Here is a 72089-nt window from a genome sequence, read left to right as displayed (position 1 = left end):
GCCACACTTTTGTGTATGTAGCATGCAGCTCTCTCTTATTCACTCTGCTGTAAGCATTTGTGCCATACAATGAGGACCTAGTTTGTTCCCGACACTGTTAAGGAACTCATAAATGATTAAATCACAAGAAACGCATGGTGCTGCAATGAGTTGCCATCATATACACTGTAATCAAGGTAAGCATGAGAGGGAGGCTCTGAGAGCTTCCTTCCATGCTTCGGAGCCAACTGGAGAGAGCAGGTAAAGCTTCCTGGAAGAGGTGGCACTTGAAGTCAGTGTTGAAGGTTAAGGAAATCTGTGTGATTAAAACAGTCCCTTCACTGACTGATATGTAGATTATGGAAGTGGAAGGGAAGAGTTAGTGAAAGGTGAGTCTGCGAAAGTGGGCAGGAACCATCATAAAGGCAGAGATTGGACTTTATTCAGTAATCCATGGTAATTTAAGGCAGTGTTTTAAAGTGGAAGAAGTGCTAGATTAGAACTCGGTTTTCTTTTATTTTCAAATTTCATCTACTTGAAAGTAGAACAAGAGAGAGAGAGAGAGAGAGAGAGAGAGAGAGAGATTGAGTCCATTCACTGGTTTACTCCCCAAGTCGCCTGAAGAGCCTGGGATAGGCTAAGCTGAATCCAGCAGCTGGGAACTGAATCTACATGAGTAGCAGGGACCCAAGTACTGGAATCATCACCAACTACCTCACAGGGGCCACATTAGCAGGAAGTGGGATCAGAAGTGGAGGCAGTACTCAATCCCAGGCACTCTGATATGGGATGCAGGCATCTACAGCAGCATCTTTTTTTTTTTTATTAAACTTTTATTTAATGAATATAAATTTCCAAAATATAGCTTATGGGTTACAATGGCTTCCCCCCTCCCATAACTTCCCTCCCGCCCGCAACCCTCCCCTTTCCCACTCCCTTTCCCCTTCCATTCATGTAAAGATTCATTTTCAATTCTCTTTGTATACAGAAGATCAGTTTAGTGTATATTAGGTAAAGATTTCAACATTTTGCCCATAAAGCAACATCGAGTGAAAAAACTACCGTTGGATTACTAATTATAGCATTAAATAGCAATGTACAGCACATTAAAGACAGAGATCCTACATAATTTTTTTTTTTCAAATTAATTAATTTTCTATGCCATTTCCATTTTAACACCAGGTTGTTTTTTTTTTTTCATTTCCAATTCTCTTTATATACAGTAGATCAATTCAGTATATAATTAGCAAAGACCTCATCAGTTTGTGCCCACACAGAAACGCAAAGTATAAAAATACTGTTTCAGTACCAGTCATAACATCACTTGGCTTTAGACGACACATTAGGGACAGATCCCACATGGGATGTAAGTACACAGTGACTCCTGTTGTTGACTTAACAATTTGACACTCCTGTTCATGGCGTCAGTAATCTCCCTAGGCTCTAGTCATGAGTTGCCAGGGCTATGGAAGCCTTTAGAGTTCTACAGCAGCATCTTAACCACTGTGCCAAATGCCTTCTCCAGATCCCTATCTTAGAAAGGTTGCTCTGAGTCTCAATAGTCAGTTGAGTGGCATCTTTGTTTATCATATTAGTAAATGCCTTGTGGGTAGTTTATATATTTTGAACGAAATGCGATTTCTTATGGAAACCTCATCATTGAATCTTATGGATAGAGGTATATTCTCTCCCCTGAAAGTTGGATGAATGGTGTTTTACCCAAATGATTTTGTGCAACACACATAATACCAATTTCTCAGTATTGCACTTTAAAATATTAAATGACTCATGATGATCTATACTTTTGTGCTCACCCTTGAATGTGTGTGTGTGTGTGTGTATGTGTGTTAATATTTCTGAATGGGGAAAAATAGCTGTAATTAGCATGTATCAAAGTGAACCTCTTAAGACCAAATGCTGTTTCATACCAAATGTGGCAATTAACTCAGTCCTGTTTGCCCAGACAAATCATCACTGAATGCATCATTCAGTTAAAATACTGAGAGAAAAAGCATCCTGCAATCCTCCTGTTCTTTTGAGCACCTGAAGGTAGAGCTCTATCTGACTAGAAAGATCAACCAGCCAGCTTTCATTTCCCCTTGCAGAGGATGCCAGGTGTTCTTGGGCTCATAAGAATCAGAAGAATATTGTGTTGTGAACCCTGTAGACACCCATACTTAAAAAAAAAAAACAAACAAAACCTCTAGAGCAAATTTGCTTGCTTGATCATGCCATTCTTTGTTAGCATCCTAAGAACTTCAAGTCTAATATAATGTAAGAAACTTATTTCAGATGTCTTAGCATTTTTACTGCCTTAGCTCCAGCATCTTAAAAAATGACATTATCTAGCAAGAAAAGAGAACATAGAATGAAACTCTGACCCAAAAATGACTGTTACGGGAGGATATATACCATCATTTGAAAGTTGGTTGAATAGAGTTTTATCCAGTGATTTAGTTCAAGACATAATAGTCATTCTCCCTACCCAGCATAAGCACTTGTTATGCTCTGAAGAATTTGCTTGTGATTTCCTTTTATAAATCACCATCTGTTGTATCACACAGAAAATAGTTGTTATTAATATTATTAAGTTGAACTGTCCTTATGTTCAGATAATTTGGTTTCTGGTAAAATGGCTCCAAATATTTTCTTTAAATTTGGAAGAGAAAGAGAAGGCTTGGAAATCAAGGCTCTTACCATTAAATCTGTACTGGAATTCTGGCTTAAAAGTCCTTTAGTATTTAACATAGTTATTTAGACTAGGAAAATATTTCATTTAAAGTGATATTCCTCCAACTGTCAGTTGTTTTTTTGCTTGTAACTGTCATCTTGCATTTAACCTGAAAAGCCATTGATGCATATATAATAGTGTCTAAAATATAGCCTCAGCCCTTGAATTGTTATTACACACACACACACACACAGAGTCATGAGAATTTCCAGACCTACAGGGAAAGAGGATAGTGCAATGAATCTTCAACTACTAACCATGTTAACCGTTTTGATGAAACAAATTACAACATGCATATTTGCTTCAACCTCCCCCTCAAATATGGATATTTGCCTATATTACTTCAGTTCTATTATTACACCCAATAAGGTCAGTAGCAATTATTTAATATCTAATAGCCAACTAACGTTCACTTTTCTATAATTCTCCCAAAATTCTGATTGTTTGCTTATTAACTATTTAGTGAAGCCTTTCTAAGAACTTGGTAATTTTAATCAAATGATATGTATCAGGAGCACAGATTGGTAATAGAACATAATGCAGCCAAATGTCTAGGAGTTATTTATTTGGAAACACTTTTCTCCCCAAGCTATACTCTCCCTCCCCTCTTAGAAATTAAAAGACGAACTAGGATCAGCTAGAGCTCCCTCCAAACTGGCAACCTCAGGAGTCTGATAGTACCAGAAAACCCTGGCTCTAATACAGAGGAGGAATACCAATGAGAGAAATCTCCAGGTAATTGTAAATGATAGTTATTTATTACAACACCATTTTAAAGTATTTCAGTATTCCTACAGAGCTATAAAATATTAAATAAAAATAAGCGAGCATATTTTTATTATCTCAGTGAAAGTGACTTTTCAAAGCAAGGCAAGAAACTTTACACTGTATAGGTGTTTGAAACATTTGTATGGCAATATACAAAAGAAATAAAATTATAAGCTTAGAGAAACTATTTACCATACCTCTGTCTGTCTGTATTTCTGTCTCTATTCTCTTTCTTTCCGTTTCAAATAAACAAGTAAATATTCAAGTAAATATTTTTAAAGAAAGAAAATATTTTCTACATAGAGAGGATTAAATATATGAATTCCAGAGCCAGGACTGTGGTGCAGCAGATAATTTCAATTCCTGTGATGCTGGCATTCCGTATAGGCACTAGTTCATGTCCTGGCTTCTCTACTTCTGATCCAGTTCACAGCTAATGGCGTGGGAAAGGCAATGGAAGATGACCAAAGTACTCAGGCCCCTGCTCTAAATATGGGAGACGCAGATGAAGCTCCTTGCTTTGGCCTGACTCAGCTTTGGCCATTGTGGCCACTTGGGGAGTGAACCGGCAGATGGAACACCTCTGTCTCTCTAACTCTGACTTTCAAATAAATAAATCTTCTTAAAAAATCCATAAAATGCTAGCAGTACCTACAAATCAATAAGAACATTTAAGTGGGTAAAGGATGCGAACATAAATTTAAAGATCAAGAAATAGAGCTTACCATATGGAAAGATGATTAAAGACATGAAAATTAAAAATGAGATATTTAGTAATTCACATTCAGATTGATATAATATGCAAAGTTTGAAAATGTTTTGGTTGGTGAGTATACTCTCATCCAATGTTAGTGGTCTAACAGTAACACCTTATATATAACCTTTGCAGGGGCAATTTGGTATATATTATTATTACTCTAAATTTCTGTCCTCCCTACTAGCTCATAAACTACTCTTTCAAACTGCCTCTTTTCCTGACTTCACTTCCTATTTTTGTGTCTTCTTTCTCATAGATCGTGGTATTTGTGCTTCTCACCTCAGCCTGGTAACCTGATCTTAACTCCTGAGTTCCATGATCCCTTCACAACTGCAAGTCATTCTTATACAAAATTTGAGTTTACTAGTCAACACTTTTGAGAGCTTTGGGACAGTATGCGAGTTCATGTCACTGTCAGGTTCTCTTGCTGTCTCATGTGACAAGACTAACGTTTGGGTTACTTCTATCCTTGTTCTGCTTCCTCTATAACCAACTATCATACTCATGTGCTATCTCATACGAATCATTTGGCCATTTTTATTTGTCTTGTGAATTTTAGCATTTCATTCTAGGTATTACAAATTAATATTGTGTATTGGTCAGGGATCTAATTCAGTCATTGCAAATTTGTGTAAGTAAGAATGGCCTCCAAGTTAAAGAAGATGATGAGTGATGCAAACACAAGAAGCATGAAGAGGGAAAGAAAGGTGATGTCGATAGCAAAATGCCTGATAATGGCAAAAGCAAGATCATTCTATGGAGATTTTTTTTTGTGTTAATGAGTCTCCAATCTGTACAATAAAGAAAAACGAGAAAATCGTTAAAGCCAGTGCAGCAAGAGGCATATAAGAATAATTTAAAAAAATCATATGTAACTCAAAATGTCAAAATAGAGAAAATAGAGATGTGTAGCTTCTAAAACAAAGAAGGCTCATCGCAAGTAATAGGGGGTTGGATAGGGTTAAGAAGTGTCATGGCCTGTATAAAAAGGAGTGGAAAGCAGAGGAAGGAACTCATGAGGCTGTGGCGGAGTGTCCTGAACACCTGAAGCAACTGATTGAGGAAAATGGCTGTTTGCCTGAGCACGTCGTCGGTGCTGATGAAATGGCCCTCTTCTGGATGTGTGTGCCATCCTGGAGAGGATGAGAAAAGGGTTAGAGGCTTCCAGCTTGAAAAGACAAGCTCCGAGTTCTGCTTTGTTGCAATGCTTCTGGTGGCTTTCTAATTAAACCCACACTGCATCACTGATTCCAAAGTCCCTACACTCTTTAAAGAGGATGCCAGAAACACTTTTTCTGTCAGCATGAAGGAAAACCATAAAATATAGATCACTGAGGAACTCTGTTTAGACTGGCTTTTGAAGTGTTTTGTCCCCGAGGTTAAACAATATTTATACTATTTTTTTAATTCAAAGTGTTGCTGATTATAAAAACTGCTCCCACTGACAAAAGTGCAATAATAAATGTTAATCCTTATATTCAAGTCATCTCCATCTCCCCCCATTCTAATGTATTTCTTCAATTCATGCATCTAGGGGTACTAAAGATGTCTATGATGTCCTGTAATCAGTATATATTTGACTAACTTGCAGATCTTATAAAAAAGTCACCAAAACTTACCATGAAGTAGCTTGGCAAATTTTCTTCATTTGTTATGCTTTCAAAAGAGTAAAACAGTAAGTGACGAATCAAAATGGAGCCTAGCAGACACTTTAAAATGAGGTTGTAATGGGTTTTGAATATTTCCTTCTAGTGATAGAAGAAATTGAAAATATTGTAACATCTGCAAAACATTTGGGTGGTGAAGGGTTTGAAGACATGGTGACACTGCTGAACTGCCACACTCTCACCTTCAGAAGATAGCTGCGAAACATTTCAGACAAATGACTGCATCAAAAGTTGATAAAAGAGGCCAGCTAGAAATCAAACAATGTTGACGCATTTACTTCACAAATCAAACTGTTGTAATGATTCATAAGAAAACAGTCCTTCGGTGGAATATTTATTGACTTTCAGGCAAGGCTTAAATACTGACCCGCAATGCTACGAAGCAGTAATAAGAAACCTTCAAATAAAGGCCAGTAAGTCTTTTCTCTCTCCTTGCTTGACAGGGGGAAAGAGGCTGGATGAGTCACTATATCATTCACACCTGTTCTGCAAACAAGAAACAGAAGCACTGCATGTGAATGGTTGGACCTTGGAATTCAGACGCATGGCTCTAATGATGTACTGATCCATGTGCTGGACAGTGAAAGTGGAGTAGAATACTGAGTTCACTTCTTGGCAGACAAGAACCTCTGTTCTCTATTCTTTCCCTGTCATTACTGTCATGAGCAGCATTTCCCTTGGTGTATTGCTAGCCTTATTTTGAAATCATAGATAAACAGAAATTAACTGCCCAATAAGTGCCATTGCTAATTTAAAATTTATAAAATATCATCAAGATTCACTGCAGTGATTTATTTCAGTGAACAGACCAATTTTCTGGGCTTTCACAATACTTCCTTCCCTGCCCCATTTTTTTCCCCTAAAGGGTCTTCTAGCACAGACACTAGGAGGACTTCAGGAATTGAACTCTAGGACATAGAGTTCTTGGTTGGGAACTTTGGTTGGGAAATTTGATTTTGTGTTCTTGAACTTGAATTTATTTTAATTCTAACTAAGCCTTACTTGCTATCTTACCAAAAAGGACAAATTTAGCATAAGTTAATAAGTTTTGCAGCAATTGTATATGGTGGCTATTGACCAGTCTTGAAAGGCAATTGATGAATTTATGATGAATTCCTAGATTTGCCTTAGCTCCTAATCAAAGAGGAAGAAATGTTTGTGTAGTTCATTTCCATAGATTCTGTCTATTCTCTTCTATAGCCTTTGCAGTTGTTTGAATATTTTCCAGAAAAGGAATCTTGATATTTTTCTGTTCCCTGAAGGTGATGGAGAACTCATTCACATATTTTTTAATTCCTTTCCTGATATCATGTATATGTATGATTTCATATATGTATATATATAATGTATTTGTGTTATAAAAGTTGTCATTTTAATTTTGGTTGTTTGAGATTTTCCACGCAAATTTAACACAAGAAAAATCCTCAAAGGCAGAGATATGAAGCTGATAACTGGTTCTCAGAATTCTTGGCAAAGATTTATGGTAGAACTGCTAGTTCTTTTGGATACTTATACACATTCCCACCAAATGTCCATTTCGAACTCAGTTGCACAGTTATTTTGGGCAATAGAGAGGCAGTTTGAATAACATCACTGTTTTTTCTTTTTTACCTCTTACTTGTGCTGACACTGCAGCACTGGCCCCATAATTACATCTGATAATAATATGCAAAAAGCCCAAATAGAGAAAAGAAGAAAAATTATTGATTGGCACTAGCTTGCCACATAGAGACCTTAGTTAGCTTGAAATAGAGTTTAGAAAACCGAGAATAATGAAATATATATACTGTAATCAAGGGAAAATATAGCTTTTAAACAACAGCATCAAAAATGACAGACAATAAATCAAATTTATTTTTTAGAAGCATGGAGGAAGCCATTTGATTTGAAGTTTGGACTGAGGGAGTCCACTGCTGAAATGTGGAAAATATTAGAAAATTAACATTATGTTTTCTAAAAGAATCTTTTATTTTAAAATTTTAATGTTCAAAACAAAGAGAAGGCTCTTTAAAGTACAGAGTTAGATAACATAGTTGCTGCCACTTGAATGCTAATAAAGAGTTTTGACAGTGTGGATAGTCTAAAAGCTTGTGTGTCAACAATGTTTGTGGTGTGTAATACATTAATCAATGAACTTTACATAGCATTATTACCTTTTAACCGCCTTTGTTGTTAGTGAGTTATGGTTTTTTAAGAATTCAGAGATAAATATATTGTGCTGTGATCAGAGTATATATGTTTTTGGGAATCATAAATCCAAATAGGAAGCAGAGGAAAGAATAATAATTCATGAGCACGAATAATAGATATTTAAAAAATTAAATGTGAATATCATGTGTTTGAAGCATTTCATTTCTTCTTTCTTTTTTTTAAGATTTTTTTAAAAATTTTTATTTGACAGGCAGAGGTAGACAGTGAGAGAGTGACAGAGAGAAAGGTCTTCCTTCCGTTGATTCACTCCCCAAATGGCTGTCATGGCTGGCATGCTGTGCTGATCCGAAGCCAGGAGCCAGGTGCTTCCTCCTGGTCTTCCATGCAGGTGCAGGAGCCCAAGCACCTCGGCCATCCTCCACTGCTCTCCCGGGGCCCCAGCAGAGAGCTGGACTGGAAGAGGAGCAACCGGGACTAGAACCCGGCGCCCATATGGGATGCTGGCACCGCAGGCGGAGGATTTACCAAGTGAGCCATGGTGCCGGCCCCTCATTTCTTCTTTCTTGCATTGTTACATAAAATCAAAGCTATAACTAATACACTATTGCAAATATCTAGAGTTGGCTCTTTACCACTTGTCAGTGAATTGATGAGAACCATAATGAGAAGAACATGGAACCTATAGTGAGGACTTTGCCACTTCTTGTCTGTGTGGGTGGGGGAATACCTTCTCTTTGGGTGAGTGGTGCATAGTCCTGACAGTATAACTCTTGGGTTATTGGCATGTGAGGAGGAATCGGGATGGAGCCTATGCTTTAGACTCAGACACATCTGCTTTCAAATGCTACCCTGCCAATTATCAACTGTGTTACAGTGGGTGTATTTCTTAACTATTTCAGACTTCAGCTTCTAATCTGTAAAATGGGATAAAAATACTTGCATTGTAGAATTGCTATGAGATTATAGAAAATGCTTAGTACAGTGCCTGGCACGTAGTAAGCGCTCAATAAATTGTTGCTGTTATTATTATAACATGAATAAGCCTTGTATAACCAGGTTATGATGATGTACTCTTTTTTTTTTCAAAATTTTCATATGTTGATCTTTTGTTCAATATAAGGGTTGTATGAGTAAGAAAAAAGAAATAACAAAACTGGAGTTTTAATATTTTGAATTTGCTAATGAGAGATACCTGAAACAATAATTCCTTTGTCCTTAAGTCCTTGACTTGTAAAGTAGCTCTTTATAAGATGGTTATCATTTTCTGATATTTATCTAAATAGCGATTAAAGGTAATGATGACTTTTTTGACCTGGTTATATTCCCATTCTCTAGAAAACCCATCTATTTGGTGCTACTATAAAGATAATTTAGTCACTCTGATACGAGAGCTATATAAGAACAGTTTTTGCTTGATCACCCACTTATTAATTCAGCTGCTTTTGAGATAAATTGTAAGTCTAGGTAATCTTACGAGGCAAGGAGAAGTCCTTATAACTGGCTCTGAATGTATTTGTATGTGTGATGGCATTCAATAACTTTTATGTGGTGATATTCAGAATTTTCAGTATTCGTAACTATGATACTGTATGTCTGCTAAGCAATGAACCATCACTGCCTTGATTCAAACCCTCACTACTACTAACCTGTATGGATGTAGTCACTTCACATCTGAACCCTTTGAACTTAGAGTATATCCAGTCCATTTGTTTATTAGTATTTGTTATCTGGCCTCTTGCTGCCCCACTAACTTTCCTTGTGCATGGTTCTCATCCTCATATTTCCTTGTTAAAAAATCTTCAATATCTGTCCATTGTCTATGTTTCATGGGTTGATTTTTAATTTACAGTCCAGTTCGAGTGTAGCTTATGAGTTTTGCCTACTGTGTTTTCTATTTTAATATATGTGGTAGTCTCTGTATTCCTCAGACTATCTGACTTAACACAAAGGGCCTTCTGCTTTTGGCTCAACTGTGATCCCTTAAGCTCGGAACTTAAACTGTGGTGGTCAAGAGCAAAAATTTTATGTATACATGAAGCTGGGGTAGTTGAGATGAGCCTACCAAGCTGCAATTAATTTTTTGTTCTCCTTCATATCTGCCCAGTCTGTAGAGATTGGTTTCTTCTCTAATTTTCTTCTCAAACCTTCAGCCTATTTGATTTGGACATTCTCACTTACCAAGCCCCCTTAGTTGGGATCTTGACTAACCATTTAATTTTGGTTCTGAATGCAAAGTTTCATCTTTGGGCACCTGAAAGAATTACCTCGAGATATAAACCCAATATTAGGTTCTTGTTAACCTCATCTCCTTACTATCATCACATTACATGGTGTCTTTATTTAGCATTTCTATTTAAAATTGCTCTCTCTGTTTTCTTGTACATGAATGCTAGCCTGGAATGTACTTAAGTTTACCAAATCCTGGATCTGGTATCCATAGTAGGGCTTGGCAAACTAAGATCTGGGCCAAATCTAGCCCAACTGTTTTTTCAAATAAAGTTTTATCACAAAAAAGTCATCCCCACTCATTTATTTATTGTTGATGTACATAAAGGTAGAATTGATTGCAACTGAGACCCTATGGCCTGAAAAGCCTTTAAATATTTACTCTTTTGAAATATTTTATTTATTTATTTGAGAGGTAGAATTACAGACAATGAGTGGGAGAGACAGAGAAAAAGGTCTTCCTTCCATTGGTTCACTCCACAAATGACCACAACGGCTGGAGCTGCACCAATCCAAAGCAAGGAGCCAGGAACTTCTTCCTAGTCTCCCACGCAGGTGCAAGGCCCAAGGACTTGGGCCATCTTCTACTGCTTTCCCAGACCACATCAGAGAGCTGGATTAGAAGAGGAGCAGCTGGGACTAGAACTGGTGCCCATATTGGATGCTGGCACTGCAGGTGGAGGATTAACCTACTGTGCCAGAGTGCCGGCCTTGCTCTGACTTTTTGCAGAAAATGTTTGCTGATTCCTGAGCTAGAACTAAGAAGCTCTTAGCCTAGATATTGTTTATTCCTTGATGATTCCTCATTCTTGTCTTATCAACCCATAAATGCCTCAGAATGGCAGTTTATTGAGACTTTGAAGATAGGTTACAACCCATTCAAAATTAAATTCCCCTTCCTCTTCTTTGACATATTCACAACTGTCCTTCTTTGCAGTAGAAGAGATGTCATGGACATAAAGACTATAGGTATAGTTAGTTTCATCATGTATATTTTAATGTAATATCTAAATCCTATTGTGCAAGTTTTCCAATATCACCAGTTTTGTCTATGATTAGGCCTTGCCATTCTTCAGTGTCTCTAACTCAGGTCTTCTAAACTCATCTCCAGTTGCCAGATCTTCTGGATAGGACGACATCAATGTCTTCCAGTCACTGACGTACAGCATCTCTAACGCCATGTTTTCTAATCTCCCCAATACTGGAGTCATTAAAAGTCTAAGTCTTTCAATATCTTCAAAATTAATCTTCAAGGTCTAGGTCTTGCCTTTTAGAGCTCAGAGCTTTATTTTCCAAGTCTTCAACTGGCCTAATCTACTACTGTTTCCTATATGTAGGTCTTCCAGAGCCCCTGTATTCAGTGCCCAAGTCTAGCTTTTCAAATATCTCAACTCTTATGTCACTTAGTTTCCACATTTTTTAATGTATCCTAAATCCTGGTTTTACATTTATCTTTTCATTATAAGTCCCTGCAATACCTAAGTCTTTCAGTGTTTTGCAAGAACCAGATATTCCAACATCCGTGTGTTCCAATATCCCAATGTCTGCATGACTGTGTCTGTTAACATCCAGAATTCTTAATACTATCAATATTCAGATATTCTCATGTCTAGGACTGTCAGCATCTTTGATATCTACCATCATTAAAATTTAATTTTCCAAATTTTATGTTTTTTTGAGATGAACATGTCAATATTCCAGGTTTTCCAAAGCCTACCAATATCCAGGGCTCCCAATTTTAATTGTTCTAAATGTCTAAGTTTTCTACTGTACATATCTGCCAATGTTTAGGGATTCTAAGGTACAGGATTTGAAATGTATCTAATGTACAGGGCTTCCAGTGTTTATGGCTTCCAATATCCAAATATTTAATGCCTTCAGAGTCTCCAATGTTGATATTAAACAATGTCCTCCAAATCCAAGGCTTCCAATGTCTCCAAATCCTATGCTTCCAATGTTTCCACTGTCCAGGCTTTCCAGTGGCGCCAGTGTCAATGTCTTCCAACAACTCCATGTCTTCCATCAACTCCAAGTCTTCCAAAAACCTCAAGGTCTTCCAGACAATCCTGGTCTTCCAGAAAATCCTCGTCTTCCAGATAATATATGTCTTCCAAAAGTCTCCAAGTCTTCCAGGAAATCCAGTCTTCCGGCAGTTATATGTCTTCCACAAAATCCAGATCTTCCAGGAAAATACACGTCTTCCAGAAAATCCATGTCTTCCAGTTTTGAGGTCTTCCCGCCAATCCACATCTTCCAACAATTCCAAGGTCTTCCTGCCAATTCATGTCTTCCAGAAAAATCTGTGTCTTCCACCAAATCCAAGTCTTCCAATCAATCTAGTTCTTCCAGAAAAGTCCAAGTCTTCCAAACAATGTCTTCCAGAAAGAAATCCAGGTCTTCCAGTCAGCCCATGTCTTCCAGAAAAATCTACATCTTCCTCCAAATCCAAGTCTTCCAATCAATCCAGTTCTTCTGGAAATGTCCAAGTCTTCCAGTCAATTAGTGTCTTCCAGAAAGAAATCCAGGTCTTCCAGAAAAATCTACGTCTTCCACAAAACCCAGGTCTTCCAGTCAATCCGTGTCTTCTGGAAAAATCCAGGTCTTCCAACCAATCTCTCTTCCATCAAATCAAGTTTTCCAATCAACCTGTGTCTTCCTGATAAAATGTCTGTCTTCCACTAAATCTGTATCTTCCAATTCAGCCAAGTCTTCCAGAAAAATCCTTGTCTTCCAATAATCTCCAGGTCTTCCAGTCAATGTCTTCCTGAAGATCTATGTTTTCCAGAATATCCATATCTTCCTGTAACCTCCCAGTCTTCCAGCAAATCCACGTCTTCTGGACACTTCAGATCTTCCTGAAAATCCATGTCTTCCAAAAAACTCATGTCTTCCAGAAAATCCACGTCTTCCAGAGAATTCTGGTCTTCCATCAAATCCATGGCTTCCAAGAAATCCACGTCTTCCTACTAATCTATGTCTTCCAGCAAATCCATGACTTCCAAGAAAGCTGTCTTCCATCAAATTCATGTCTTCCAGCCTACCTACGTCTTCCAACAAAGCCACGTCTTCCAGAAAAATCCACGTCTTCCAGCAAAGCCATGTCTTCCAGAATAATCCATGTCTTCCAACAAAGCCACGTCTTCCAGAAAATACATGTCTTCCAGCAAATCCGTGTCTTCCAGCAAATCCACGTCTTCCAGAAAAAAACCTGTCTTCCAGCAAATCCCTGTCTTCAGAAAATCCACGTCTTCCAGAAAACCCACGTCTTCCAGAAAATCCATGTCTTCCTACACCTTCAGGTCTTCCAGCATCTCCAGGGCTTCCAGCATCTGCTCGTCTTCCTACATCTCTGCATCTTCCAGCATCATCACGTCTTCCAACATCTCCAGGTCTTCCAACAACTACCCAGTCTTCCATCAGCGGGCTCAATATCTACGTCTTCCAATGTCTTCAGTGTGCTGGTCTAACATTAAGTTCTTCCAGTCTCTGCAATATCCAGGTATTCTAACATGTTCTATAGTCCAGGTCTTCCAACTAATCCCCACGTCAAGGCTTTTTCAAATCTAGACTTCCCCTGTCCAATCTTTCCCATGTTCAGATATTTCCAAAGACAGTTCTTCCAACTCATATATTCCTACTTCTAGTAGAATTAGCTTAAAAAAGTTGAGTAGGGTATTCCTTTTTAGAGATCAGATCTCACGGAGCAAATGCACTGCAATTTAATTGTGTTTTTTTCTATTTTGAAATTTGTGATTAGTCCCTACAACTTTAAAAAAACATTTTAGCTATTTGAAAGACAAAGTTACAAAGAGAGGTAGAAACAGAGAGAGAGGTCTTGCATCCGCTGGTTCGCTCCCCAGTTGGCTGCAACAGCGGAGCTGAGCCTATTCAAAGCCAGGAGCTTCTTCCGGGTCTCCCACATGGGTGCAGGGGCCCAAGGACTTGGGCCATCCTCTGCTGTTTTCCTAGGTGCATTAGCAGGCAGCTGGCTCAGAAGTAGAGCAGCGGGGACTTGAACTGGTGCCCTTATGGGATGCTGGTGCTGCAGGCTGGGGTTTTAACCTGCTGAGCCACACAGCACTGGCCCTAGTCCATACAACTTTTTAAGATAGTGCTCATAAAAAAGCTTCAGGATTGCTGTAATAAATTTAGTACTTTGGTATTGCTCATAGTTTTTATACAGTTACTTATGTTTAGGTGCATGTGAAATTTTTATTTCAATAGGAGAATTCCTATTTAGAGACTTATTCAGATAAGGTTAACATACAATGTGTCCATTTTAAATAATATCAGTTTTTGTTGGGTCTTATATGACTATATGATGGTAATAATAATAACAACAGCAACACTTACACATGGCATTTGCTACGTCCAGGCACTGTTCTATAGTCCTTACATGCATTAACTTGTTCAGTCTTCACAATAAGCCATTGAAGTAGATATCATCATTATCCCTATTTTACAGGTGAGGAACCTGGCACACACACACAGGTGATGTAACTCATTCAAAGGACACAACTAGTAAACAATATACCTAGGATTTCAACAATGCTAAGCTGTTTGCAGAGTCCATGGTCCTAATCACTATGTTGTATCTGCTGTTGAAAGCTGAGAATTATGAGATAGAAGATTGATGCTTCCCACTCTATTTGTTGAATATTATAAGATATTATATACAAATGCTCTCAATTTATTCTGTCATTATGAGAACCTGTTTATATTGACAGCTTTCATTCTTCAACCAGCTATAACATTCCATTGCTCACGTAGATGGAAGTAGCACTAACTTCCCATGCAGGACCTCTGTCCTCAAAGAGTTGTATTATTAGACTTAATACTAAAACTTGCTCTCAAAGAATCACTTCCTTTCAATGTATTAAGTGGAGGATAATCTTATGTCTCATAAATTATAGTTATGTCTAAGTGCTCACAAAAGATTACTAAGTTTCTAAAAGGAAAGAAGGGGGGAGGGGAAGAAAAGGGGGGAGAAAAGCAAAATTACCTGCGAGATGCAATAATTTTGAATAGTCCTTGTTTGGACTGTTGAGGAACAGGTTTTGTTTGTTTGTTTTGATTTTTTGTTCTTTTTTTCTTTTTCTGTTTCTTTCTCATACAAAGTGTTGAACTCTTCATCTAGAATAGAATTAATCCTCTGTATATAAAATTAAATGAAAATAGATCTTAGTAAAAACAAGACAGAGAACAGGAGAGGGAAGAGGAAGAGGGGTAGGAGAATGGGTGGGAGGGAAAGTACGGTTGGGAGAATTACTGTGTTCCTCATGTTATATTTATTAAATACATGCAAATAAATAAAAAAGTACATAAAGACCACCCTTGTATTTTTAAATATCAAGAAAAAATATAGTTTAATGACACATTCATAAGATTGTGGATAAACTGTAATATAACTGATGCATGTATTTTATGAACTTGAGTTGAAAATGTGGCATTTTTATATCTTGGGGTCCTTGGAGAAACAGAAATATTTTTCTTTCAGCAAGTAACTAACAATCTGCTGAATGTGTGAGATTATTAAGAGGATAAATATTTAGCGTGATTTCTGTTCTTAACAGTTTGCTTTCTATAAAAGTTCCATCACTGTAATGATTATGAGTAAACCATTCATGAGTAACTGTTAAAAAAAAAGTGAATCATACTGCCATTAACCTATTTTATTTCAATTGAAAAGCTGTGAGCAGCATTCCATATCAGTAACTGTGTAGCTATGTCATGATTTTAATATGTAATTTAACTCCATCTCTTGTTGGTGGACAACTTTTTTCTGTTATAAAAACTATTGTGATGAACACACATGTTGTGCAAATTTTGTAGAACACAAAGTGTGACATCATACATGGTAGCCCTGTATGCAAGTACTTCAAAAAGTTCATGGAAAACAAATTAAATAACCTTTTATTTTGGTAATAAAATTGAAATCAATGCATATTTTTTGAAAATACTCATTTCCCATGAGCTTTTTTGAAGACCTCTTATACATAATCTCTGTTCAAATTTGTTCAGATATTACTTAGGATAAATAACTAAAAGAAAAGTTACTGAGCCAAGGGCATATACATCATAAAGCAGGAAACTACAAGTAACCTAAATGTCCAACAATTGAGGGTGCATACATAAATAATATTGGAACTACATGATAGAACACTATAAAGTCATTTAAATTTGTACCATAGAAGATTATTTACTGTAATGGAAAGTTGCTCAAAAGGACTCATCAGTGAGAGAAACAGGTCACATGAAAGTATATATAATATTCATATTTTATAGAAGGGAAATTGTATAAATGTCCTCAGAAAAAGGCATAACTACAAAATGTTAGTGGTAGATGTCCCAAAAGAAAAATGGATAAATCATGCTCTGTTTACTCAGTGGAATATTAGATAGTAGTAATACGAATCCACTACAACTGGGTAGATTTATTTCTAGAATGATAAATTAGGATATTAAGTTCCAAATGTCTATGTATAATAGGATATCTTTTAAGAATATTATTCAAAAACAAATGCAACTAAACACTGAGTTACTTAGGGCCATATATATATATATATATAACATATAAATAATTCATTAAAAAGCAAAAGAATATCAATAAAAATTTCAGGATAAGTCATTTCCGTTAAGAAAAGGGATATGGGAGTATCATGTAAATTGACTTCAGTGTTTTACAGTAACCTAGTCCTCAAGTCTATTCAGTCAGGAGTTCAATTGTCACTAGATGACTCAAGTCTTATTTATTTAATAATTGTCTAATTATTATTAAAATTAAAGGGACAAGGTAAGGATAAAATAAAAGGAGCATACATAGATAGTGACAGTGCTGCACAATCTAAGGATTATTAATGAATTCTATATATTTGACTCATTTTTTAGTAATTATCTCTGGGTAGTGAGAATATATGTGACCTTTATTTTCTTTTGACTTCTCTAAATTTTCTATTTTGAACATGTATTTTCAAAATTAAAAAGTATCAGCTTAAACTTTATGTTAATGTTTTTCATGATACAGGAAAACACATAATATTCACTGAAAAACAATCCCTAAATTACATAGTATAAGGTCTAATATATATTTTAAATGCAAAATAAGAATTGAAAAGTGTTTATATGTTACCAATCATTACCTTTTTGTATTAGTGAAATTTCAAATTGCTTTGTCTCCATATATATGTTTATGTATGTTTTTAATCCAAATGTTATAGGGTAAGCTTATATTATTTTTGTTTCAAAAGTAATACTTGCTTATTGTAAAATATAACAAAGGCAGTAGCAAAGAAAGTGAAAAGTGGAAATATTCCTCTCCTAATTCCACTGCCCAGAGATAACCTTCATTATTTGTTTGCTTTATAACTTCCTGGTACATTTTCTGCTAATAATCACGTGTTTTTAAAAATAAACATTAAATTTCAGAATAGATTTTTATTTATAAAACAAAAATCGTGAAATAAAACAAAGAGCACCCATATATCTCACATCCAGCTTCCCCTGTTATTAACACTTCATTTAGTATGATATTTGTCATAATTAGTAAACCATGCCAAGCTTTCCCTATTATTAACATCTCATATTAGTATGATACAGTTGTCACCATATGCATGTGTTCTTGTGTGTTTTACACAATGAAATTATTCTAAATGTATTATTCTACAACTTACCATTTCCCCACTCAATGAAAAATCATCTTTAAAAAACAGATACGGGGAAATCAAGGGAGGGTATACCATATAATTCATTCCATCCTTTCCATATGATAGATTTTCAGATTGTCAACAGTTTGTTACTGTTATACATAATACTGTAAAAAGAATCCTTTGAATTTATATTTTGCAGTTTTACAAGTATTTTTATAAGCTACTATCTTAGAAATATAACTAAACTGCCCTATCAGCATTCTAGACACTGTTTTTTAAAACTTTTATCAATATTTTAGGTGGAGAATCTATTTTATTCCTTTGAATTATTTTTCCCTAATGCATAGTAAAGTTAACCATCTTTTCATGCATCTATTGGCTGTTAGTTTTTCTTTTCTTCTGTTGGAAATTGCTTGCTGTAATCCTTTGCCTATTCTGTTGTGTTGTTTTTGGACTTTTTCATTATTAATTTTGAGAAGATGTTTGGATACTAGAGGTGATAACCTTTTGCATGGTACATATTGCAAAAATGGCTATCATTGATCTTTTAAGTATATTTATACTGCTACTTGATGTGAAGGAGTAATACGAGAGGAATTGACATCTTTATGATAGTTTTGCATGGAGAATCATGTTGTTGGTCTTAATTTGTTTAATTTTCTTTTGGTCCTCATTTAGATATTGAACAATTATTAAGCTTACTCTTTATTTTATACTTTATAATGTTCTATGTGAATGCTACTGAATTATAAATATTCTGTATCAATAATATATAGAAAAGCTATTGATTTTTAATAATGATCTTTTATCTAGGCATCATATTAAACAGTGTTCCTAGTCATTCACTTGTAAGTTTTTCAGGAGTGGGTGTAGAATATTATCAAAATTGTCTTTTCTTGCATCTGCCAAGATGATATCAAGATAATAATGTGATTATTCTCTTTAATCTGTTAAGTATTGAATCACCTAATATTGAGCTATTTTTGTATTCCTGGAATAAAGCTGACTTGATAGTGATTTGGTTTGTCATTATTTTACTTAGTATATAAACTCTACATAAACACGTGCCTATAAAAGCGTGTCCTTACCTTTTTCACATTATTGTATACTGGGGAAAATAGACAAGATTACTCAGGGCAGAGACAACTGACTTCACAGATTTTTCTCCACTGCTTCAAGACCTTAGGAGATAAAGAGCATAATACACACGCAACTATCCATAAGATACCCGTGTGCCAAGGCAATTTGTTAGGAACTCTCACTTTATTAATTTCTGTGATTCCTTTTTTTCCCTTATTTGAAAGCAGGATTATTTTTGTAAGTAACTTAGACATAAGCTATTCCTTAAATAGTTGCTGACACCATAGAGCCATTTTGTCCTAGTGCTTTCTGGGAGGCTAGAAATTTTTTTAAAAAATAAAGATTTATTCATTTATTTTGAGAGAGAGAGAGAGAGAGAGAGAGAAGGATCTTTGGATCTTTGGTCTTCTGGTTCACTCACCAGATGGGCACAATGGCCCACAGTGGGCCAAGCCTAAGCCGGGAGCGCAGAGCTTCTGCCGGGTCTTCTACATGGGTAGCAGGGGACCAACCCCCCTTGGGCCATCTTCTATTGCTTTTCCCAGACCATTAGCTGCGAGCTGAATTGGAACTGGAGCGGCCAAGACTTAAGCCTGACCCATATGGGATGCCAGCATTGCAATGGGAGGCTGTACCCACTATGCCACAGGGCATGCCCCCGGAGCTAGAAATTTAAGTTTCCTTTCTATTTCCTCTATGTTTAGTTCACCCAAGATTTTTACCTTTTCTGGAATAAATTTTATCAAAACTTGTCTGTTTCATCTGGATTTTCAAACGTATTGATGCACACAGTATTGTATTGTTGCACACAGTATTTTCCAATGTGCCTTAATATGTATATATGTGGCTACATACTTTTAAATTCCAAATGCTATGTTTTCATAGTCCTTTTGTCTCCTCATCTGTAAAATCTGGCTTTTCTTTTTAATGTAAGAGTTTAGAAGTGTATATATTTCAATATGGTTGGGTTTTACTTGATGTTTTTCTGTCTTCTCATCAGTTGAGAATGTTTCTTGCATTAGTCAAACATTTTGGAATATTTGTACATTCTGTATGTAATTCATTTTTATAAAGGTTATGTATTTTTAGGGTTCTATTTTGTCATGTTTCTCTACATATTAAATCTGTTCATTGTTATTCAGGTTTTCTGTGCTTGGTCTAAATTTTCTGATAAAAGTATTTAAAATCTACTTCATTTTATCACAACCTTCTCTGTACATTTTTTGCTTTTCATATTTGAAATTCTTTTTCAGTGCATCACATTTCATATTGGCTTATGGAATGTATTAGTGTGTGAGGTAAAGATGTCTCCTTTGATCCATTTAATGCAGCTTTCCTTGATTTATCTTTGCTATCTATGCTTTATTTTTGTCAGCATTCACCTTGTATATCTTTATTCATTCCAATATTTTCAATGCTTCCCTGTTGTTTTATTTTGGGTGTATCTTCTTCAAAAACCACATGATGAGATTTTTACCACTTCTGAAAATGTCCATTTTTTATTTCACAATTAAACTTTTCAAATTGATTACAATTTGGCAATATTTATTAATTTGTCTCTCAATCTGTTCTTTTTTAAAGTCTGTCACATTGTTCAGAGTGTATATACTACTTTTTTTCTGAATAGTAATTTAGAAATTTGAAATACAACTCTTCTAATAAGGATTACACTGATGCAGATGTATAAATGGTACTTCAAAAATTTCATGGAAATGGAATAAAAGATGAGTTTACTTTGATATAGACAGTTTTCAAAAACCATACGTAGTTTTTCATAATATGTATTTCTGTTAACTTTTTTGAAGACCCTTCATATATATATATATACATACATAATATATGTTCATATAATATATTCATACATTTAACTATATAATTTTATATACTGGAACTTTTTTTTTTTTGACAGGCAGAGAGGATAGTGAGAGAGAGAGACACAGAGAGAAAGGTCTTCCTTTTTGCCGTTGGTTCACCCTCCAATGGCCGCTGTGGCCGGTGCATCATGCCGATCCGAAGCCAGGAGCCAGGTGCTTCTCCTGGTCTCCCATGCGGGTGCAGGGCCCAAGGACTTGGGCCATCCTCCACTGCACTCCCGGGCCACAGCAGAGAGCTGGCCTGGAAGAGGGGCAACCGGGATAGAATCCGGCGCCCCAACCGGGACTAGAACTCAGTGTGCCGGCGCCGCAAGGCGAAGGATTAGCCTGTTAAGCCAAGGCACCGGCCTCTACTGGAACTTTTTAAGTGAGCCTGTAACACCTTTGCAATAAAAACTAAAGGAAAAATATCTGCTTTTAAATGTGTCTGGTCTTGCTTCCTTCCTCACCAGTGTCATTTGGCTTACTCAGTTTTCATCATCTCCATTTTATTTTATTTTTAAAAAGATTTATTGCTTTATTTGAAAGGCAGAGTTACAGAGAGGCAGAGGCAGTGAGAGAGAGAGTGTTCCATTTGCTGGTTCACTCAACAGGTGGCTACAACTGACGGAGCTGTGCCGATCCGAAACCAGGAGCCAGGAGCTTGTTTGGGGTCTCCCACGTGGGTGCAGGGACCCAAGGAGTTGGGCCATTTTCTACTGCTTTCCCAGGCCATAGCAGAGAGCTGGATCAGAAGTGAAGCAGCCGGGACTGGAACTGGTGCCCATATGGGATGCAGGCATCTCAGGCAGCGGCTTTACCTGCTACGCCACAGTGCTGGCCCCCATCATCTACATTTTAGATCCTTTCACAAATTTCTCAATCCCTCATTAGTCTTGTCATTCCTGTTTTTTGCTACCAGATAAATTTCCTTAAATTCCATTTACCACATATCATTAAAAACCTTTCTCTGAAGGGAGGAGAGATCTTCCACTTTGACTATGACCCTATCGGAATAAGATCAAAGTCAGCGAACTCTAAAGGCTTCCATAGCCCTGGCAATTCATGACTAGAGCCTAGGGAGATTACTGACGCCATGAACAGGAGTGTCAAATTGTTAAGTCAGCAACAAAAGTCACTGTGTACTTACACCCCATGTGGGATCTGTCCCTAATGTATTGTCTAATGTGCAGTGATGCTATAACTAGTACTGAAACAGTATTTTTACACTTTGTGTTTCTGCGTGGGTACAAACTGATGAGATCTTTACTAATTATATACTGAATCGATCTTCTGTATATAAAGATAATTGGAAATGAAAAAAGGAAAAACCTGGTGTTAAATTGGAAATGGCATAGAAAATTAATTTTTTTAAAAAAATATGTAAGATCTCTGTCTTTAATGTACTGTACACTCTTATTTAATGCTGTAACTAGTACTCCAGCAGTATTTTTTTTCACTTTGTGTTACTATATGGGGGCAAACTGTTGAAATCGTTACCTAATATATACTAAACTGATCTTCTGTATATAAAGAGAATTGAAAATGAATCATGATGTGATTGGAAGGGGAGAGGGAACGGGAAAGGGGAGGGTTGTGGGTGGGAGGGAAATTTTGGGAGGGGGAAGCCATTGTAACCCAGAAGCTGTACTTTGGAAATTTATATTCATTAAATAAATAAAAAAAAAGAATTGCCATAATATAGAAAAAAAAAAGAAAAAAAAACTTAAAACTCAGGCTTCCCAATTAAATCTTGCTATAGCTGACATCTACGTCCCTACAACCTTCCCTAAAAAACCATCTCTGTTCTCTACTTGCCCTTGGATGACCTGCTGTAGTCAGACTAGTTTCCTTACTACCTCATACATTAGGATTTATCCTTCAGTTACTTTGTTTCCTTTTGTTGTGTATACTTTTTCTGTTTTCTCAAAGTCCTACCTAACCACTAAGTCTAGACACCTCTCTCAGGAGATTTGTTTTTCTGTCCTCATAGTTTTCCATGAGGGAACACTTGGATCTTCATGGAGCAGAAAAATTTTATTCACAGGATTAACACTGTGGCATAGAGGGTAAAGCTGCTGCCAGCCATGCCGGCATCCCATATGGGCGCCAGTTCAAGACCTGGCAGCTCCACTTCTGATCCAGCTCTCTGCTATAGCCTGGGAAAGCAGTGGAAGATGGCCCAAGTCCTTGGTACCCTGCACCCACATGGGATTCCCAGAAGGAGCTCCTGGCTCCTGGCTTTGGATCGGCGCAGCTCTGCCTGTTGCAGCCAATTGGAGAGTGAATCAGAAGATGGAAGACTTCCATCTTTCTCTCTGCCTCTCTTTGTCTCTGCCTTTCCTTCTCTCTGTGTGTAAGTCTGACTTTCAAATACATAAATAAATCTTTAAAATAATTTGTTCACATACAATTATTCTTAGGTGTTTAAATTTTAACTGAAAAGTGATCCCTGTTAGGAATCTGGAAAACTTTATGCTGAGTGAAATAAGCCAGTCCCAAAGGGACAAATATCATATGTTCTCCCTGATCAGTACAACTAACTGAGCACCAAAAAGGAAAACTGTTGAAGTGAAATGAACACTATGAGAAACAGTGAATTGATCAGCCCTTGCCCTGACTGTTGATGAACAACTTAATACGTTATCCCTCTTAGTATTTTTTTTTGTTTGTTCTACTTAATACTTTTGGTTGAATTCTGTAATCAATACACAGTTGTTCTTAAGTGTTGAAACTTAACTGAAAAGTGATCACTGTTAAATATAAGAGTGGGAATAAGAGAGGGAAGAGATGTACAATTTGGGACATGCTCAAGCTGACTTGCCCCAAATGGTAGAGTTAGAAACATACCAGGGGTTTCCAATTCAATCCCATCAAGTTGGCATGTACCAATGCCATCTCACTAGTCCAAGTGATCAATTTCTGTTCACAATTGATCATAATGATAGGACTAAGAGTCAAAGGGATCACACAAACAAGACTAGTGTCTGCTAATACTATCTGATAGAATAAAAAAGGGAGAGAACAATCCAACATGGGAAGCGAGATACACAGCAGACTCATAGAATGGCAGAGGTCCTAAACAGCACTCTGGCCTCAGAATCAGCCCTTAAGGCATTTAGATCTGGTTGAAGAGCCCATGAGAATATTTTAGGCATGGAAAACCAAAACACTGTGGCAAAAAGTAAAAAAAAAAAAAAGACCTAAATGAAAGATCTCTGCGAGTGAGATCCCAGTGGAAAGAACAGGCCATCAAAGAAGGAGGTACCTTTCTCTGAAGGGAGGAGAGAACTTCCACTTTGACTACAACCTTGTCCAAATATGATCAGAGTCAGTGAACTCAAAAGGCTTCCATAGCCTTGGCAACTCATGACTTGAGCCTAGGGAGATTACTGACACCTTAAACAAGAGTGTCAATTTGTTAAGCCAACAACAGGAGTCACTATGCACTTACTCCTCACGTGGGATCTCTGTCCTTAATGTGTTGTTCAATGTGAAGTAATGCTATAACTAGTACTCAAACAGTATTTTTCACTTTGTGTTTCTATGTGGGTGCAAACTGTTGAAATCTTTACTTAATATATACTAAATTGATCTTCTGTATATAAAGAGAATTGAAAATGAATCGTGATGTGAATGGGATAGGAGAGGGAGCAGGAGATGGGAGGGTTGTGGGTGGCAGGGAAGTTATGGGGGGGAAGCCATTGTAATCCTTAAGCTGTACTTTGGAAATTTATATTCATTAAATAAAAGTTAAAAAAAATTGTTCACAAAACTGGGACGCATTGTCATTTTTGCCCTGTAGAGTTCAAGCTTTTGATGATTATTGAAAAGAGGCAATTTGCACTCAAATGATTTAACCTGGAAATCGATATTAACCACTCACGTCACACCAATGGTTCCTTTCACCTTTACCTTAGTAACTGTGCTAGTAATTATAAATTTAATTTTAAACTTTTCCCTAATTCCTATAGTTTCTGAATCTTCCCCTAGCAGAGAAAGTTAAGTCTCCCACTTCTTGAGAGTTAGTTGGGTCATAACAGTCTTTAGTCCATGACCTTGACCTCCTATGAAAGTTTCTGTCAACTATTTTAGGCCTGAGGACCCAACAGAGCCTTTGCTTTTTTTCCAGTCATCATGGCCCTCCTATTATGGAATGGAGCTAGCAATGGGGCCCAAGAAACTTAAGAACTATAAAAACATTATTTTATTACCAATATTATGAATTCATTTTTTGCAGTGCTCCTACCCGAACAAGACAAGTTGTTCAGCATACTTGATGCTTGTGCTTATTCCAGTCCATCTCCTGCCAATGATTCAGTCCTCAGAGTTCCCAGCAAGCAGCACTGTCCTCTGAAGGTGGAGTTCTGCTGTACCAACAAAGTTGAATTCTTGCTGAATCATCACCCAACCCTTTTCTAGATCTTGAAATAATTCTTTTACACTATGCCTTTCCTCTTTTAGGACTTTTACTCAATGATTTTCTTAATTTCATAGCCATAGTACCAGTAATTATCAAAACAATATTTTCCTGGTTACAGGTGTTTTCAGCAAGATCTCTGTCTTCTTGCATGCAGTTTTCATTTTCAGTGAATAAAGCAGCATGCTTTTCCACACAGACTGCATAAAAATCTGTTTTTAGTATCTTGAAGCTTTAATTGGGTATATGGGATCTGTGGGGACAGGTAGTTGCAAAAGCCCTTCGAAGAGGGGATCCTCATACAACTATGCTCCCTGCTGGACCCTTTTATATGTGGGATTCATGTCATTACTCAGAAGGAACCCACACAATATATGTGCCTTCATTTTAAACCAAGATCAGTAGTGTCTACTGTCCCCAGCAGCAAGACAAATAAATAATTCCCAAGTACCTGTGCAGTATCTGACCCTAAGTTCTCAGTAGCTGAGGAAGTACATACAGAGACTATGCAGGCTCAGGTGTACCTGATTGTTTGTCTGAGGCTCACCATCAAACGTGCATTTAAAACAGTTCAGCCTCTCACCTTTGGTGGGTGTTGATATCTAGTTATAATGATTGACATTTGTTCCCCAATATAATGACAAAAATCTTGTTTCTGCTCACTTCACACTGTTTTCTCAAGCATCAGCATAGCCTTTTGATCTTTCATAGATCATTTGTTCCAGTTGACTATAATTACTTTTTTAAAATTCAAAATTTCATAAGCTCATGGGAACAATTTTATGGTGGATTCTATGTCACAGTTTCCACACATCTTTGAACATATCCTTGCTTCCTCACAAGAACACATGTGCTGGATCAATATTAATTTTTAAAAATTAATTTGTCTGAAAGGCAGAGCAACAGAGAATGAAAGAGAACTTCTACTCTTTGATTCACTCCTGAAATGCCTATAGAACAGATGGGGCTAAGCCAGGCCAAAACTAGCAGCCAGGAACTCCATCTAGGTCTCTTTCATGGAACGAAAAGGACTCAAGTACTTAAGTCATCATCTTTTGCCTTCCAGGTGCATGAGCAGGAAGCTGGATCTGAAGTGGAGATGGGACACAGGCATCCCAACGGCAGCTTAGCCTGTTGTACCACAATACCCATCCCCAACTAAATTTTAAAATGTAAGGAATCTTGGTGAGCATTTGGCGCACTGGATTAAGTCACCACTTGGACATCTTCAGTCCATATCACAGTACCTGATTCAATACATAGCTCCTTTGATTCTGATCCTGCTTCCTGCTAATCGGCATTGCAAGAGACAGCAGGTGATGGCTCAGATACTTGAGTCTCCACCATCCACAAGGGAGACCAAGATGGATTTCAGGGCTCTATTTTTTTTAAAGAATTATTATTATTTGTTTGAAAGTCATAGTTATAGAGAGACAGTTATAGAGAGACAGAGAGAGAGACAGAGACATATTCCATCTGGTAGTTTATTCCCCAAATGGCAACAATAACTAGGTCTGGGACAGGCTGAAGCCAGGAGCCAGAAGCTTCATCTGGGTCTCCCATATGGGTGCAGGGACCCTAGGACTTGGGCCATCTTCCGTTGCTCTCCCAGGCACATTAGCCAAGAGTTTGATCATAAGTGAAGCAGCTGGGACTCAAACTAGTGCCCATATGGGACGCTGGCATTGCAGGTGATTGCTTAACCCATTATGCCACAATGCAGGCCCCTTCGCTCTTAACTAAAGCCTGGTTCAGCTCTGGCTGTTGTGGGCTTTTGAGGAGTGAGCCAATGGATGGAAGTTGTCTCTGTCTCTTTGTCTTTGTCTCTATGACTTTCACATACAATGAAAATAAATAAAAATTTAAAAATTAAGTATGTAGGATTTTCAAAAGGTTATGAAAAATGTGTATTACAGAAAAAGCTAAGAATGGATTTCAAAATAATTTTGCACCAAAATAAATTTGCCTGTGAACTTTTTGAAGTACCCTCATACACTATTCTCTAAGGACCCCAGAAGCTTTTAGTACAAAATTGAGAAACCAAAGCGAAGATATAAGGAGTGGAAATTATTTCACATAACTCTTTGAATTAGAACAGGATAACAAGGCATCACTTTCATGATGTCACAATGCTTCTTTTTCTCTTTAATTTTTTAAAAAATTATGTGAAATGCAGAGCTACAGAGAGAGGAATAGCAGGAGATGGAGGAGGAGGGAAAGGAGGAGATGGTACAGTCTTAACCACTGTACCAAATGCCCAGTCCCATTCTTCTTCATTTTGGATGTAGAGGTCTATTATGGTTATCTTACCCTTGTCTCACAATTGTATATTCAGTGTGTGAAAGTCAGATTAACTTCTCCAGGGGGGAATTATTTTGCATGAGGGCAGAGGGTAAACTATAGTGGATTAACTACAATAATGAGCACTATCAATGCACTCCCCATACTCAGTCCTGTTGCAATATGACTGCAATTCTTACCATTGAAAGATGTAATTTATTTCTTCACTTCTTCAATCTGGGATGTCACTATAACTTGATACAGCCAACTGAATATGGAAGAATTGATGGTGTTCCAGTTTCCTTTATAATCCTCAAGAATCCTTTTATATTGCTGCCCTCCCTTTTGGAACTTTTCCCTGCCATGAGAACAAGCCTGGGCTAGCCTAATGGAACAAAGACCATGTTGATGTGACCCTGTAAACCCACAACTATGTAAGAATACCAAGCCAAGAATACCAAAGCTTCCAGACTTATCCAGAGCTGACTACAGAAACATCACCTAGCCAAGATGAGAAGAAATTCCCAACTGTCTCATAGGCTCACGAGCACAAGAACACAGGCTATTGATTTAAGCCACTGAAATTTGAAGTGGTTATTATACTGCAATATTTAGGCAATACATCTTTCACATGGGTGCAGGGGCTCAAGAACCTGGGCCTTCTTCTGCTGCTTTCTTAGTTGAATTAGCAGGGAACTGGATAAGAACTGGAGCAGCCAGGACTCAAATTGGCTGCCATAAGGGATGCCGGTACTGCAGGCAGTGCCTTAACCCACTATGCCACAGCGCAGGCCCCTGTTATCACTTTAATGAGTAACTTTCATGTTAAAAGATTTTTCCTGAAGAAATGTCTTCAGGTTCCAGTTTGCTAGGCTACGTTGGCATTCTTCCTATTTTTCAAAAAATCATTTTTAATAAAGAAACTATTGTTGACCATATTTCTTATTTTGTATGTGTAATGTTTCACTGCTTCATACATTTTTTAAACTTTTATTTAGTAAATATAAATTTCCAAAGTACAGTTTATGGATTACAATGGCTTCCCCCCCTATAACTTCCCTCCCACCCGCAACCCTCCCATCTCCTGCTCCCTCTCCCATCCCATTCACATCAAGATTCATTTTCAATTTTCTTTATATACAGAAGATCAATTTAGTGTACATTAAGTAAAAATTTAGTCAGTTTGCACCCACACAGAAACACAAAGTGTAAAAATACTGTTTGAGTACTAGTTATAGCATTACTTCACATTGAACAACACATTAAGGACAGAGATCCCACATGAGGCATAAGTACACAATGACTCTTGTTGCTGACTTAACAATTTGACACTCTGGTTTATGGCGTCAGTAATCTCCCTAGGCTCTAGTCATGAGTTGCCAAGGCTATGGAAGCCTTTTGAGTTCACCAACTCTGATCATATTTAGACAAGGTCATAGTCAAAGTAGAAGTTCTCTCCTCCCTTCAGAGAAACACACCTCCTTCTTTGATGGCCCATTCTTTCCACTGGGATCTCACTCGCAGAGATCTTTCATTTAGGTCTTTTATTTTATTTTATTTTTTTTTTTTGCCATAGTGTCTTGGCTTTCCATGCTTAAAATACTCTCATGGGCTCTTGAGCCAGATCCAAATGCCTTAAGGGCTGATTCTGAGGCCAGAGTGCTGTTTAGGACCTCTGCCATTCTATGAGTCTGCTGTGTATCTCGCTTCCCATGTTGGATTGTTCTCTCCCTTTTTTATTCTATCAGATAGTATTAGCAGACACTAGTCTTGTTTGTGTGATCCCTTTGACTCTTAGACCTATCAGAGCCATCAATTGTGAACTGAAATTGATCACTTGGACTAGTGAGATGGCATTGGTACATGCCACCTTGATGGGATTGTATTGGAATCCCCTGGCACATTTCTAACTCCACCATTTGGGGCAGGTCAGCTTGAGCATGTCCCAAATTGTATATCTCTGCCCTCTCTTATTCCCACTCTTATATTTAACAGAGATCACTTTTCAGTTAAATTTAAACACTTAAGAATAATTGTGTGTTAATTACAGAGTTCAACCAATAGTATTAAGTAGAACAACAAAAAAAAACTAAAAGGGATAAAGTATTAAATTGTACATCAACAGTCAGGCTGATCAAGTCACTGTTTCTCATAGTGTCCACTTCACTTCAACAGGTTTCCTTTTTGGTGCTCGGTTAGTTGTCACCTATCAGGGAGAACATATGATATTTGTCCCTTTGGGAATGGCTTATTTCACTCAGCATGATGTTTTCCAGATTCCTCCATTTTGTTGCAAATGACTGGATTTCTTTTTTCTTTTTCTTTTTTTTTTTACTGCTGTATAGTTTTCTATAGAGTACATGTCCCATAATTTCTTTATCCAGTCTACTGTTGATGGGCATTTGGGTTGATTCCAGGTCTTAGCTATTGTGAATGGAGCTGCAATAAACATTAAGGTGTAGACAGCTTTTTTGTTTGCCAATTTAATTTCCTTTGGGTAAATTCCAAGGAGTGGTATGGCTGGGTTGAATGGTTAGGAGAGGAATGGACTGAGCAATCTTGTGGTACCTATACTGCAATGTTAGATCATGCTCAGCGCCCATGGCCTCTAAAACCTAGCACAACATGGGGCAGGGATAATACTTGAGGTGGGCTTGCAACCCCAAGTTGCTGAAACCAATCACAGATAATGTTATCTGGGTTGTAAGTCTCATTTGGGCCATGACTCTCCAAATGGGACCAGGGCAGGCCTAGGGATTCTGTCTATAGGTACTGGCCTAAGGACAGTTAGTGTTAATATCTGTCCAGTAATGGTTTAACCAGATCTGAGACACTGTCTTGTTGTCACTCTTTTGCTCTACTCCTATATAGCTAGAATCTTGCTCCTTTCTTTCTTCCCATGGCTAGAGAAGTGGGTGGAGAAAGCAGAGCCTTGGCTACTCAGACTGACATTAAGCTGGTTTGCACCTGAATCTCACATCTATGCAGCTTTGCACCATCTTGTGGATGCATGTTGAGCCCATGAGAGGCTAAGGATGTTGCAGGCTGAAACACTCATCCATCTTACCAGTGTAAAAGTCTTCACCTGAAGCTGGGACAGGTCTAGAGGCTCTGCTTGTGAATCATGCCCTGGGGATAGGGGCTCTGGTCTCTCTCACATACTGGATCTCAATACAGTGTGACTGGTGCTAAGCTTCAAGTTAAAGTCCTGAGCTCACTTTCCTGTCCTACTCCCCTCTAGTTGAAGTATCACTGCTTTCTGTCTGCTTGAAGTTGGGTAGAGATGATAGCGGTAGTCTGTTAGCTACCTAGACCTACACTAAGCTAGACTGCACCTGAGTCTCACAGACACCAGGACCTGCAGATTTTCAGAGGTACATAACAGGCCCACAAGAGGCTGCTGGTAATATAGGCCTCAATGTGTCTGTCCCAGCAGAGTGCAGGTCTTGGCCTAATTCCAGGGAAAATCTAGAGGATGTGTCTCTGGCACTCTTCTTTTTTTAATATTTTTTTTTTTATTATACAGGTAGAGTTAAAGACAGTGAGAGAGAGAGAGAGACAGAGAGAAAGGTCTTCCTTCTGTTGTTTTACTCCCCAAATGGCCGCTACGGCTGGCACTGCGCCAATCTGAAGCCAGGAGCCAGGTGCTTCCTCCTCGTCTCCCATGTGGGTGCAGGGGCCCAAGCACTTGGGCCATCCTCCACTGCCCTCCCAGGCCACAGCATCGAGCTGGACTGGAAGAGGGGCAACCGGGACTAGAACCCGGTGCCCATATGGGATGCCGTCACCACAGGCAGAGGATTATCCAAGTGAGCCAAGGGGCTGGCCCTCTGAGCACCCTTCTGAAGACAGAGACCTTTGGGCTTTATCTGGTGTTGGGTCTCAGTGCTGAAGGTCCAGATTTGAGGTTCAAGGCAAAGCTCAGTTTCCTGTCCTTCTCCCCACTGACTGAAGTCTTGCTTTGCTGTGTGCATAATGTTAGAGAAGGGTGGTCCCTTGATCACTTGCCTAAGTGCTTAGAGTCCAAAGGCCCAGTGTACATGTACTTGCCTGGGTGGAAGAGGCTAAGAGGCCCTATCTTACTCTAGGTTTCACTGCTACGGGGTTTCAACTCTATAGTCTGGAATTTATTTCCTATCCCTCCATCAAGTGGGAGTTGTCACCTCCATGTTTGTGCTAGTTGAAGTAGAGGACGGGTGACATAGAAACTCCATCCTGCTTTCTTCAGTATGTACTTTCTTATTATTATACTAAAAACAGGTAACGTAGTCTCTTCTCTGGCTTTCTGGCTCTTGTGAAGGTAACTTGATGTGTGAATGGCTGTTCAAGTTGCTGTCTGTAGGATGAGTGCCAGAACATCTTACTCAGCTGCCAGCTTGATCCACTTCTTCACAAATCTTTTTGACACAAGCTGTCTCTCCATATGTACCTACATCTATTTTGGATATGTCAATGTACTGGGTCAACACTTTTAAGATTCATGGAAACCTTTTTTCCTATCTGCTTCTAGGTACCACTTTAATTCTTTAAGTAGTGTGATCAACAGAGGTATTGTCAAAGTATCTTACACTTTATAACTTTGATTATATTTTTATAAACACTGTGTCTTTTTTGCAATGTCCTTATTTGATATTTTATTGGATTTAGGGACTGTTCAAAAGAACCATTATCTTTCAACTTAATAGATTTATTCCCTAAATTCTGCTTACAAAGTGGCCAGGTCTTTCATTCATCTTGTTCTTACTGTAGCTTACAGAAAGCTAGGAGTAAACCAAAGGACATTTTCAGTGTTCTTCATGATGACCTCCTTGTCAAACTCACAAATTCCTTAGGAATATTTCCATCTTAAAAATGACTTCAAGCAACACATTTTCCAATTATTTAACTATCGTAGAATTCAGGTTACCATGTTTTTAATCTCCAATAACAATTTTCTCACTACTTTGTTTAGGCATCATGATTAGTTTTCTGCCCTCTGCCTGCTACCCAGTCTCAAAGGCAATGCCATCGATTTTATATTGTGGTTTTAGCAGCACTCCACATAAGTTACCAATTTCTATATCAGTTATTTGTTGCTATATAATAAATTGCCCTCAATTTTTTTTATCACAAAAGAACAATTTGCTACTGCACACACATCTACAAGTTGGCCAAGTACTTTTTTTTTCTTCTCAGTTGGGCGAGCTTATGCATCTGCTATGAGCTGTGAATCAAGTATTCAGCTATACTGACCTTGCCTGGGTTCTCCCATATATTTGGGGGTCAGCTGGCTGTAGGAAGCACTACCATGTTTTCAGTTGGAACAACTGGGCTGTGTTTCAACTTTTTCCCTGTAGGCTAATTGAGGTTTATTCTCAGGATATGGCTGGGATCCCAGAGGGTACTTAGAAGTGGGCAAGCTCTTATCCGACCTAGAGAATGGAACTGGCACACCATCCTTTCTGCTAAGCAAGTCACAGGGCCAACTCAGATTCAAGGGATAAGCAAACAGACGGCATACTGCAAAGTAATTTTTCAGAAAGTGTATATTAGTAGGGACCATCAATACAGCCAATTTGCTACACATTTCAGTATGATTAAGAAAGTATTGTGGGGCCGGTGATGTGGCATAGCAGGTTAAGCCTCTTTCTGTTTTTTTTTTTTTTTTTAATTTTTGACAGGCAGAGTGGACAGTGAGAGAGAGACAGAGAGAAAGGTCTTCCTTTTGCCGTTGGTTCACCCTCCAATGGCCGCCGCGGTAGTGCGCTGCGGCCAGCGCACCGTGCTGATCCGATGGCAGGAGCCAGGTGCTTTTCCTGGTCTCCCATGGGGTGCAGGACCCAAGGACTTGGGCCATCCTCCACTGCACTCCCTGGCCACAGCAGAGAGCTGGCTTGGAAAAGGGGCAACCGGGACAGGATTGGTGCCCCGACCGGGACTAGAACCCGGTGTGCCGGCGCCACAAGGCGGAGGATTAGCCTAGTGAGCCGCGGCGCCAGCCATTAAGCCTCTTTATGTAATGTCAGCATACCATCTGAGTGCTGGTTTGAGTCCCCGCTGTTCCACTTCTGATCCAACTCCCTGTTGATGCACCTGGGAAAGCAGCAGAGGGTGGCCCAAGTGCGTGGGTCCCTGCACCTATGTCGGCAACCTGGAAGAAGCTCTTGGCTTCTGAGTACTGAATATACATAAAAGAGTTATTTAGCTCACAGTTTTGGAAGTCCAAGAGCATGGTGCCAGCCTCTGCCTGGCCCTGTGGTGGGTCTTCTGGTTACATAACAGCATGGTGAGTGGCATCATGGTGGGATTGCTTGTGATAAGTATCAAATGGCTGGACAGGAAACAAGATGCCAGGGAGGGGCCAGGCTCACTCTGTATAACAACACATTTTGGCAGGAACTAACTTATTGCTAAATTAGGTCTCACCCACTTGTTGAGACCAGCATTAATTCATTGAGTAGGGTAGAGCCCCCAAAGACCTAATCACTTTCCAGTAGTCCCCACCTCTCAGAGTTCCCATCAACTCAATACCACCACACTGGAGACCAAGTTTATAACATGTGAATCATGTGGGACATACTCAAACCATATCCAAACCATAACAGACATGGATCTGGTTAATTTATGTAAGAATACAGAATATTACTGGGAGCATGGTGCATACCTAATTGGGGACATATGTAGTCAATACCAGTTAAGCTTCTGTTGTTTTCCAGAGTTTCCCATAAGGGTACAGTTGCTACTGAAATTGTCTATATATCAAAGAAATGTTTCAGACATGAGGGCCTTAAGACAACTATCTTACTTTCATTATATCACCATTCAGAAAGAATATGGTTATGGCCTGAATTTTGTCCCCTGAAAATTTGTTAAGTGGATGCCCTAAAACACAGTAACTCTGAACATGACTGTATTTGAAGACAAGGATTTTAAATTAAGCTAAAATGAGGTCATTATGATAATAGGACACAATAGAGACACAAGAAATATTGAACACACTGAGAAAGACCATACAAGGATACAGCAAGGAGACCATTTGCAAACCAAGGATAGAGGACTCAAAAGAAACTCAATCTATCAACACAAGGATAGACTCATTGCCTCCAGAACTGGGAGAAAATAAATTACTACTGTTTAAGCTACCCAGTCTGTGGTATTTTGTTATGCAAATCCTAGCAAACTAACACAATTACATAAAGCTTATCTATGTATTTTAATGTAAAAGAATATTTTCAAATAAAATCTCTGATTTGCTGAAAAATTTTTTCTGTTTCTAGGTTATAGATTTTTGGGAGCCTGAAAGTTTGTATCCTAGCAATGGTATTTCAGGTTCTAAATCATCTCTTCTTTAAGAATTTTGCTGAAATTATCCCAATGTCTAATAGCATCCCCTATTGTGGATGGTTAATGTAATTAATAAAGCTAATCTTTTCTTCTTCCTTCCTGAAATCTTACACAATTTTCTCTTTGTCCTTCTAATTTACAAAGCATGTGCATCAAGTAACTTCTGTTGTATAACAAACCACATGAAAACCTTTTAGCTTACATTATTTATTGACATTACAATTCTGTAATTTGGCAGATTAAGGTGAGTGGACAGTTTTTCTGCTCATTTATTATCACTTATGTATCTCTGGTTAGCAGTAACGAGCAGTCTTACATTTGCAGATTGGCTGAGTATCATCTGGAATGAGGGGAATGAATGGCTCCTATAATGCTGCACACTAGCCCATTCTTCCTCACATGCACTCAGGGGTTTCAGGAACAGCAGGAAAATGGATTTTGATAAGTGCTTTTCTTTTCATATATATATATATATATATTTAAAGTATACAAATTTCATGTTTTTTATATATACAGATTTTTTTATATATGCAGATTCAGGAATATAGTGATACTTTCCACCCTACCCTCCCTCCCACCCTTACTCCCACCTTTCTTCCTCCTCCCTCTCCTATTCCCATTCTTATTTTTTTACTAAAGTCTATTTTCATACACATAAGATTAACCCTAAACTAAGTAAAGCATTCAACAAATAGTATGAAGAAAGAAACACTGTTCCTCGACAGTAGAGGCAAGAGTTGTTCAAAATCATCACATCTCAAATATCAATTTCAATGCTATAGAAATTACCTTTTAAGTACTCTGTTAGTTACCACAGAGCAGGGAGAACATATGGTATTTTGGGACTGGCTTATTTCACTAAATATAATGATTTACAGTTGAATCAATTTTGTTGCAAATGACGATTTTATTTTTAACTGTTGTATAGTATTCCACACTGTATATATACCATAATCTTAATCCAGTCAACAGGTGATGGACATCTGGGTTGATTCCATACCTTACTTCTTGTGATTTGAGTTGCAATAAACATGGGGGTACAGATAACTCTTTCATATGCTGATTTCTTTTCATTTGGATAAATTCCCAGGGGTGAGATGGCTAGGTCATATTGTAGTGTATATTTGTATTTCTAAGGTATCTCTATACTGTCTTCCACATTGGCTGCACCAGTTTACATTCCACCAACAGCGAATTAGGGTATCTTGTATACCACATCCTTCCCAGCATTTATTGTTTGTTCATTTCTGTATGAAAGCCATTCTAACTGGAGTCAGGTGAAACCTTATGGTAGTTTTGATTTGCATTTTCCTGATGGCTACTGATCCTGAGCATTTTTTCAAGTGTTTGTTGGCTGTTTGAATTTCCTCTTGATAAAATGACTGTTCAAGACGTTTGCCCATTTCTTAACTGGATTTTTTGTTTTGTTGTTAAATTTCTTGAGCTCTTTATAGATTCTGGATATTAATCCTTTATCAGTTGCATAATTTGCAAATAATTTATCCTATTCCGTTGGTTTCCTTTTCTACAGAGTGTTTCTTTTGCAGTGCAGGAAGCTTCTCAGCTTGATGTAATCCCGTTTGTCAATTTTGGCTTTGATTGCCTATGCTTCTGGGGTCTATTCCATGAAGTGTCTTGCAGTTTCCTCAATGTTCTCTGGTAATTTAATGCTATTGAGTTGTAGACTGAAGTCTTTGATGGATTTTGAGTGGATTTTTGTGTAAGATGTAAGGTAGGGGTCTTGCTTCATGCTGCTGCATGGGGAGATCTAGTTTTCCCAGCACCATTTGTTGAAGAGACTATTCTTGCTCCAGGGATTGATTTTAGCTCCTTCGTCAAAGATAAGTTGGTTGTAGATGCCTGGAAAGCTTTCTGGAGTTTCTATTCTGCTCCATTGATCTGCACATCTGTTTTTGTGCCTGTACCAGGCTGTTTTGATGGTAAACTCCTTGTAGTATGTCTTGAAATTAGATATTGTGATGCCTCTGGCTTTGTTTTTGCTGTATAAAATTACTTAAGCTATTCGGGGTCTCTTGTGTTTGCATATGAATTTTGGCATCATTTTTTCCTAGATCTGTGAAAAATGTTGTTGGTCTTTTGATTGGGATTGCACTGAATCAGTAAATTGCTTTTGTTATTATGGACATTTTGATGATTTTACTTCTTCCATTCCATGAACCAGGAAGATTTTGCATATTTTTGTGTCTTCTGTTTCTTTCTTAAATGTATTGAAATTTCCATTATAGAGTTCTTTGCCATCCTTGGTTAAATTTATTCTAAATTATTTGATTGTTTTGTAGCTATTGTGAATGGGATTGATCTTTAAAGTTCTTTCTCAGCCATGGCATTGTCTGCGTATACAAAGGCTATTGGTTTTTGTGTGTTAATTTTGTATCTTGCCACTATACCAAACTTTTTTATGAGTCCCAATAGTTCCCTAGTGGAGTCTTTTTGATCATTTACATACAGAATCATGTAATCTGCATATAGGGATAATTTCACTTCCTCTTTTCCAATTTGTATCACTTTGATTTCTTTTTCTTAATGGCTTTTCCTTTTGATTTCTTTTTCCTAATGGCTCTGGCTAAAACTTCCAGGACTATATTGAATACCAGTGGTGAGAGTGGGCATTGTTGTCTGGTTCAGATCTTGTGGGAATGCTCCCCACTTTTCCCCATTCAGTAAGATTCTGGCTGTGGGTTTATCATAGATTGCCTTGATTGTGTTGAGGAATGTTCCTTCTATACCCAATTTACCTAAGGTTTTCATCATGAAGAGATGTTGTATTTGATCTAATGCTTTCTCTGAATTTATTGAGATAATCATATGGTTTTTGTTCCTTACTTTGTTAATGTGATGTATCACATTTATTGATTTGTGAATGTTGAACCTTGCCTGAATAACATGATATATACCACTTGGTCTAGATGAATGATCTTTCTGATGCATTGTTGGGGTTTGAATAGCTAGGATTTTGTTGAGGACTTTTGCGTCTCTGTCCATCAGGGATATTGTTCTGTAGTTCTCTTTCTCCATTGTATCTTTTTTCTGGTTTAGGATTTAAGGTGATGCTGGCTTCATAGAAGGAGTTTGGGAGGTTTCCCTCCCTTTCAATTATTTTGGATAGCTTGAGAAAAATTGGGATTAGTTCTTTAAATGTCTGATAGATTTCAACAATGAAGCCATCCAGTCTGAGACTTTTCTTTGTTGGGAGAGTCTTTATTACTGAATCAGGCTCTGTCTTGGTTATTGGTCTGTTTAGGTTTCTTTTGTGCATCAATTTTTGTAGATTGTATGTGTCTAGTAATCTATCCATTTCTTCTAGGTTTTCCAACTTTTCAGCATACCGTCCTTTGTAGTAATTCTTGATGATTCTTTTTATACCAATGATATCTGTTGTTACATTTCCTTTTTATCCCTGAATTTATTGATTTTGATCTTTTCTCCCTTTTTTGGTTAGTTGAGCCAATGGTGTATCAATGTTTATTTTAAAAAAAAAACAGATATTCACTTCACTGATCTTTTGTATTTTTTAAAATTTTCTTTATTCCTTAGTTTTAATTATTTCTTTCATCCTACTAATTTTGGTTTTGATTTGTTATAATTTTTCTAATTGCTTCAGATGTATTGATAGCTCATTTATTTGGTAACTTTCCAGTTTCTTGATGTAGGCACCAATTGCTATAAGTTTCCATCTTAACACTCTTTTGTTGTATTCTGTAAGTTTTGATATGTTGTATTGTCATATTAATTCATTTGCAGAAATATTTTGTTTCTCCTTTGATTTCTGCTATGACCCACTGTTCATTCAGGAGCATATTGTTCAGTCTCCATGTGTTTGCATATGTTCTAGAGATTCTTGAGTTGTTGATTTGCAGCTTCATTCTATTTGGGTCAGAGAGATGCATGGTATGATTTCGATTTTTTAAAAATTTTCTGAGACTTACTTTATGGCCCTGCATATAATTTATCCTACAGAAAGTTCCATGATCTGATAAGAAGAATGTATATTCTGCTATGGTGGGATGAAATGTCCTGTAGATATCAATTAGGTCCATTTGGTTCATAGTGCAGATTAGCTCTGTTGTTTCATTGATTTTCTGTCTGGTTGATCTGTCCATTGATGAAAATGATATGTTGAAGTCCTCCATTGCTATTGTATTGGGCTCCATGTCTCCCATCAGATCCATTAAGATTTTCTTTAAATAGCCAGGTTCGCAGGGATTGGGTGCACATACATTTATTATAGTCATATCTTCCTTTTGAATTGATCCCTTAATCATTGCATAGTGCCCTTCTTTGACTCTTTTAAAAGTTTTTGTATTAAAGTCTGTTTTATCTGTTACTAGGATGGCTATACCTGTGCTTTCTTGCTTTACATTAGTATGGAATACCTTTTTCTATCCTTTAACCTTCATTCTGTATTTATCTTTGTTGGTGAGGTTTGTTTCTTTTAGGCAGCAAGTAGATGTGTCCTGTTTTTTAATACAGTTATTCAGTTTGTATCTTTTAACCAGAGAGTTTAAGCCATTTACATTCAAGGTGACTATTGATAACTAATGACTTAGCCCTGTCATTTTTCCATAAATAGTCCTATTGCTTACTTTGGATATCCTTTGTACTTTTACTTGGAGATTTTCTGCTTTCACATTCTTTCATAATAATGACTGTCTTTCTGTGCTTCTATGTGTAGCACATGTGTAAGCATCATTTTTTTATGGCTGGACGAGTGATGACAAATTCTTTCAATTTCACTTTGTTATGGAAGGTTTTTATTTCACTTTAATTCATAAATGACAGCTTTGCAGGATATGGTATTTGGGTTGGCATTTTTTTCTCCTAAGACCTGACTATGTCTTGCCATTATCTCCTAGCCTGTAGAGTTTCTGATGAGAAATCAGTTTTGAGTCTAATTGGAGAACTTCTGAAAATAGCCTGACATTATTCTTGTGTACATTTTTTTAAAGATTTTTTTTTTATTTGAAAGGCCAAAGTTACATAGAGGCAGAGGCAGAAGCAGAGGTAGCCAGGCAGGGGGAGAGAGAAAGAGAGAGAGAGGTCTTCCATCCACTGGTTTACTCCCCAGATAGCCACAATGGCCGGAGCTGCACCTATCCATAGCCAGGAGCCAGGAGCTTCCTCTGGGTCTCCCACAAGGGTGCAGAGGCCCAAGGATTTGAGCCATATTCCACTGCTTTCCCAGGCTATGGCAGAGAGCTGGATCAGAAGTGGAGTAGCTGTGACTTGAACTGGCACCCTTATGGGATGTCGACACTGCAAGTGGTGGCTTTACCCCATGCCACAGCGCCAGCCCCTCTTGTGCACATTTTAGAATCTTTTCATTATCTTTTACTGTGAAAGTTTGACTAGAATGTGTTGTGGTGAAGATCTTTTCTGATCATGTCTATTAGGAGTTCCATGTTTTTCTTATACTTGGACATCCCTTTCTCCAAATTGGGGAAGTTTTCTGTAATTATTTCATTAAATAGACCTTCTATTCCATTCTCTTTCCACATGTTCAGGAACTCCTAAGACCCATATGTTGAATCATTTGATAGTATCGCATAAATCTCCAACATAGTTTTTAGTTTTTTTTTAATTTCTTTTTTTTGGTGTGTGTGTGATTGAAAAATTTCCAAAGATTTTTCTTCTAGCTGAGATATTCTTTTTTCTGCCTCCCCAAGTCTGCCTTAAGGCTTTCTTGCACATTTTTTGTTTGGTCTATTGAATTCTTCATTTCTAGTATTTCTTTTATATTTCTCTTTTTAAAATCTCAGTTTCATGGGAAAAGTTTTCATTCATGTCATGAATGGATTTCTTTAATTTGTGATTTGTTTCTGATTGCTTCTGAATAATCCTATGAGCAATATTTTGAATTCCATTTCTGGTATTTCATCAATCTCTTCATCTTCACATTCTAATATTGAAGTGTTGTTGTGTTCCTTTGGGGGGTCATTTTGTCTTCCTTATTATTGTTTCTTGGATTTCTGCATTTATTTTTTTCAGTATTTGTGGTGGTACTGTTGGTTTTTTCCTCTGATGGCTTTTAACTTTGAACTATGTGTCTATGGGTTAGTGGAATGTCTGCAATTTCAGTGAATACTCAGAGATGTGTGCTGGGTGTGGCCATGGAGCTATGGTCAGCGCTCCAGGTTGGGGCGAGTATCGAGGTTGACACCGAAGTTGGGAGTGGTACATCTCCTCTTGCTAACCCAAGGACGCTGTGGTCACCTCCCTTGGCTAAATCAACACTCACCTCCTCTCTTCCAAGTTGATTAATGCCCTGGTGTTAGCCCTTAGTAGGTGTTGTACTCATCTGTGCTTCCACATGAAGGATCTGTGCAGTCCTCACTGTGAGCCCAGATCCCGCTGCAGTGACCCACCCCATTCAATTAGGGAGTTCTGAGAATGTGAAGCTGCTCACGGTGATTGCTCAGAGATCCAGCTGCACCCTGCACCCTCTAATGCAGTCACAGTGTTCCCACAGTCTCAGCACTCAGGGCTTCCATAGTCATAGAGTGCAGATGATCCACTCTGCCCCACTAGCCTGTCCTGTACACAGAGAGGCTGAAAGGTTCCCAGAGCCCACTGCCTGTAGGTGTTCCACCTAGGTGGACTGAGCCCTTGAGCCTCAGAGCTTGTGATATGCTGAGATGCTGGGGCACCCCACAGTCATACATGTGTGCCCAAGCCCCTGTCACTCCTCCCGGCCAGACTCAAAATCCGTGGGGCATGCAGATTTTTCCCTCTGATAAAATTCCTGGATCACACACCTGCACAATACCCACCAGCTGTAGCCCTACTCATTTCACAACTGTGCTGGTTGCATACAAAAGTCCCTGCAGGTAGTACTAATGCAGGAATGGCTCTTTCTCCCTGTCCATTGCTGGGTGAGTGCAGCTAAACTGCTGCAGCTGCCTCATCTGACAAGATGGAGATTGTCCCTGCCAGTTGCTGTGTGTGCACATAAGACCTGCAGCAGCTGCTACCCACTTAGGTCCAAAATGGTGCCTGCCCTCTCACAGCTGGTTGCTGGGTGCTGTTTTAGTGGACGGTGACAGGGCAATGTGGCCCTTTTCTTTTTTTTCTGGGTGAGTGGTGCCCTGTTCCCCTCAGGGTTCTGGGCTGGACTCAGACAGTGTAGACCCCTGGGCTCTCCCTCTGGCTATATCACCAGTGGCATGGGCTGCTGAAGTCTGATCTCACCTTGCTCTCCAAAGCTAGCACTTTCTTCAGCTAAGGGCTGCTGGGGTTGTGTTGTGTCTGTGCACGTTGCTGTGTGTCTGTACCTTCCACACACATCCACATTGCTTCTCCTCCTTCTGCAGGATCTCCACTGCAGTTTTCCCTCCAGCTCTCCCCTGAGAATGCACTTTCTACACTTTTAATTTTTGTTACTATTTTTCCCTAGCCTAGAGTAGACTGCCCTGTCAATATTCCACCATCTTGGAATCTCTGTTAGTGTTTTTCAAGCTTCTGCTTGCATCACATGTGCTAATATCCCTTTAACCAGAACAAGTCACATGGCAAAAATAGGTGCAAAGAATGGAGAACTAGTTTGCAAGGGCAAGCACACAGAAAGGGGAAGAATGTGTGACCATCTTATTATGTGCCACAGCCTTCTTCCTCATTTCTTCCTCTTCTCCTCCCTTTGTCACCTATTCCACTCCAGCCAAAGTGAACTTTGTGCTTTACTCAGAAATGACAGACATATTCTTACCTCAAAGTCTTTGCATATCCTTACCCCTTTGCCTAGCAATCTTTTATCTTCTCTCAACATACTCACATGCTAGTTCACATGATTCTTTAAAGACTGAGTGTTGGCAAATTGGCTTGAGCTCACCTAGGCAATTATTTTGCTTTTGGTGAGGATCACTTGTGTGTCTATGATTCCCTGGTAGGTCTGCTTGGTATTAGGAAAGCTGTCTGTTGTCATTACTTATTACTTACAAGCAGAGTCGCTCACAAAGTAGTAGAGTTCCAAGCAAGCATAGAGGCATGTGAGGATATATGTTGGAACTAGCACAGTGGCTCTCTATGACATTAGACTGGCCAAACCAAGTCACAAGGCCAATACGCATAAATTCCATGTCAATGGGAGGGGTTTCAGTCATATTGAAGAGAGGTGTGGATAGTAGAAAGGGAATAATTGTGTCATTTTATTGTAAGCAACATACCCTAGTGCATCAATTTTCAGTATTTTTATTTCAGAGAAATAGTCTTCAGGTGAGGAAGTACATATTATGTCAATCTTAGAGTTATATTTTCCCATTCAACATTTCCTATTTTCATCATTTGGCATTCCTATTAGATACTGACTCAACTACAACTATTCTGTATACCTCACAATTTTCCTTATGCTACTCTGGGAGCATTCTAAATCTATAGTTTATTTTTCTTAAAATTTTAAAAATTATTTGTAGTGCAGAGAGACAGAGATGGATGAGATAGAAACAAGGAAGACACAGAGAGATCTACCATCAACTAATTCCCTCTCAAAATGTCTTCAACCACAGGGGCTGGGCTGCGGCTAAAGCTAGGAACTGAAAAGTCAATCCAAATCCCCCATATGAGTAGCAGGGATCCAACTACTTGAGCCCATTACCTGCTGCCTCCCAGTTCTGCATGTGCAAGAAGCTGGATTTAGAAGAAAGAGCTGAGAATCAAACCCATGCACTCAGATACGGGATGCAAGCATTGTAATCACTTGGCCAAATGCTTGCCTGAATTGTACTTTTATGTGGTCTTTTTGACTTCTACTTTGATTTCATACTGTGTTCTTTCTATTATTTAGGCCTTCTTTTCAGAAAGTATTTTCATTGTAAATCTGACATTTATCTGTTATTATATACATTATATATCTATAAGTTATATGTGGCTATATACAATATTATCCAATAATTGTCTCCTTTTACATATGTTTTTACAGTAGTTGGTTCTATTCTCTTGAATTTTTTGAGTTTTTTTCCTAATGCTTTCTTCTGTTTCCTACATTAGCACTTTGTGGTTAAGTCCGCTCCAATTTTGCATCACTTTTAATGCTGTTCTTTACCTTCAGATAATGGGCAATTCTTTATTTTTCAGTTGATATTTTCTGAATTGCTTCAGCTATTCATCAATGACTATAACATAAGTACTACTACTGTTGTTACTCTGCATCATATAATACCAAGCTGTCTGAAAAAAATCAACAGAAAATCAGTGCTTGTTCTTTGGATAGTTCTAATTTGTAGTATCTGACCTTTTGATTTTTCTAAATGGAGCTCCTGTTTAAGCCCTGCTAGATTTGTGTCTCCTTGGTATCATAATACACATGGAAGGGCTTTCCTACTTAGCTGTCATAGAGGCCTTTTGCTGAACCTCAGCTACAGCAGCTAGGGAGCAAATTTTTGTGAGCATTTCCCAACTGACCTCTAAAATGAATTTCATATATTCTAATTAGGCTATATTTTGAGTTAAATTATTCCTTTATTTTATTTGAAATCTATTCTATTATTATTATCATCTAGTCTATTATTTTTTTTTAACTTTTATTTAATGAGTATAAATTTCCAGTATACAGCTTATGGATTACAATGGCTTCCCCTTCCCATAACTTCCCTCCCACCCGCAACCCTCCCCTCTCCCGCTCCTTCTCCCCTTCCATTCACATCAAGATTCATTTTCAATTCTATTTATATACAGAAGATCAATTTAGTATAAAATACTTCAACAGTTTGCACCCACATAGCAACACAAAGTGAAACATACTGTTTGAGTACTAGTTATAGCATTAAATCAAAATGTACAGTACATCAAGGACAGAGATCCCACATCAGGAGCAAGCGCACAGTGGCTTCTGTTGTTGACCCAACAAATTGACACTCTAGTTTATGGCGCCAGTAACCACCCTAGGCTGTCGTCATGAGTTGCCAAGGCTATGGAAGCCTTCCAAGTTCCCCGACTCTGATCATATTTAGACAAGGTCATAAAAGACAGGGTGAGGATAGTAACCAATGATCCTAAGAGTGGCCTTAACCAGGTCTGAACAATTATACAGCATTAAGTGGGGAAGAGGACCATCAGTACACACAGGTTGGGAGTAGAGCCATTGGTGGTAGAGTAGAGGTTATGATTACAAAGGAATGAGGCTCAAGTGCACTAGACAGGGTCTAGAACAAAGGACAGAGTCATTATTAGAGGAGCTAAGAAAGGTGCTGTCTAAGCTACAAGTAATTTTTCTGATTGAGAGGCAAATAGAACCTGATAGAAGGGGCTTGATAATAATCTGGTGGGTTTTAGGCCTTGTAAGTTAAGAGGCTCAGACCTATCTATCTCTTCACATGGGGTATATCCTAAGGGAGGTGTGAACCTCCTAGGGGAAGGCACTCTGTTGACTTTCATTACTTGGCTGGCCTGGGAGGAGAGCTGGCCAGGTCAAGGCAGGTGGCATCTCTAACAAGAAATTTACAGTTCTGCCTGCAATGTTGCTGACCCTACTTGACCATCCCCTCAGCTGCAGTGGTCACTTTGGCAGTTGGGCTGAGTGAAGGGCTTTTCAGCTTGGAGCCAATAAGATCTGTGGCTCTGACCTGGGCATCCTTCGATTCCAGGGCAGGTCCATTTCCCGTGATCCAACTCTTGGCAGAGCTGCCAGGGCTCTTCACAAGCTGACTTCTGCTGAAGCCCAGGCTTACCACATTGAAAGCCACTGCAGTGGACTGGCCTGTTGGGTCTCCTTGAGGGCAGATCACTGCACAGATCAGCCATTAATAGGCCTGCCACCCATTGCTTCTGATGCCTAGCTTTCTTTTCCTCCTGGTTTGTGTTAAAGCAGACCAGAGGATGCAAGTCAAGGGAGTGCCCGTGTCCCATCTTTAATCTTCGGTGGCCTGAACTACAAGTCTATAGTCACAGGCATGTTCTGTAGTAGTTTTTCTAAGGTAGACAATGCCCATGAGGAAAATTATATTCTCACTTTAAAACTTTCTTTCCCTTTGGTCTGAAAGGGAGGTTTTTTTTTTTCTACTTACTGTATACTTCGCTATTATTATTCTATTACTCTATCTATTATTCCTTTATCTATTTTTTTTTTTGAAATTCAGAATTACAGAGGTGGAGAGAGGAGAGGAGAGAAGGGAGGGAGGGAGGAAGGGAGAGAGAGAAAGAGAGAGAGGGGTTTTCCATCTTCTGCTGGTTTACTCCCCAGATGGCTACAATGGCCAAGACTGAGCCAGGCCCAAGCCAGGAGCCAGGAACTTCATCTGTATCTTCCACATGGGTAGCAGGGGCCCAAGCACTTGAGCCATTCTTTCCCAGACCATTATCAGGGAACTGGTTTAGAAGTGGAGTGGCTGGGACTCAAACCAGTACCCATATGTGATGGCAGCATCTCAGGTGGATTTACCGGCTGTGCCATAACACCTGTAGCTTTGAGTTAAACTGTTCTTTAAAAAAAAAAAACACTTGTTAAGCTTTTTATATTTTTAAAAAAGAACTATTTATTTAATTAAAGAGTTGGAGAGAGAGAGAGATCCGTCTTCCATCTGCTGGTTCACCTCCCAAAGGGCTGTGATTGCTGAGCTGGGCCTGATCTAAAGCCAGAAGCCAGGAGTTGGGAAATTATTCCAGTTCTCCTACATGAATGCCAGGGCCCAAGAACTTGAGCTATTTTCCACTGTTTTCCTAGGTGCATTAGCAGGGAGCTGAATTGGAAGTTTGGCAGCTGGTACTCCAACCAGTGTCCATATGGGATGCTGGTGCCACAGGTGACGACTTCACCTGCCATGCCACAGCACTGGCCCTGGGTTAAACTATTCTAAACACACTTTGCAAATTAGATGAAAAGACATCCAGCCATTTTCATGTGATAATAATGCATGTTGATAAAATATTCACACATCATTTTTTACAAGTTTCATGTATTTCATATTTGCAGCATTAAGAACATATGTGGCACTTCCCCCCACCCCCTCTCCCACCCATGCTCCAGCCCTTCCTTCCGCTGCCTCACACATTCCAATTTTTAATTTTTACATACATCTATTTTCAGTATAGTTAATGATCATATAGTTAACCCTACTAAGTAAGAGTTCAACAAATAATATGAAGAGAAAAACAAAACACTGTTCCTGAACTGAAGAGACAGGGCTATAAGCAATCATCAAATCTCAAAATGTTTATTTCACTCTAATACATTATATTTCAGGTACTGTATTAGTTACCTTGGATATTGGAAAACATAGTATCTGTCTCTTGAGGACTGGCTTATTTCACTAAGTATAATAGTTCCCAAATGCATTCATCTTGTTTCAAAGACAGGATTTTATTTATTTATTTATTTTTGCAGCTGAGTAGTACTCCATAGTGTATGTATACCATAATTTCTTTTTTTTAAAAAAAATTTGTTGCAAATTTTTCTTTTGGCTTTCTTTTCTTAACTTTTATTTAGTAAATATAAATTTCCAAAGTACAGTTTATGGATTACAGTGGCTTCCCCCCCCATAACTTCCCTCCCACTCGTACCCCTCCCATCTCCCGCTCCCTCTCCCATTCCATTCACATCAAGATTCATTTTCAATTATCTTTATATACACACAGCATTTTTTGAAATTGGGAATATTTTATATATTTTATAGCATATATTTGGATACATGTACAAGGTAAGGATATATCATTGTACTATTTCAACTTTCTAAACACATGTGTAACCTTTATTTTATTTTAATCTGGGGTTAACTGGTGGTAGAGTTATGAAGAATTTTTGTTTCATCTTTATACATTTTAAATTGAAAAATATTATATAAAAAGATAATTGTGCAATATAAGGTCAATAGTGTTTAAAATGTATAGAAAAATGGCATATGATGTACTACAATGTTGATGGAAACTATCTGTGCACTGTGAATGATTTTTAAATCTTTTCTGTATCCATCAATTTTTAATGAGAATATACTGTTTCTCTAAGCAGAAAATAATAAAATTTAATGAAAATAAATTCCACAAGATGAGTAAAATGTTAGACTTTATGTATTATGCTTATATTATGTAATTTATGAGCTTATCATTACAATGTTAGTGCCTGAAGCTTTTGCTTTTCTTTATAAATTTCTGGAATCATTTGTCATAATAATATTGGTGCATAAAATCGCTAATTTTCCTTTTCTTTAATAATGAATGGTTGCATTAGAATGTGTTCTCTAAAATCATTGTTTTTTTCCTCTTTAATAAAGGGTGATTGGTGAGTTTTTGAAATTACTAAGAAAGACAACTATAGCTCTTTTGGAAACAAATTGAAATTAAATGGAGAAGATATGGTATCTATCTGTCTGTCTATCTGTCTATCTATCTATCTATCTAGAGAGAGAGAGAGAGCACCACACCCAGCTCCAGGTCAATGTACTCTCCCTCTTCTGAACCATTTTGAGTAATTATGGTTCATATTATGTATTGAATTCACTTCCTTTACTTTAGTATTTCCATCTAGGTGGTTACACAAAGAAGGATTCCATGTCTTAAAAGTCATGTGCCATCTCTAATGCATGGTACAAATAGCCACTAAATTAGTATGTGATAGTTGATGATAAAGTGGTTTATAGCTCATTTTATGACAGTGACTGGACTGGTCATTTCACACTGTAAACTTACTCTTTTTTATTTTATGGTTATGCAGGCTTAGATAATAATGGACAATGTGAGGAACTCAGAGTACATAAAGACTCTATTTACCTTGCCCATGATCACATGGCTCATGAGTGATAGGGGTAGTGTCTTAACACTAATTTGTCCTGGTACAACAGAAAGCCCCAGACCATGTGATTCAAAAGGAACAGAAATCTGGGGCCAGCATTATGATGTAGCGGGTAAAACCACCACCTGCCTTGCTGGCATCCTGTAAGGGTGCCAGTTTATGTTCCGACTGCCCTACTTCTTTTTTTTTTTTTTTTTTTTTTTTTTTTTTTTTTTTTTTTTTTTTTTACAGGCAGAGTGGACAGTGAGAGAGATAGAGAGAAAGGTCTTCCTTTTGCCGTTGGTTCACCCTCCAATCGACTGCCCTACTTCTGATCCAGCTTCCTGCTAATGACCTGGGAAAAGCAGCAGAAGATGGCCCAAGCATATGGATCCCTGCCACCCACATAGAAGATCTGGAAGAAACTCCTGGCTCCTGGCTCCTGGCTTTGGCCTGGTGTGGCCATCTGGGGAGTGAACCAGTGGATGGAGGAGTCTCTCTCTCTCTCTGTCTCTCTGACTTTCAAATAAATAAATAAATATTTTTAAGACAAGAATAGAAATTTATTGGCTCACAGCTCTGGAGGCGAAGAAATGGAAAATCAAGGTGTCAGCATTTAGAGAGAGGCTTCTTCCTACATCTTCACATGGTGGAAGGCAGATGGGCAAGAACTCAAGAGTGGAGGATGAATTAATACATTTATAATGGCATTAATTCCACTCATGAGGGCAGAGCCCACATGGCCTAATCACCTCTCATAGGTTCCACATTTTAGCTTTCAATTAAAAATTTGGAAGGGATAAGCATTCAAACCACAGGAGTTGGAATAACTCTGGTAGTCTGGCTGTGGAGATTAGGGTTTAACAGTGATAACTGTTAGCTATGTCAAGCAGCCAGCAAGATCTGACAAGTTAATAAAAAATAGCACAAATACATTCAGACAATGTGTTATTTATATAGACAAAAATATGGTATTCCCATATTGCTTGTCTCATAGGAGAACACCAAAAGAAAAGGGGCCAGGTTTCAGGCAATACAAGTGGTGGGGTGTTGTGTTGCTGAGGAGTCAATTGTACATCATAGATAAGTACTTTTATAGCTTATAGCTCTCCTCTAAGGGGGCTGGCATGAATCAGTCATTTATACTCCACTGTCTAGATATAAAGGTTGGTGGAGTGGGCAAATGTGTTACCTCATCTAAGCAAGTGGAAGAGGGAAGTGCAGCATTAACAATCAGTTGCTGGTTTAGCTGATAAGACTAAGAGGCAAAGTGCTCTGATGGTGTGGTTCATTGGTTGAACATGTTGTAACATTTTAAGGGAGCATTATACAGTGCTGAGGTATACTTCAGGGGAAGCATGAGTTGTGTTGGAATAGCTATTGAATCCAAATCAGAGAAAATGTTTGAATGGGTGTTATGTGATTATATTATCTGCTCTTGAAAGTGGCAATTGACTTTTGTGAAATCACTAGAAAGACTCATGCCCTTGTCATTATCACATATTTCTATTTTTAAGACAATTTTTTTGCAGTCTGCTGGAATAGTTATGTAGTTTTCCCAAAATAAATTAACTGGTACCATTACCTTTAGATGGCTGTAGAAATGAATCTATAACTAATTTCTTACTATATCCCAGTTTCATATAAGAAGCAACACAAGAAAACTCATGTCTATAAGTAGACATGGCATGCTGAATCTAAGATTTTCATAACATACAACAATGTATTACTTTTTTTATTTTGATAGGTCTTCAGAATGTTAATTTACTTTATACATAATAACCTACTGCTATCTCATTGAACTATAATTGTTTGCTACTCCTGTATCAAATATGCATATTGAGGTTAATTAAACACATTGGAGAAAAATGTATGATTTCTGTAATTCACATGCTTGAATAAATACCAATCTCTGCTTCCTTGGAGCCAATGAACATTGTATTAAACTAAAAGAACATTAGTTCAAACAGATAATCATGGTCTGTAATGGAACTGTGAGAAGACTTGAATTGATGACTTTTATATTGTATGTTTCGTGTTTACAAATGTTAACTCACTGGATGTTTATCTGTGATAAATATAAGTTAAATGCTAACTTACAAAGTGCTATCTTTTCTTTTTAAGAGGCATCCCTGAGTCTCTGATTTGCCCTTTCATCTTTTTTTGCATCTTTTTCCTGGGTATTAGGAATACAGTATATGAATTCTCAATCCTGACTTTCAGAAACATCTCTGAAAACTGTAAGGCGTTACTTCTTGTTATTTTCCTTTTTCTTGAATTGACTAAGGTATTGAGAAGCAATTTTGGGTTTTATACTTCATTGTCTCTGAGCTGACTTTCATGTTTCATTCTTGTGCTATAAAATTCTAAATAATTTAATATTTGAAATATAATAAGGTGCATAAAGTCTGATATGGGAAATCAAAATTGCAATTAAGCTATCATCTAAGTTACTCATTAGAGAGAGGGATCTTTGGAAGTGTTGGTGTAAGAAATAAAATTGCCTTAGGGTTATTCTTTCAACAGGATTAGTTTACTTGACTGCGAAGGCGTTGTTTTTGAATTTGTAGTATAAGGAAAAGATTTGTTACTGAATTTAGTCACACACACACACACACAGAGAGAACCATACTGATAAAAGATTTGAGAGATAAGCAATATAATGACAATGAGAGTGTAATGCCTCCCTTATCACATGTGATTCTAGGACACCAAATGCATTATTAACTTATTAATGTAAATATCATCTTTAGAATAAATTATTTTCTAAGATTATATATTAATATATTCCTCACAACAGCTATTTGCAACTCAACCTTAAGAAAGCAGAGAGGCAGCTGGTAGGGAGAACACTGACTTGTGTTCTATAGTCACTCTTGCAACAATTTAATAATTGTTACCTTGGTAAGACCCTTCCTTTCCTTAGTTTCTTTTCTTTAAATATGAAGAAATTGGACAAGAGGCTTTTAATGTATTCTCAACATATGGTCCCAGAGCCACTGCTCAACAATAAGTGTTCATTTTCTGAGTTATAAATTAATGCAAAAGTATGAGTTCCTTGCTTGATTATGCAGAAAAGTGGCACACAATTCTAGAGACTACCATTGTATATACTAATACTAGAAGCATCTACTTTTTTGTTTAATGAATACTCACAGTTTATGCATGGCACTGCACTAAGCAACAGATAAATACTAATTAAACATATTTAACTCTCATAAAAACCTGTAGTTAAATGATAATTTTATTGTTTCCTTTTTATTGGAGGAAAACTGAAGTACAGAAATGTTATGTAATTAGACCAAGGACATACAGCTATTAAGTGGCAAAGTTGTAATTCAAATCTAGGTATTCTGGCTCCAGAACACTTGCTCCTAACCATTATCTAAAGTTTCTCAAAACTTGCCATAAATTAAAATCAGTACATTGTGTAAATCTGCTGAAAACTCAAGTTCAGGATTAGGGAGTGGGCCTTTGTCATAGCAGTTGGGACACCCAGGTCCCATACTGGTGTGCTTGGGTTTGAGATCTGGCTCTGCATTCCATTCCAACTTCCTGTTAATGAGCATTTTGGGAGGCAGAAGCTGATATTTCTAAGTAGTTTGGTCCCTGCCACCCACTTGGGAGGACTGGATTGAGTTCCCAGCTCCAGTCTTTGGATTGCCCCAACCAAACCTGGGTACTGAACATTGGATAGGGTTCTCTCTGTCCATCCATCTGTCTGTCTTTCTGTCTCTGTTCTTTCTGTCTCTGTCCTTCAAATAGAGCCTATGAGAGTATTTTAGGTGTGGAAAGCCAAGACACTCTGTCAAAAAAAAAAAAAAACACCTAAATGAAAGATCTCTGTGAGTGAGATCCCAGTGGAAAGAACGGGGCCATCAAAGAAGGAAGTACCTTTCTCTGAAGGGAGGAGATAACTTCCACTTTGACTATGACCCTGTCGGAATAAGACTGAAGTCCGCGAACTCTAAAGGCTTCCATAGCCTTGGCAACTCATGAATAGAGCCTAGGGAGATTATTGACGCCATAAATAAGAGTGTCAAATTGTTAAGTCAGCAACAGAAGTCACTGTGTACTTACTTCTCATGTGGGATCTGTCCTTGATGTGTTGTCTAATGTGCAGTGATGCTATAACTAGTACTGAAACAGTATTTTTACACTTTGTGTTTCTGTGTGGGTGCAAACTGATGAAATCCTTACTTAGTATATACTGAATCGATCTTCTGTATATAAAGATAATTGAAAATGAAAAAAAACCCTTGGTTTTAAATTGGAAATTGCATAGAAAATTAATCAATTTTTAAAAAATATCATGTAGGATCTCTGTCCTTAATGTGCTGTACATTGTGATTTAATGCTATAACTAGTACTCCAACAGTATTTTTCACTTTGTGTTACGATATGGGGGCAAACTGTTGAAATCTTTACTTAATATATGCTAAACTGATCTTCTGTATATGGAGAGAATTGAAAATGAATCTTGATGTGAATGGAAGGGGAGAGGGAGTGGGAAAGGGGAGGGTTGCAGGTGGGAGGGGAGTTTGGGGGTGGGGAAAGCCATTGTAATCCATAAGCTGTACTTTGGAAATTTATATTCATTAAATAAAAGTTTAAAAAAATTATTAAATAACTAATGTAATTTATTGAATGCTTGCATCTAATAAATGCTGGTGACACTATAGAGCATTAGTCATTTTCCCTTGTGATTTATGTGGCCAACAGAAAGCTGTGTTTACTGCTGCCCCCAAGTATCATGAGAGAGGATCAGACTGCATATCGCTAGTTTAGGAAAAGATCCCAATTCAGCATTTAACTACTGAATGCACATGGCTTCTCACACCAATGTAAAGTCAAAAAACCTTAAGTCAACCCATCATGAATCAGGGATCATCTGTAGTTCTTTTTTGATGATCTCTTGGTTTGCCATCACAGACAATAAAACCTTTGAGATTACTCCTCACAAGGGCTCAGTCTAAGCTCTCATTCCCTATATGCCAAAACTGGCAGGGAAAAGATAATGTATGAGGTGTTTGTTCTTCAGTTTCAATTTATTCCTCCAATTACTCCTAGGCAATTTCAGCAAGACTCAACACAGTGGAAGGTGTGCTGAGGGTGAAAATTGTTTGATGGTAACTTTTTTGTACTTCTCAAAACCAATATACCTTATTCAAAAATTTAGCTTCCAGTTTTAATCATATAAGAAATGTAGCTCAGTTCATGATTTTTCTTTTCCTAACTATCATAAAAGTTGAGACTAAGCATGTTACCTTTTTAAGAAAAGCTTGTACTTCCTATGAAGCTGCATGGCTTAAATTTTGGGAGGTGTGCTAGATTCAGAAATAAACGATTAATGTATCCAGTAAGTCTCAAATTAGAACAATTTCCATGACAACTTGTTCAGTCTTCTTTAGCAAAACATTTGTACAGTTTAAATACAGAATCAACATTCTGTTGTTTGGCTTCCAGCATATTAGTTTGTGTTTGAGATGTTGTAAGTTTTAATGCTGATATCACATGCTAATTTTTAGATCTAGAAAAAGAATGCTATTAATTGACTATAAAATAACTCATAAGAAAATTCGGTTATTAGTCTTATAGCTAACAAATACTATATGCATATATTAATTTGCTTATTATATGTCCATCAATGTCATCACCATGAACAAGAAATATAAATTAAGCCCATGCTATAGTCAAGCATACAATGAGGTATGCCATCTCTTCCTTTGAGTATTAAGTAAGTGCCATCTTTTGAGGTATAGAAATTATGTCTATGAAGTGAGACATAGAAATACCAGGGGACCAAATTAGTGATGCAAGCATTAAGTGATAGAGAAATTAAAGAGTAGTTGTTTGTGATGGAGTGCTTGAGAATGGCTACAAAGAAGAAGTAACCCTTAAACTAGATGCTAAATGTTTCCTGCTTGTCTTTTTTTTTTTTAGTGGGAGGTAAAATAGCAAGGTTTATTAAGAAGGAACATCTGTAAGGACGGATGGGCACCTCTCCAGACAGGACCTGAGAGAGAGTGCCCAGTCCCTCAGACTGGGGGAGGGGGGGGGCTGCATGGGTGAGTGGAGAGTACACCTGGCCAGGCCAGGCCAGGCCAGGCGGGCAACTCAGCAAAGATGCAGAGAGCTGAGCGCGCAGTCCAGTTGAGGCTGGGGGTTTTAAGGAGATGGGTCTTGCTTCCCCACCTCTGCTCCTCTTGGAACAAAGGGCTTTTTGGATGTAAATAGAAAAACTTCTCTTGAAGGTCTGAAACAAAGGACTTTATGGATGCAAATGTTATCAGACCTGAGGAAGGGAGCAGGGTGTTTGAGATGCAGATACTGGGCTGCACCTGGGAGATTGTGGAAGATTTATCAGGCAGGAAGCAGGAGGGGTGAGGGCCTCCACCTGGCAGGTTATCAGGTAAAAGGGGGCAGGGCAGGCAGGATGGAAATCTGGGCTTCCCCTGAAACATTGTTAGGATGACTTTGAGATGCAGATGCATATAGATGTCTCCTCTTTAGGCCTGTCACACACACATAAGCTCATAACTGACTTCCTACCTAACATTCCCCCCTCAAGAGGTAATACCCAAAATTCTTTTTGGGATTATGGATGAAGTTCCGTCTTCTGTAACTTCTTCAAAGCTGGCGTGTGGGCGTCGAGGGAGATTTGGGTATTTCCTCTTGCTATCTGTCTTATGGTATGTGACAGTAGCCTTAGAAAGACTGTGCTGCTCGGTCCAGGGGGCTGCTCAGGTCGTCCAGTGGGATGGGCTGGAAGCCTTGTCTGACGACAATTTGGAGTTCAACAGCTCTTAGTCTGCTAGAGACAAAACGAACAAGGGCATTAAAAACACACGGTCCAAAGAGAAGCAGCAAGATTACAGAAGTTATTGGGCCAAGGAGAGGAAATAGCCAAGATTTCCATGACCAGATGTTAGGCCAGAAATCCCAGCCCTGCTTGGCCTGGTCCTGGAGCTGTTTGGAATTGTCCAGGAAAAGTACAAATTTGGGTTTGTACCTGTCCAGTCTGACCCAGAAACAACATTCTTCCTGGAGCATGGCACAGATACCCCCTGGAGCAGCAGTTAGCATGTTTAATACTTCTTTTTCTTATAACCTTTTGTGACTTCCACACACCCTCTTCAACTTACTTTAAACATTTCACCATTTCCATTCCAGTCTAGAGTAAACTAGCCATCAGGATAAAGTCATTCTTACAAACCATGTCCTTTCCTTATATAAAAAGCTCTTTCCTGTCTTATCTAAATCTGTGGGAAGTACTATATTGGTATATATGCATATTATATATTAGGGTTTTCCAGGGGAAGAAAACCAATTGGATGTGTGTGTGTGCGCGTGTGTGTGTGTGTGTGTATGGAAAACCAGTGGTGTTATTCAGCCTCAGCCAGATAGATAGCTCTAGAATAGGTGGTGCCAAAGCCCTGAGAACTGAGAGCTGTGATGTAGAAAGGCAGGAGAAGATGAATGCCTTAGCTCGAGAAGAGAGAATAAATTTCTCCTTCCTCCACCATTTTTTTCTATCCAGGCCCTCTACAGACTGGATGATGTCACTCTGTATGGCTGAAGGCCATGTTCTTTACAGTCTACTTATTTAAATGTTAGTCTCCTTGAGAAACAACCTTCAAAGGCATAAATGTTTTACCAGCTATTTGGGCATTCCTTAGCTCAGATTCAAAATAGCAATCATGTTGGCACATAAAACTAACCATTATAATGTCTTAAAACATTTTAAATCAGACCTACTATTCTACTGCTTAAAACATTTGAAGCACCTCACATTAACAACCAAAGGAGCATCTCTTTTCCTTCTTATGTCTTATAAAAATGTCCATGATCTGGCCTCTGCCTACCTTGTTAATATTATTTCCTACTCTCCTGACCTTTGCTTTGCTCCAACCGTGTAGGTTTTTTTCTTTGACTGTTGGACATACCAATATCATTCTCACCTCAAAGTCTTTTAACTTAATGTTCTTTATACCTGGTATGCTTTTCTTTTTTATTTATTCACGTAGATGACTCCTTCTCATCATACATGTCTAAAGTCAATTGTCATTTCCTCCTTAGTGAAGTCTTCTCTGACCACCCACGTAAAAGCAGTCCTCACAGTCCTCTTTCTACTAAATTTTGTCTTTTTCAGAGCATGCACTGATGCCTAAAATTACCTCATCTATTCATGTGTACATGTTTATTGTCATTTCCTCTCCCTGGATTTGAGCAGTAACTGTCTTTTTCTTTGTTCTTTCACTCAAGAAATGGAAGGCCCAATTTGAACTATCTTTCTTTAAAAACAGTATTTATTTATGTGAAAGGCAGAGTTGGGGAGATCAAGAAAAGAGAGAGAGAGAGAGAGAGAGAGAGAGAGAGAGAGAGATTGTTCTTCCATCTGCTGGTTCACTACCCAAATGACCATGATGGCCAGGGCTGGGCCAGGCTGAAGCCAGGAGCCAGGAACTCCATCCGAGTCTCTTACATAGGTTGTAGGGGCCCAAGTACTTGGGCTATCATCCTCTGCTTTTCCAGGTGTATTATCAGGGAGCTGGATTGGAAGCAGAGCAGCCAAGACAGACATGAACTGCTCAAGTGGGATGCCAGCATTGCAGGCGGCAGATTAACCCTGTGCCACAATACTGGTTCTAATTTGAACCTTCTTAAACATTGAGGAGAATTATTAAGGCATATCACACAAAGTTCAGGTGCCAAGTGTTTACATAATTGGTTATAACAGTGACTTAGCAATGCCATCAAAGGCCAGATCCTCTTCTGTATATAAAGAGAATTGAAAATGAATCTTGATGTGAATGGAAGGGGAGAGGGAGCGGGAAAGGGGAGGGTTGTGGGTGGGAGGGAAGTTATGGGGGGGGGGAAGCTGTACTTTGGAAATTTATATTCATTAAATAAAAGTTAAAAAAATAACCAAAAAAAGGGACCAGATCCTTTCTACCTATCCATTTGATCATCTCCAGTCTCAGGCTTATCTTGTCATGGTGGAAAGATGGTGTCTGTGGGTTTACTAATAGTAGCCTTACAAGGCAACATCTAAAAGCTTGAGGAGAGGATGTAGTTTCCTAAAATCTCTTTTTGAGGATGAGGAAGTCTCTGCCAAGGCCTCACAGCACTCTTTACTTTACATTTCACTGGCCAGTAAATCTGTTAACTAACCAACTATGTTAGATACACATAACACTGGTTGGTGTTGTAGTTTGAATATTACTTGACCCCTGAAGTCATGGAGATGTTTAAAGCCCAAAATCATAAGTTTAATAGTGCTAAGGGGTTGGAAAATTAATTCTGTTATGATCCTTAAGAAGGTGGGCCTAATGAAAGGTCGTTAGATTATTGGGGCTGTGTCCTTGGGAAGCAGTTACTCATAAGAGGGTTGGTTATAAAATCCTGAGTTGGGCCCAGCCTCTCTGTCTGCTTCCTGACTTGCCATGTGATCTTTCCTTTGCATACACTCTGTCATTGCCATCCACCACCCTCATCAGAGTTGGGGGATCAAAGGACTAGCCAATGGGGCCAGCTGATCTTGGACTTGAACCTCCAAAAATGTGAGCTAATGAAGCCACCTTTTCTCTTTGTTTTTTTAAAAGATATTTTTTTTTTTGACAGGCAGAGTGGACAGTGAGAGAGAGAGAGACAGAGAGAAAGGTCTTCCTTTGCCGTTGGTTCACCCTCCAATGGCCGCCGCGGTAGCGCGCTGCGGCCGGCGCACCGCGCTGTTCCGATGGCAGGAGCCAGGTGCTTCTCCTGGTCTCCCATGGGGTGCAGGGCCCAAACACTTGGGCCATCCTCCACTGCACTCCCTGGCCACAGCAGAGAGCTGGCCTGGAAGAGGGGCAACCGGGACAGGATCGGTGCCCCGACCGGGACTAGAACCCGGTGTGCCGGCGCCGCAAGGCGGAGGATTAGCCTGTTGAGCCGCGGCGCCGGCCTAAAAGATATTTTAAAAAAATTATTTGAAAAGTAGAATTACTGAAAGAGAGGGAAAGAAAGCTCTTTCATCCTCTGGTTCATTTCCCAAATAGCCACAATGGCTGGGGTTGTGCCAGGCCAAAGCCAGGATCCATGAGATTCTTTGAGGTCTCTCATATGAGTGCAAGGGCCCAAGCACTTGGGCCATCTTCCGCTGCTTTTCCAGGCACATTAGTAGGGAGCTGGATTGGAAGTGAAATAGCAGAGACTCCAACTGGCACCTATGTGAGTTTTGGAGGAATATATGTTGGTTTTGGAGGAATCTTTACTCAGTACACCACAATGCCAACCTGCAATGCCAACATCCCATTTGAGCACCGGTTCATGTCCTGGGTGCTCTGCTTCCAATCCAGCTCCCTGATAATACACCTGGAAAAGCAGAGGATGATAGCCCAAGTACTTGGGCCCCTACAACCTATGTAAGAGACTCGGATGGAGTTCCTGGCTCCTGGCTTCAGCCTGGCCCAGCCCTGGCCATCATGGTCATTTGGGTAGTGAACCAGCAGATGGAAGAACAATCTCTCTCTCTCTCTCTCTCTCTCTCTCTCTCTCTCTCTTTTCTTGATCTCCCCAACTCTGCCTTTCACATAAATAAATACTGTTTTTTAAAGAAAGATAGTTCAAATTGGGCCTTCCATTTCTTGAGTGAAAGAACAAAGAAAAAGACAGTTACTGCTCAAATCCAGGGAGAGGAAATGACAATAAACATGTACACATGAATAGATGAGGTAATTTTAGGCATCAGTGCATGCTCTGAAGAAGACAAAATTTAGTAGAAAGAGGACTGTGAGGACTGCTTTTACGTGGGTGGTCAGAGAAGACTTCACTAAGGAGGAAATGACAATTGACTTTAGACATGTATGATGAGAAGGAGTCATCTGCGTGAATAAATAAAAAAGAAAAGCATACCAGGTATAAAGAACATTGAAGTGACACTTTAACATAATGTGGATCAATACATGAAATAATTATTTTATTTTCACGTATGCATAGATGTGTCATACAAATTGTATAATTTGATCTGTTCTTCAGCTCTCTGTTTCCACTAGTGAGTCCTCTGCATGTGAAAGTTTGGGGCCAAGATTGATCATGTAACTAGCTAGAGCTTCTGAAATACAGAATCAGAGGGTATAGTCAAAGTCAAATCATAGTTGAGAAAAGCAAGGATGTATTACCAAATTTTAGCTCCAAGATGCGAGACTATAAAAATAATGACAAGTCACCAGGGTTAGAGCTGGGATACTATAAACTGCTTATATTACTAATGAAAGATAGGTTGCCAAAGAAGATCATAACAGAGACTCCAGATTAATGTTAAGATGGTTTTACATTGTGGGTGAGTTGGGGGTGGCCTAATTCTATGCTGTGGATGTTATTTATTCTTTTTAAAATTTAAAAAAAATATGTATTTATTTAATTTGTGGTACAGAGAGAAAGACAGAGATCTTCTACCTACTGGTTCACTCCCCAGATATCCACAACAGCCAGGGCTGTGCCAAGTGAAACCCAAAGTCAGGAGTTCTATCTGGGCTTCCCCCTTGGGTGGCAGAGAACCAACCACATTTTATCACTTGCCACCTCACAGAGTGTGCATTAGCAGGAAGCTAGAATTAGAAGTGGAGCTGGAACTCACTCAACCTCAGTGTCTCTGATATGGGATGTTGGCATCTTAATTGCTGTGTCAAATGCCTGCCCCTGTCTGGGAGGTTTCTAAGTCACAATTAGCATCTTTCCTAGGTTGGGTTGTATAATTGAGTGGAAGGATAGGAGAATATTCCTTCTGAGTCTCTCCATCCTAAAGTCTTGGAAATAAACCTCACATATTTATTCCAGTTATTACATATAAAACACAAAATTATTAGTTATCAGTAATTTTAGTTATGTTATTGAATATTATATATATACATATATATATAATCCACTTAGTTGAGCTTATGAAGAATGTCTATCAATTTTGCCTTAGTAAATTTATGTTAACAATTTTCATTCACATTAATGCACAACTGCCTACAAGATTTTCAAGCTACCCCATTCCTTCTATATTTTCATGTTGAGATAGCTGGTAAGAATCATCTTGCAAAATGTCAAGAAATGAGTTTTATATTAAGATTGTGATTTTCTTTCAGGATGATATAATAAATTAAATTTGTTATCTAAAAAGCCAGCCTTCCAAAAGGATATCTTGTTCAAATTGTTACTATCAGAATTGGAGAAGGCTACTTGTGTGTTTCATTTCTGTAAATTTTTAAAAAAATTTTCATTGGTGAAAAATCAAGCAGTATTATGAAAGTGGCAGCATTTTAATTTTAATTCCTTTTAAATAAATAATACATTAGCTATCTTGCCCCATGGGGAAGAATATAATTGGAATACTGAATTCATTTCTTTGAGACAAAAATAGTAAGAGGTGAAGGCATGCTCTGACTTCTCGGCTGCTCTTTAGAATTCTCAGAGGGGGGACTAGGTGGGTTGATGTAAGAGTATCACATTTTTGTTGGCAACAAACACCTCCTTCCTGTTATTTCTTTTTCAGAAACTATTTGTTTCTACTGCAGTTTATGTTTCAAATGTTTGTATATCTAGCTAATAATATAAGATCATCTTTCAGGTCTTTTAAGAAGCTTCGTAAAAGGGAGATTTAAAAGTTCATATTATTCTACTTTGCTTTGCATGGCAGTACAGTCCTATGGAAAAAAGAGCATGTTAAAGGTTCATGAGTGGTTCGTTCAATTGTATTACAGGGCAGAATGGTTAGAAAAAGATAAACATAGACATGATTATAAGTCGCTGATGTCACTGGTGTGTCTACAGCATTGTACCCATTGTACCACTAATTCTTCACTAAATATAGTTGTGATAACTGCTATTATAGGGCCATTAAACCATGTACTACAGTGCTCTGTAACTACTTACCTTCCCCTTTGAAGTGTGAGTTTTTCAAGGGCATTGTCCTTGTCTCATTCATTTCTCTGTTCCCTGCAATGTGAAACTCAGTGCCAGGTCCAATGTAGCAGCTCTATAAATGTTTGCTGTTTGCTTTGTGGAGAAAAATAGAACTGTATTCATTATTCTTATTCTGAAGTCAGAATTGTCAAACTCCAAGCTCCATCCTAGGACTGAAGTATTAACAATGTTCTCTATTCCTATTTTTTTTTCTGGCAGAAGTCTACTCTTACCTTTACCTATGGATTCTATCCTATCCTAAGCTGTGTGTACTCAAGGCAAAGATATATGATTGTGCATACTTTCATTGGTGAACTACTCCATATATTTGGCTGATACTTAAGAGCAATAATATGATGGATGATTTTTGGGTGTTCTGGGTCTCTCGTGGGACTTATAAGTGAAAATAACCATTGTCTTGTCATCTAGTTTTCTGTATTCCTTCTAGTCCATATTGCTCAAGGAGGCTGGTTTGTTGTGACTTGAGGTCTATACTTGTTGAGGGGTATAAAAATAATTTCCAGTTCAAATCCTATTTGGGTACATTCTGAGGAAAACATCTGCTATTCCTTATAAGAAGTTCTATGTTTTGTAATACAATAATATGTGCTGGAGGTAGCATGATGTGTTATTTTATGTGTTCCAACATCATAAGTATAATACATTCTAAGATTTCTGTTATTTGGCAATTTGATAACCAACAGAGGCTGCCTGATATAGAGCCTTGTGGGAGATTATTTGCCAGAACATTTTCTTTGCTATTCAGATATGATTGCCAGGGCACACCACCAGGGGATCACCACTAATCTTTATGACTTTCCCGAGTTATCTATTGAATACTAGTGCAATTTACAATTCAAGATAGATGATGTCTGGAATGTATGCACACCAAAACTTAGGTATACAAATGAGAATATTCATCTCTCACCCTAAATATCCTGCTGTTTCTCAAAATATGTATATTCTTCAGTTATATAGTCAAATAGAAATATTTTTCTTTTATTTCTTTTTGAGGATTTATTTTTTACTTATTTTTAAAAAATATTAACATAAAGATAACATGCTTCATAGTACATTTCTCTTGTGATTTTTAATTTTTTATTTATATAAGGTGAGTGAATTTCATGTTTTTCATATTTACAGATATAAGAGCATATTGATTCTTAATACTCTATCCTCCCTTCCACCTATACTCCCACCCTCCTCCTTCCTTTCTTATTTTTCTTTTAATTTTTACAATGACATAATTTCGTGAATTCATAATTTATTTTATCATCACAAGCTTAACCCTCCACCAAATAAGGAATTGGATAAGTATTAAGCAAAGAAAGCAGTGTTTCCCAAGAGTGTAGACAAAGGCTGTAAACAATAATCAAATATCAAAATTTCAATTTCACTCATATAAATTACATTCTTGTACTTTGTATATTAATTGTGACAAATTAGGGAAATATAATATTGTTACTTTTGGGACTGGCTTATTTCGCTGAACAAAATGGTTTCCAATTGCATCCATTTGTTATAAAAGACAGGATTTCATTCTTTTATGGTTGAGTGATATTCCATCATGTATTTATACCACATTTTCTTTATCCAGTCATCAGTTGAAGGACATCTGGGTTGATTTCATATCTTAGCTATTGTGAATTGAGCTGCGACATGGGGGTACAGATAACTTTTTTATGTACAGGTTTCATTTCATTTGAGTAAATTCCCAGGAGTGGGATGACTGGGTCATATGGTAGATCTGTTTTCAGATTTCTGAGAAATTCCTATTCTATCTTTCCTAATGGTTATACTAGTTTACATTCCCACCAACATTATATCAGGGTACCTTTTCCCACACATACTCACCAGAATTTATTGATTGCTGAATTCTGTATGAGAACCATTCTAACTTGGGTGAGGTGAAACATGGTGATTTTTATTTGCATTTCATTGATGTTCATTTTTTCATGTGTCTGTTGGCCATTTTATCCTTTGAAAAATGTCTCTTCATGTCCTGTGCCCATTTTTTGACTGGATTGTTTGTTTTGTTGTTATTGAGTTTTTTTTTAGCTCTTTATAGATTCTGTATATTAATATATCAGTTACATAGCTTGCAATATTTTCTCCAATTCTATTTGTTGCCTCTTAACTTTGTTGAGTGTTTCCTTTGCATTACAGAAGCTTCTTAGCTTGATGTAATCCCACTTGTCTATTTTTGCTTTTATTGCTTGTGCTTCTGAGATCTTTTCCAAGAAGTCTTTGCCTAGGCCAATGTCTTGCAGTGTGTATCCAATGTTCTCCTCTAGTAATTTGATGGTATAGGATCATAGAGATTTAGATTCTTGGTTCATTTTGAGTTGATATTTGTATAAGGTGGAAAATAGGATTCTTGTTTCATACTTCTGCATGCAGAGATCCAGTTTTCACAGTACCATTTCTTGAAGAGACTGTCCTTTCTCCAGGAATTGATTTTATCTTGTTTGTCAAAGATTAGTTGGTTGTAGCTGTGTGGATTAATTTCTTGGATTTCTATTCTGTTCCATTTGTCTATGTGTTTATTTTTGAGCCAAGTAAGACTGGTTTGATTATAACTGCCCTATAGCCTGTCTTGAAATCTGGTATTGCGATGCCTCCAGTTTTGTTTTTGTTATTTATGATTGCTTTAGTTATTCAGGATCTTTCATGTATTCATATGAATTTTTGCATCATTTTTTCTAGATCTAAGAATAATGTCTTTGGTATTTTGATTGGGATCACATAGAATCTGTAAATTGCTGTTGGTAGCATGGACATTTTGTTGATATTAATTCTTCCAATCCATGAACATGGAAGATTTGTCCCTTTTTGATATCTTCTTCTAGTTCTTTCTTTAATGTTTAGTAATTTTCATTGCAGAGATCTTTCACATCCTTGGTTAAATTTCAATATGTTGGATTAAGAATCATTACCTTATTGGGCAGGTTTGGTTGAGCCATTTATAAATGTTTTTAGAAATCCAAAATAGGCTTGTAGAATGAACAGTTTCTAACACAGAGGACACACAAACGAATGAATGAACAGCCCCCCTTTTAAAGGTTCATCCAAGTGAGTGACAAACATGTCTTATGTTCTGTAAGCATCACTGGAATCACATTGCATGGCTTCCCATAGATATAAATTGGAAGGCAACAGCAATCATCCTCAAAATTGAATGTCAGAGAAGAATGAACTTCAGACATCAGGAAATTGTGGTGTGACCGATGTAACTTGTTTACTGACCAGACTGGATTCACTGGGGTGAAATCATGAAAACACTTTAATTTCTCACAATATTGACTTTTGTGCTCATTCCATAAGATATCCCTTATTGCTGTTAGAATGTTCAGGCAGATTTCATAGTTTGTCGATCACTTACAGTTTGTAATTTAAAAAATCTCATACTGAATTATTGAAAATCCCAGTCAAATTGAAAAATAAAACTTGGTATCTTTCAGTTTGAAGCCTCTCTCCTCCCTTATAACTCATGGATCAGCTTATGCTCAGAAGTATCCAGTAGGGAAGGTGGAGCTGTTGTGGATTATGATCTCTGCAAGCAGACTCTGAGGTGGCTATCAGTGAGCAGGCCATTTATTAAACAGTGCTCTTGAGATCAACACCTGTGGATAGGAACAGAGGGAAAGGAGTGGGTTTGGGCAGGGTGAGGAGAGCTGCAGTACAGTTCATTAAAGATCTCATCCAACCCAGCTGGCAGCTATGAAAGCAAGATGATCATTTACAGATGTCTTGAGTTGAGTGAGGAGCCAGTTATTTATTCCGTGAATTAATCATTCATTAGATAAGGGTGACCCTGAAAGGCAACATGCCCTTGGACAAGATGACTCTTTCAGCTGAAGTAATCACCACAAGGGGCTGAGAGCTGAGTGCTGTCAACTGGCTTTTTGATTCAAGAGATTGAGAACTAAGTCCTTTCCTGAATGAGGACCTGGACAGCACAATATAGAATCCACCAAAGGTACAGAGTCTATCTTTTCTTCATTTCTGTCAGCTCCTGCTCTTCTCTTTCACCCATACACTAGTTGTGGCTTCACTGGCATCCTCCAAGTAGAATGGATGGACGGAAATGGGCAAGGCCTTATATGACTAGTGCAGTGTTAATCCTGGGTTGACTTGCTCTTGGTGTTATGTATGCTGACTCTTTGTTTTGTAAAGTGCTCTAGAGTGTTCTCAGGAAATATCCCACCAGGAAACATCCCACTTAACCATCTGTATTATGGGTAATATACCTTCTATTTAAAAAACTGTTAAATTTATTTCTTTCTTTTCACAGAGAGGGAGAGAGAGAGAGAGCGAGAGCGAGAGAGAGAGATTGATTCTATCTGCTATTTCACTGCCCAAATGGCCACAATAGCCAGGGATGGGCCTGCTGATGCCTGGAACTAGTAATTCCTTCCAGGACTCCCACAAGGGTAGCAGGAACCCAGGCATTTTGGGCCATCATCCACTACTTTTCTAGACCCATTAGCAGAGAACTGGATTGGAAATGGAGTAGCTGAGACTTAAATGGGCACTCCAAAATGGGATACCTAATGGCACAAGTTCATCATAACCTACTGTGCCACAGTGCTAGCCCTTTGATACACCCCTTTAAACTGACTGTGACTTCTCTCACCCTTCTTCTGCTTCTGCAGAACAACTGGCTCACGCTTTCCTTTTAGGTACTCGGACTCAACTAGGAAACTCATTTGGGGTTGGCTCTTTCTGGATACCTCCCAAACTCTGGCTATGCCAACCAGTCCCCAGGTAGCTTACCTTCATCTGGCTTTAGAGTTCCAGATGAAAGTGGATGAATAACTTTCTTTGTTGGGGGCCGGCTTTGTGGCGCAGCAGGTAAAGCCACTGTCTGCAATGCCGGCATCCCATATGGGCACTGGTTCGAATCCGGGCTGCTCCACTTCCAATCCAGCTCTTTGCTATGACCTGGGAAAGCAGTAGAAGATGGCTCAAGACCTTGGGCCCCTGCACCAGTGTGGGAGACCCGGAAAAAGCTCCTGCCTCTTGGCTTTGGATCGGCGCAGCTCGGGCCGTTGCAGACATCTGGGGAATGAACCAGCAGATGGAAAACCTCTCTCTCTCTGCCTCTCCTCTCTCTGTGTGTAACTGTGACTTTCAAGTAAAATAAATAAATCTTAAAAAAAAATAACGTTCTTTGTTATCCAGTATCCAGAGGATATATACTAAACACTCCAGGTGGTCTTTTGATGCCTCCTTGACTGGCTTGAGACCCTGCTGATACTGGTCACTGGGCTTAGAATAAGAAAGAATAGTGTCCTTTTTTGAAAAAAATTACTGCATTAAATATTAGTAATTTGCTTATTAAATTAAAAGAAACATGTATCATCTAACAAATTTCTTTTTCTTAAAGATTTATTTATTTATTTGAAAGTCAGAGTTACACAGAGAGAGGAGAGGCAGAGTGAGAGAGAGGTCCTCCATCTGATGATTCACTCTCCAATTGTCTGCAATGGCCAGAGCTGTGCTGATCTGAAGCCAGGAGCCAGGAGCTTCTTCCAGGTCTTCCACCTTGTGCAGGGGCCCAAGTACTTGGGCCATCTTCTACTGCTTTCCCAGACCATAGCAGAGAGCTGGATTGAAAGTGGAGCAGTCGGGTCTCGAACCAGCACTCATATGGGATGCCGATGCTTTGCAGGCCAGGGCGTTAACCCACTGAGACACAGCACTGGCCCCTCTAATGAATTTCAATTGGGCACCATCCCCTTTAGAGACACTTTTTTATGCAGGCCAGGGCTTGTGCCTTCTCTCTTTGTAGGAATGTGGATAAGTCTGCAAATTTAGTTGCACACTAACAACGGATTTGTACTCTGCCATCTTTTTCCAATAGGGATTCTAGACTGGCCTGGATTTCCATGTATGTGAAGTAGGAAGGTGCTGACTGTGCTGTATAATATCACTCTATCTGAATGGCGTCTGTAGGGAATTGGAATAGCCACTGTCAGGGTATGATAAGTGGTGTGTTGAGTTGATGGGGACAGGTAGGTAGTTACAGCTTAGGTATATAAATCATAATTGACATGTTCCTATATGAGGAGAACTCCTAATTACTAGAATTAACATGCTCTGGGGTATCAGAAGCTTTGGGCTTAAGCTCTGATGTTGTATTTTGCGCTAATAACTTGACATATTTGAAACCCATTTTCTTCTGTTATAAAACTGAATTAATAATAGCTCTATTATTATTGCAAGGATGAATTTTTTTTGACAGGCAGAGTTAGACAGTGAGAGAGAGAGAGACAGAGAGAAAGGTCTTCCTTTTCCATTGGTTCACCCCCCAGTGGCCGCTGTGGCCGGCATACTGCGCTGATCTGAAGCCAAGGAGCCAGGTGCTTCTCCTGGTCTCCCATGCGGGTATAGGGCCCAAGCACGTGGGCCATCCTCCACTGCCTTCCCGGGCCACAGCAGAGAGCTGGACTGGAAGAGGAGCAACCGGGACAGAATCCAGTGCCCCAACCTAGACTAGAACCCGGTATGCTGGCACTGCAGGAGGAGGATTAGCCTATTGAGCCACGGCGCCGGCCTATTATTATTGCAAGGATGGATGTTTTGAGTACAGATGTAATGACAGATGTGAAAGCAGTTCAATAGAAATATTAAATATATATACATATATTTAGTGTGCTTGGATTAAGGATGAGTAACATGACTTTTATTTGTTATATCACTCGATATTATTCTGGCTAAAATATAAAAACTTTCATGGTTACACAGTTATATAGACTCTAACAAAAACTAAATGGAGTAATTTTTCAGGAACCTGCAAAAGCAACCAGTGGCTTGATTTGCAAGTAAGATCATGTATTATCTTAAAAAATTATATATTTGGAACAGAGCTCTAGGAAATCTAATTTGGCATCATTTAAATGTCAGTAAATTAAGGGGCCTAGAAGATTAAATATAGTGTACAGACATTAAAATCTGCAAGGATGAAGGGCAAGGACATTATTCTCATTCTGATTAGGAATTGCTACACAGAGTTCTTTTTCCAGTGTAGTAGGTGTTGATAAAGCTGTGCCATTTTTTATGTATGTACAAAAGTTCAAAAATGGATCAGAAATGTGGAGAGAACTGAAAATGACACATTTGGATATCATTAAGGCCTGAATTTTTCCTTGCCTTTGAAATTCACTGAAAACTAAATTGTAGATAGTATAAAATTCTTGATATTTGCAGTTGTGGCTTCCATTCCAAGATTCCCTGTAGTCACATTTAATGAACATTTAAAAATTTTCATTGAATGCTTACTATATCCTAGGCAACAGGAATGGAAGGAAGAATTCACAGATGAAGTGTGACTGTTTGGGGGGAGTGTCTCAGTCTAGGCAAATATTCGAGAACTTTAGCAAGTCTAAGAATACCTGGAGGATTTTTGAAAACAAAAAATTTTATTACTCACCTGCAGAACTTTTGATTCCATAGGACATATTTGGAGCTTTGAAGTTTGAATTGGTGCCATGAATACCAAGACTTTCTGATATACACTTTACAAAATACTGCTATGGAGTGAGCAATAGATATGTATGAAAAATTGTAGTCAAGTAGAGTGATAGACCTAATGGGAGTACAAAGGATGGGGAGATGATTTGTGACTAGTGCAATCCAAAGAAGTCTATAAAAGAAAGGGTGGTTTGAAGTGGGCAACAGAGAATGAATGGGACTACTACAGGTGGATATGCTATGATGGGGCAAAGGGAATTGAAGAGGAGGTGCAAAGGAAGCATCCCAGCAGGAGGGTTAGCAAATACTCATTGAAAAATACACATGTGAAAGCATTTGGGGCAATGGCAAATAATTTGATATAGCTGGATTATAAAATGCCTGTAGAGTCGTAGTGGAAAATGCTATTGATTGAATTTTTCTATCCCTTCAGAGTTCATATATTGAGATCCTAACCTCCAATGCAATATTAGCAGGTGGGGTATTGGTCAGTGATTAGATCATGAGAGAAAAGCCCTCATGAATAGGATAGGCACCCTTATATAAAAGAGACTCTAGAGAGCTACCTTACCGTCGACTTCCTTTTCCCCTCTACCTTATTAGGATACACCAAGAGATGGTCAACTATGCAACAGAGAGTGGGCCCTAATCAGACACTGAATCTTCCAGAAGCTTAATATTAGACTTCTCAGCCTCCATTATCATTGAGGAATTAGTTTATCTTTTTTTTTTTCATGGCCCTGAAAAGAGCCGTTGTGTTGTTCCTGGAGCTCCCGCCTCGTGCCTCAATTGGCCTTGTGGTGGCTCTCAGTCTTCTTGGGCAGTAGCATGGCCTGGATGTTGGGCATCATGCCCCATGCACGATGGTCACCTTGCCCAGCAGCTTGTTGAGCTCCTCGTCATTGCAGATGGCCAGCTGCAGGTGGCGCGGGATGATGTGCGTCTTCTTGTTGTCGCGTGCCGTGTTGCCTGCCAGCTGCAGGATCTTGGACGTCAGGTACTCAAGCACAGCCACCAGGTACACAGGCGTGCTAGCGCCCACACGCTCCTGTAGTTGCCCTTGCGCAGCAGCCGGTGCACGCGCCCCATGGGGAACTGTAGCCCGGCACGTGTCTTGGCCTTGGCGCGTGCCTTGCCGCCCTGCTTGCTGCGTGCCTTGCCGCCCTGCTTGCCGCATCCCGACATGGCTGTCTTGTCAAGCGCCTCACAAGCGAAATCAGTTTATCTTATTTATTACTGCTCAGTCCATGGTAGTTTATTATAACAGCTTGGATGGACTAAGACAAGAAGTACTGAAATTGGGCATGCTGTTGTAACAAATATCTCTAAATGTGCAAGTGGCTGTTGAACTGGGTAATGGATAAAGACCAGAAGAATTTGGAAGAGCAGGTTGGAGAAAAAAATCTGTATTATCATGAACAGAATATTAAGGGAGTTTTTGTTGAGGGATTGAAGTAGGCAGGCATATAGGTTAAAATTGATTAGGCTTCTGAGCTGGAAGACCACGCCTTTGCCACACCCCTATGTGACCTCACGCCCTACCTGATACCTTCATCACCCCTGTGTGACCTCATCCCCCTACCTGGCCACACCTGGGTGCCCACCAGCTAATAAGGTTTATAACCACTCCCCTTTGGAAGTGGGTTAAAAGCCTGGGACATGGTGTGTCCGGGCCTTCTCTTCTTTCCTGGCCTCTTGCTAGGAGGGGGCTGGCTGTAGCCCTGTGTCTCCAGGGCACACGGCCTTCGGGCCACCTGCCCTAGGCTTCCTGGTCTAGATGCTCCTCTACGTGGCTGGTTCCTGGTGCTCGGTATGAACCCAGATTTACCTCTCTCTCTTAGATAAAGCTCTCACTCTCCTATGCATCTTTCTCACTAAATAAAAGCTTAAAATGTACCATACTACCTCATTTATCTGTGCCGGTATTTAGAATTCTTCTCTAAATATTAGGCAAGAACCCTCTCGGGCTTATTAATATTGGGGATTTATTAATAAGCACATGGTGAAATTGTATGGCACCCCCAATTCCGGTAGCATATGTGGCACCCCAGATAGCACTTCTGGGGAACTTTAAAGGGCCACATTTTGGTGTAAATTTTAGGGGATCATCTCTGATTTCAGGATGACAAAACATGAGAGCTATGGAGAAGGCCTCAATATTCTTAGAGAATACCTGGGTAATTATGAATACAATGTTGGGAGAATGTTGTACCAGTGCTGGTGGAAATGGACAGTAATGTCATTCTAATGAGGTCTCAGATGGAAATGAGAAATGTTTTTGGAAATTTGAGGAAACGAAATCCTTGTTATAAAGTGGCAAAGAATTTGGTTCAATTATGTTCATGTTGTGTAGTATTTTGTGGAAGGCAGAACTCACAAGCAAGGAAATTTGATACAAGCTGAAACTTCCAAGCAAAGTGTTAAAAGTGCTGTTTGATACCTCATGATTGCTTATAGCAAAATTCAAGAACAGAAAAAAATACTAATACTCAAAACTGTTAAGCAACAAGGAAGCAGATTTTAAAAGATTTAAAATATTATCAGCTTATTCATATTGTAAAAAATGAGAACATGTTCAAGAGAGAAGACAGAGTATGGTCAAGCATTACTTTGCTTAAAAGTAGTAGGGGGGTGAATCAAGACTTAATCATCCACCCCAACAGGGAAGTTGAAAATATGAATTGAGGAGGAAATAGACAGGAAGGAATTAAGAGATGCTGTCAGACTTCTTCTATTTGGATCACAGGTTCAAAGGACCTCATAATGGGACCATACAGCCATTTGTGTGCTATTCTTCAAGATGCAGGATAAAATGACCTTGAAGGAAATTCAAAGATCATGAATTTCACTTTCTCAATTTCAAAATGAAGGAATATTGTCTTGCTTTCAACAGGTCAAGTGACCTTTGCCCAAAGCTGTCAGGGCCAGGCCATCCGAAATCATGGGTGTAGAGTAACCCAGCAAAATTGTGGTGGTGTGACTCCCACCAAGTAGAGCTCAGTGGGTCTAGAAGGCAGAACATTCAGCTAAGGATGTTTATTTTTGAGCCTTAAGATTTCCTAGAGTTTGTGTTGTGGTTTGGTCTTAGTTGGGA

General features: G+C 38.6%; 2 pseudogenes; both read right to left on the bottom strand.

The window, feature by feature from the left end:
• Positions 1-12615: 12615 nt before the first annotated feature.
• LOC133752482 (cerebellar degeneration-related antigen 1-like) lies at positions 12616-69014 on the bottom strand (annotated as a pseudogene).
• A 766-nt stretch (positions 69015-69780) lies between these two features.
• On the bottom strand, positions 69781-70180 carry LOC133752481 (histone H2A type 1-H-like; annotated as a pseudogene).
• Positions 70181-72089: the final 1909 nt, after the last annotated feature.

Source organism: Lepus europaeus, chromosome X, assembly GCF_033115175.1.
Source record: "Lepus europaeus isolate LE1 chromosome X, mLepTim1.pri, whole genome shotgun sequence".
NCBI lineage: Eukaryota > Metazoa > Chordata > Mammalia > Lagomorpha > Leporidae > Lepus > Lepus europaeus.
The sequence above is the reverse complement of the archived record's forward strand: the minus strand, read 5'-3'. Positions and strand labels throughout refer to the sequence as shown.